The sequence below is a fragment of the Lepidochelys kempii genome, chromosome 5 (assembly GCF_965140265.1).
Source record: "Lepidochelys kempii isolate rLepKem1 chromosome 5, rLepKem1.hap2, whole genome shotgun sequence".
Taxonomy (NCBI): domain Eukaryota; kingdom Metazoa; phylum Chordata; order Testudines; family Cheloniidae; genus Lepidochelys; species Lepidochelys kempii.
Window position 1 is genome coordinate 85983786 of NC_133260.1, and position 72089 is coordinate 86055874.

At 41.4% G+C, this 72089-nt stretch overlaps 1 protein-coding gene across 2 annotated transcripts; it reads right to left on the reverse strand.

Annotated features, from left to right (window-relative positions):
• Positions 1–407: 407 nt before the first annotated feature.
• Positions 408–9294, reverse strand: S1PR3 (sphingosine-1-phosphate receptor 3). Of its 2 annotated transcripts, XM_073344913.1 has the most exons (3): positions 8949–9294; positions 8324–8486; positions 408–2131 (listed from the first exon to the last, which is right to left on the reverse strand). In XM_073344913.1, the coding sequence occupies exon 3, from the start codon at positions 1960–1962 to the stop codon at positions 820–822; it is 1143 nt and encodes a 380-aa protein (XP_073201014.1). In that variant the 5' UTR covers positions 1963–2131; positions 8324–8486; positions 8949–9294; the 3' UTR covers positions 408–819. The 2 variants fall into 2 exon arrangements, with proteins under 2 accessions (XP_073201014.1, XP_073201016.1); XM_073344915.1 differs by lacking the exon at positions 8324–8486.
• Positions 9295–72089: the final 62795 nt, after the last annotated feature.

Below are 72089 nucleotides of genomic sequence, written 5' to 3' on the forward strand. Positions count from 1 at the left end.
ATGTGTGAATTGTTAGATCATATTTTAACTACCTTGAATAACAAACATATATACTTGCTTTTAGTGGTTATTCGATACAGTTTGCATAAAATAAACTGAAAAAATTTGGCCACGGCCCTAGTGATCATACTGTTACTATGTAAACATGAGCAATCTGTGATTACTGGTTGCAAGAAAAACTACTGAGTAGACATAGCATCTTTATCTGCTCAGTTCAGGATTACTACTTCATACATTTTCAAACATACAATTTGAAACTTCTACATACTTGTATAATCTGTATTATTGCATTATATACTGTAATACTATGCATAGCATAATACAAACTTTTGCTATACAATTACTATTTAATAAAGAAATGTACAAATATACAGTTATTTATACCACATACATGTAAGGCTATTAACATAACAGCAAAATATGTATAGAGAAATATAATGCACTTTGTATAATGTAAGTAACTTTTCTCCCAATTAACAATAAACAGGATAGTGGGATACGTATAATAGCTGATGTTTCTTATAGGTGATGTAGATGTACTGTAAGATCAGACTTTACCAAATACACTGATGTCATACATGTCATCATGACACAAGGATTTTGTGCAGACTGTTGGGTAGTAGAAAAAGCTTTCCTGAGTCAGATCTTTTACAGAATTAAAACCCAAAGCAAAACAAGTCATGTGATAAATAGACACTCAGTTAACTAAGTGGTTAGTATCTTCCCCTTGATTTAAGTTACAATTTAAGTGCATGAAAATGGAAAGCTTGTAATTGAATCCTACAAAGCCATAGATGAGTCCTTGACTTGCAGAGTCCTTCATTTGCACAAGTTTCCATTCTGAAATGATGATTTATCTTTTTCATTTATACTTGAGGGAACACTAATCTGTGGGAAATCATCCTTTGGTTTCTGTGCATTGCTGCTGCTAGACTTACTTCTGCTTTGATCTGGAGTGGGCTGAATAGGCAAAGATCTAGCCACATTGGTCTTCACTAGACAGCCACAAACAAGGCGAAAGAAAGCCCGACGCATTTCCTTGCTGGCTAAAGTGTAGATGATGGGATTCATCGCAGAATTGAGGACAGCCAAAGCAATGAACCAGTCAGCCTTGTATAAAATGGCACATTCTTTTACTCTGCAGGCTACATCTATAAGCAACAGAATAAATAATGGAGACCAACAAGCAATGAAAACACCAACTACAATAACAACTGTCCTAAGTAGTGCCATAGATCTCTCTGAGTTACTATGATTAGTGACGTTACGGCTACTGGATTTTACCAGTATGTAAATACGTGCATAAAGGATAACAATTGCCACCAAAATGGCTATGAAGATACTTATGCAAAATACAACATATTTCTTGGAATAAAGAGGCAAAATTGTTGAGCAGTCTGGTAAATTGCTGATACAGTTCCAGCCAAGGATTGGTAAGGCACCGAGGGAAACCGAGATAAGCCAACATGTTCCAATAAGAAGGAAGACCCTGTACTTTTTATTTGCATCATAAGGCCTCATTTTGATCATAGTTAAATGTCTCTCAATGGCTATGGCTAATAAGCTTAAAGTGGAAGCTCCTAGGGCAACAAACATACTTCCTTCCCTAATAAACCAGATTGTGTAGGACAGGCTCAGAGTTCTTTTTCCAGACATAAGAATGTTTACTTTGTAAACAATTCCAGCCAACAGATCACAGAGAGCTAGATTGCCAATAAAAAAGTACATACGGTTGTGAAATTTGTTATTTTTCCATATGGCAATCAACACCATCAAGTTTTCCAGGACTATGAAACTACATATGATCAGAAATGAAACAGTTGTTAACCCTATGCGATCAGTCGCCTTTTCTCTTAGAATAAGTTTTCCTGTATAATTATAATGTAGCACAATTACAGAGTCAGATTCTTCATTTCCTGGAGTGGTGAACGTAGCAACAAATGGCATAGTAACTGTCGCCATAATTTGTTTGTTTTGTTTTTAAAATCATGAAAGTCTAATTCCAATATCTTTCCACAAGAGGGAACTCAAGTCACATTCCCCAAAGCAGTTCTCTGAGTCGTTTGAGGATGCCCCAGGCTTCAGTAGTTGTTGCATGTCAACATCCAGCAGTGGCAGTGAAACCAAGAACCTGGGGGAGAAAAAAAGTAAGTAGAGTCAATATCACTGTCTTTATATAAAGCAAATCCTATGTATATGCCTTATAATAATTTAAAGGAACATTAAATTTGTGGGGAGCATTAAATATATACCAAGGATTGATGTTACAGTGGGTTTGATCATTTGGAATCTGAAAGCCAACCACCTACTAACTAAAACTTTAGTCATATAATTTGATTATAATTCTACTGATGAAAAAAGACGGAAATGGCGGGTATTGACTCCCTGTGTTGTCGGATCCAAAATAACTATTGCTGAGTAAACAAAGTACTTTACGTGAAACTGAGGAGTAGGGAGGAAGGTTTAGCACAAACACCCAACCAATCTCAGGGAGTTTATTAACTACCTAATTTTGACTCTAAGCAGGAATAATTGTAAGTAGTTTTACTTGAAATCCTCCAAAGCCAACACAGTTTTTAAGATAACAAATCAGATCCTCAGCTCCTGTTATGCTCCCTGGGCCACTGAAGAGGTACAAAGTGACTTTGCACCATCTCTAAAGTGTTGATGAGCATGGGAGAATCCAGAGGTGATGATGAGGCAGTTTGGGATAGGATGGAGATATTCTGGGGCAGATTGGGAGTGTGACAGGGTCTAGGCAGCGGTGCTTGAATGCTATGTGCTCTGCTGATGTCAAACCAGTGGAACATCCCTGTGACTGTTAAAAGTGGCTGTGGGAGCTGTTTTGGTCCCTGGCAGCCCTAGGATTAGAAAAGGTATAAAGGTGGATTTTAGCCACTTGTGCTCAACTTGTCAGGTACCCAGGCCCCAGCTGCTACTGTAATAGATGTGTTATAAATGTCTAAAATAGTTTCTCTCTCTTAACATGGCAAAATTATACTATTTATAGTTAAGATGGTGTCTGAAAACCCACGAGCTCAAAGACAATTCTACTAATTGGTTGCATTAGGTAACTTTTCCGTATCATTACTTTATATACAAATTAAGTCCAACCTTTATTTGTGCCATCTAATGAAAAGAAATCAGTAGTTCATAGCATGTAACTTCAGAACTACATTAGTTTCTCGATTTAATTATACGTGAAAGATTAATCAGACTTAATATTTTACTAATACTTTTAAAAACAGCTTTGATTTTTCTTTCTCTGTCATGGCTTTGAATCATCACTAGTTTTTTCCATGAACTTTGATATCATATAAATTCACAATAGAGGACCCGAGGCTCATATTTTTTTATTATGGCATACAAATACTGCAAAAGGACTACATGACTATGCAAAAATAATATGTGATGATGTAAGTATGGTGGTGCTTCAGCCTTACGATTTTGCAGGAATTGTTAGAACTTAGATACTGCATGGTCAGACTGGTACCAGCACTTAGTTATTAGGTACTATAAAAAATACATACATTGTTCAATAACACTGTTATAACTTGGGCCTGATCCTTTTCCCACTGAAGATGGGAGGCAAAACTCCCACTGATGTCACTGGAATAGGATTGGACCATTAGGTTGCCAACAGTTTTTCTGAGGCCCTATAAATCTGAACCTTTTAAACAAAACAACTTTATTCTTAGCAGAGGCTGACTATCATAAATAATTTACAATCTGCACGCTGTATTGCACTGAAACTTTTTGGATGTTTCTCCTTCACTATAAAAGTCATTTCACATTGTCCACATTCACTGTAAATGCCTTCCCACTATAATACATTTTTATGTGTGACCACAGAAGAAATCAGCTAGCCATAGTTCGATAGTTAGATCAAGCAAAGATATTCATCACTGGGCACACAAGAAAATGATTAGTTGATGTTTACATATATGATATAATGGAAACCTCCTTACAGTATCACACGCAACAAAATAAATATTTCAGTAGTAACTATTTTGTGAGTAGAGCCATCATTTTGTTATGTAGAAGAACAAATATGTTGCTTTCTGTCCCCTGTGTGACCAATGAAATATTAAACTTTATCAACCAGAACCTCAGCTGGTGTAAATCAGCACAGCTCTATTAAAGCCAGTATTAGCTACACCAATTTACACCACCTGAGGACATGGACTATATATTTAATCAACAAAAAAGACACAGGATATCTTCCATTGTTCTTAACTACCTATTGTTAAAATTATGATCATATGCAGTATCACAATCAACGTAAATCTTTGCTTGCTTTGGACAGTGTATTGGACAATCAACAATAGAGTTTCCTGCTGAACGATGGATTTTATCAACATGATCTAAAGTAAGCAGTATTACCAGTTAGGACCTACAGAAAATAAATCTCACTGATGAACCTTTTCAATGTTTATATTAATAATAATGCAATAAATAATTTAGGAAAATGCTTGAAAATTAAAATTTAATCTGGAAGCAACATTTAAAAATAATGTTTTGGACCATATTATGCTATTGATTTTTAAGCAGAACTTCCTGTTTTTCTGCTTAAAAATCAATGGCATAATATGGCCTGCTAATTTTTTTTAATAGTTAGTTGAATATTACTATAAGAAGACATTGTCAGATAGAACATTTTACAGGACACTTCTTTGTCAACATAGCACTACAGATATAGACATTCTACAAAATATCTTAATGTCAGTTACATACAAATGACTGGTCACTGCTTACTAATCCTTCTATTTCTCCTGTTGTCCATAGAATGTTCCAAGTAAAATAGGGTAGATGAGACCAACTTCTAATGCAACAAAGAAACAGGACTTTCCCACTCTCACTTCCTCTAAATCAAACAAAAGCCATTCAAGTCTTCTTCATACATCATAAATTAAAGAAACAAAAAAATCACAAAGCCCTAATATATTTCCAGGTCTCCTTTAAATTGCCCTAGCAGAAACTTGTTTCCAGCTAAACAATAACAGCAGGAAAGCTGTGAAACTTCTCTCTCTCCCATCATATTCACAACAATGTGATATCCACTCACCTTGAAAAACTGTATCTGGAGATTCATGTGAAAGTCTTACTGAGAACACTTAAATATCAAAGCTTCATCTACATGTCTGATTCAGCTGTTCTCAGTACAGACCTCAAGGCAGGGGGCAAAGATGGATGTATACCACCTTTACACCTCACTTTCTCCCCCAAACACCAGTGCTGCTGGGGGCCAGTTTGTCCCTATATACAAAGTATAGCAGCCTCCTTTGCTGCTCTAACTCACACCAGCAGAAATGGCTCCCCAGCACCCACTAAATTGGCCTGGGATCCCAAAGCACATCAGGGTTGCCCATATACTCTCTATGTTGAGAACAGAGGAAGTAGCATAGAGTCAGTAATGTGGCTGTGGTAGCTGGGGATTTTCCCAAGCCAGGGAAATACCTAACTGCCCAATTAATACACTTTGTGGTCTCAGCGTGCTGCTGGAGTGGTTCATGGGACTGTATGGAAGCCAAAGATCTGCTCCAACACTGTTGGTTCCAGTCTTGCACCACTGAAATCAATGGAGCAGGAGCTGGTCCATTACACATAAGTAATGTGTTGTTCTATCTTGCAAAGTGCTAAGCAACACCTGCAAGACTCCCATTGGGAACTGAGGGCTCTCAGCACCACAAAATAGACACTCAGCAACTTGCAGTAGACTGAAGAAATAGTCATCTAGGAGTTATATTGTCTGGAACAACAACAGAACGACTTTGCTTTCTGTTACACCCACCCTGAAGGCAAAGAGGTTTTATGGGTATAAAGGAGAAAAGAGTTTGGCTCATTGTTTTTGTGTTCTCACTCTTACTTTTGTCTATACAAGGACATATTATATTACACAGTCACATTGATAACTGAATTATATCTCTATCCAGTACACCACTGGAATTGACCTTTTCCTACATTCCAAGCAGCAACAAAAAACCCTCTTGAATAAAGGGACTGGAGAGACACTCCACACATTCCAGGTCTCCATCCTTCTCCATATGTAGCCATTTGCTTTACCCACAAATGACAATTTTAAGAAAGGAGAAGGAAAAGAAAAGAATATGTGTACGACGCCAAAGTTTCTTCTATTTTTATTTATTTTTAAAGCTTTTCCAGATGATGAGTAAATGTGTGTAGTTTGTCAGGCACGCCCTGGGGGCATTAAATTTAAGAATACAAAAAGCTTTCTGGGAACATAGGTGAATTTTAATCTACATTCCCTGTTTGCAATTGAATGGCTCTAGCTGCAAATGGGATTTAGACAACAAACATCAGCAGTCAGAACAATATTTCTTGGAAAGCACAAACAAATGAGAAATTTAAAAGTTTTTTTAAATAAATGTGCTGGCAGTTTTATGGCTTCGGCCAAAACCTTTAATAAAGAGTTATTTTTCTTGGCTTCTAGTTTTTAGACAACAGCATTTTGCATTAGTAATTCTTCCAAGTAGCAAGCGTGCAACTCTCATATAGGAGCTCTGGGTGTTTTGAAACTTGGCTTTAAGCATATTGGCAGAAGTTATCTTTACTCTTTTCTCCTCCTCACTCCCTCTAGCTGCCCTCCCTCCTTGGAAAGCATCCACTGTTCAGTTTCCAGATTCTAAAAGGTTGCAGTGACCCCGACTTTCACTCACTTTGGGTCAAAGATCTTTCTTTTCTAAACAAAGAACTAAAGGTATGCAGGGAGTCACTTTTCTAAACAGGAAGTAATTTTCTAATCGGGAACAACTCTCATAACTTTACCTGTTTAACCACTCTCCCGAAAATTCAATCAGTGTGACAGTGAGCCTTCACTTTATATATCAAACTAATTTCCTTTCAAGGATCTTTCCAAATAAAGTGGCAACAGATAAATCTAAAAAAGCAGCAAGTGGCACCAACATATACTTTTTTTCCAGGTTATCTAGTACAGTATAAGGAAACCTTAGAAATTACATTAAGTATAGTACATAGGACAAAGAATTGATTAGAAAAGCTGACAAGGGAGTTGTATAACTTTAAAAAAGCCTCAAAGACTGATCACCACATGAGAGTATTGAGGAATAAAATATGACAGGTACTAAAATTTGCAAGAACAAAATTAAATAACTTTTAATGAAATGACCAGAGAAATGCAGCGTTCCCGCAGCATATAACTTTGCCCAAGCCAATGTAACAACCAGCTGTAGGTGGAGATCCTCATTTGTAATTGACTCCAATATTACAAGCTCTTGGGCTGTAATGATATTTTCAGTTTCAGAACTTGCTCACCAACCTTGATACTGTACTAGCTCCTTCAGGACTGTTCACTGGAACTGCCCTATCACACAGCCCTCTTAAATCGTGTTCTTAGCACAATGGAGGTAAGGCTGGCTGGGACTTGACTACTTCTTCAGGTGAAATTCGTGATAATTAATCAACATGGAAATAGGACAAATAATATGACGTCTTATAACTGGGACTAGCAAAAGTGACGGACTCGTACCACAATTCCAGCCCTCTGACTTTAGTTGAAACGTTTAAATGCAAATTGGTCTAAAAATCAAGACTAAACAAATAGACTAAACAAATACGTCTGGATCTGCCCAAATTAGCCGATCTCTCTCTCTCTCTTTCACACACACACACACACACACACACACAAAAATCCTTTCCTCGCAAAGCATATCGCAGCCATCAGACTAGTGCAAGTGACCTGAGCCCATAAATAGCAACGCTACCTCAGTGTCCTTCCGACACAGTACACCCACCATGGCGTAAAGGTCAGCCCCTGGCATTCAGGTTCAGGATAAAGTACTTGGTACGCCTCTACACCGCTAACTCCAGCTAGCTCAGAAGAGTGAGACTCCAGTAAAGAAGAGGTGGCATGCAATGTGTAGTTGTTGGCCCCACCTCTGTAATTGTCTATAATGTCTAGTTTCAGAGTAGCAGCCCTGTTAGTCTGTATTCGCAAAAAGAAAAGGAGGACTTGTGGCACCTTAGAGACTAACCAATTTATTTGAGCATAAGCTTTCGTGAGCTACAGCTCACTTCATCTGCTGTAGCTCACGAAAGCTTATGCTCAGATAAATTTGTTAGTCTCTAAGGTGCCACAAGTCCTCCTTTTCTTTTTATAATGTCTAGGTAGGTGTTTATTTCTGTAAGCACCACTTTATACATAAGTGCCTCCTCAGAGTCCTGTTTTCTGCTTCTACCCGTCAAAATAGCACGCTCCGCTTTAAACCCCCGCTCTGGATCGCCTGCCCTTTGTCTGACTAGAATCTACCCCGCGTCGCGTCCGCCTCCAGCTGGAGCAACAGACCTGAACGTTCGGATTCCGGAACGCGAGGGACCAGGTGACTCGAGAGCGACAGCGAGGGAGGTGGGTCCCGCGGTCGGGAGCTGGACCGCTCGCCAGAGCTCACTCTTGTGCATTCGTTAGAAGCCGACACAGGCTAGAGACCAGCCAGCTCGCACCCCGCCGCCTGCAGGGTTTGCAAGGAGAAGTGAGACCCGTTAGAAAAGCGCCAGGCGAGCCGCGAGTTTCCACGAAAAGCCAATCGGAGACTCCAAAACTTTCCCAAACTCTGCAGCCGGCTCTCCGCAAGGGGAGGACTGAATGGACTCACAAAGCCGGGTGCGGGGATGTGCGGGGCTGAATTCCAGGCAGGAATCAAGCATGACATCCCTCCCCCCCCTTTTTAAAAATACCCCTCCCCGAACCAGCGCCAAATAATCCAACCAGCCAACAGATACCTCACTACCGACCTATAGCCGGGCAATTAAAGACGATCGTGACTCTGATTGTGAGTCCTGTTGTTATTATTATAGACACCTCCTGACGAACAGCCCCTGCAGCGGGCAGTTGAGCGTAGCCAGGTTTCTAAGGAGAGTTTCCTGTAGTTTAAAGGTGTGGAGATCCGCGGTTTAGCTTTGTTTGTACTCACGTTCTACACCCGAGCTATTGCCTGCACGCTCCCAGATCGCCTCTGCCGCTTGGGGGCATTCGGGTACCCAGCATCCTGGAGAAGATGGGGTGTCTCCGTGGGTGTCCTCCTAGTCCTCTGGGTGGGGATGACGGGTCTAGCGCGGCAGTAACTACACTGGTCTCAGGCAAATGCCCCCGAAACCGCTTCTTTCCGGTTTCCTGCTTTCTCCACTCTCCGACTCTGTTCCGGGCCAAGCAGGACCAGCCAGCAAACGCGTCAAGTCCAGCTGAACTTCCCCCCAGCCGCCCCATGTGACTCTCCCCTGCAGCGAGTCAGAGCTTTGCGGTGTCTCGGGGATGCTCAGCAAACTTCTCGGGCTGCCTGGGAGGAGCCGCTGCACACCGCCCCGCTTCACAGCGCCTCCCCTCTGTATCGCCCTCCTCCCATTCGCAGCTCTCTGGTCCTTCCGCTCCCCTTTGTCCCTCTCAGCCGCTGTCCATCCCCCTCCTCTCTGCTCCTTCTACGTCCTGTGGCCCACTCCTACCTGGGCCTTCCACCTCTTGCCAATATTCTATTCCCCATCCTCCCTCCATCCCTGCCTCTCCTCTTTTCCACTCCACCTTGTCCCTCCTCTTTCTCTTTCTGCCAGCCCTTCATTCCCTGAGCCTAGCCTTGTCCCTTGACTCTTTCTTCCCAGGCTGGTCTTTTCATTCTCATTTCCCATTTCCTCCCACCCTGCCCCTCCACTCCTTTCTCCCTCCCAGTTTTCCTCCCCTGCCCTTCCTCTCCTCTTTCCTTCACCTTTCCCCTCCCCCGTTTCCTTCCAAGTCCCATTTCTAGACCTTTTCTCAGGTTTGTCTCAATATTGTGCTCTTGTGGTGAGGACTGAGGCTGGCTGGCTGCTGTCCCTACGGTCTTACTGCTGTCACTACCAGTGTCTGATGGGACAATGCCTGCCAGGGAAAGGTAGTGACAGGAATGGGAAAAACAGGTGTAAAGGAGGATGGCAGAGGAGAGCCTTGAAGCAGTGAACTGCATTGGAATCAAACAGTTTGGAGCAAAAAAAAAAATGCTAATATTTTCAAAAAATATTGGATAGTCCTTACGATATTGGAGCTTTTGGCATTCTTGAGTCAGAGCCATACTCTCCTTTGCTCAGCCTGTCTATGTCACTATGTTATTTGTATTAGAGCAGCACCTACTGGAGCCAATAGGAGCAACACGAACATAATGTGAGGAACTGCTCTTCTCTAAGGAGGCTCACAGCAAGGGTACTACACTGTCCACCTCTAACTTCCTCTAGAATAGCTTCTTACACAAGTCCACAGTGACAATGGCAGGGATACTGACTGAGAAAAGGGAGTTCTGGGATCACAGAAATGAAGGACTGGAAGGGACTTTAGTATGTTATCTAGTCCAGTCCCCTGCAATGAGGCAGGATTAAGAATTATCTAGACCATCCCTGACAGGTGTTTGTCTAACCTGCTCTTAAAAATCTCCAATGATGGAGATTCCACAACCTCTCTAGGTAATTTGTTCTAGTGCTTAACTACCCTTACAGCTAAGAAGTTTTTCCTAATGTCCAACTGAAATCTCCCTTGCTGTAATTTAGGACCATTACTTTTTGTCCTATCCTCAGGGGTTAAGGAGAACAATTCATAGCCACATAACTTCTAGATGGCTCTATTACAATATGTGGAAGCAGCTGCTTTTGAAAATATGCAAACATCTGGTCAAGAGGTCCTGAGTACTTTAATGTATCAGGAGTTCCAAAAAGTACAAACATGCTTGTAAGGAGTCTGTGGATGCATCAAAACTGTTCTCCCAAAGACAGCATTGTTAGGTAGATGTGCTGAACTTGTAAGAATGAGTGATGCAACAAACCACTTCCATCAATCAATTTCCCTGTAACAGGTCCATTGCTAAGTGCAGACAGTCCTGTAAGGTTGCCAACTCGTCTCAGCTACAGTAACTCAGTATTTTTCTTGGGAGTCTCCTCCCTGGAGTTGAGCAAAGCCACGCTGGGATTTGTGCCACATTCTCAGCCATGCAATACTTAGGTCTGTCGTGTTGTCTGCAGTTTTGTTACTGAGAAAGTAGAAAAGCAAATCCTGGAAAACAGAATAATTTTTAAGCATTGAGAAAGCTAGAAGCACAAACAGGGGTGGAGTGGCAGAACAAATGGCCTTTTCAAAGTCTGATTTTTATTTTCTAAATTCATAAAAAAATATGACAAATATAACTTTCCTCTAACACTAGGCATAATAACCCTTTGGGGTAATGGGACTATACAGCTGTACTTATATTTGGGTTCATTTGTTCACATTACACAAAATTGAAACAATATTTGTTCCTCACATGATGGCCTATTACTTAGTCATTGTTTCTTAAAGCCTTACCCTGCCTCCAACCAGAACATTACAAACTTAGGCTCTGATCCAGCACCTGATTTCATGTGGGCAACACCTTATACTTTTTGTGGAGCCTCACTGATTTCATAGGGCTCTGTGGAGGTGCAGGGGTCCACATCATATTGTCACTTGCTAGACTGGGGATTTCATTGCTGCAGTGAAAATCCTACCTATCCTTCCTCTCTGTCAACCAATCCTTTGGTCATTTTTATGGGGCCAATGGTAGTTCATTCTTATTTTCATCTTTTTGCCACTCCCACACTCACAGCCAGTCAGTGACTGACCTCTCAATAAATTGAGCAAAATAAATTGCCTGATGGGCAAAAGCATTGTCGTAGGTGGTTTTGGGTACATGTCGTCAGGCTCCCCTCCCTTCCTCCGTTAAAGCAATGGCAGACAATTGTTTCATGCCTTTTGTCCTGGATTACCTGTGCAGACACCATAGCATGGCAAGCATGGAGCCCACTCAGCTCACCGCTGCTGTTGTGAGCATTGTAAACACCTTGCGCATTATCTTGCAGCATGTGCAGAACCAGGCTAAGAGAAGCCAGCACGAGGACAATTGTGAGGAGGACATGGACACAGATGTTCCTGAAAGCACGGGCTGTGGCAATTGGGCCATCATGGTGGCAGTGGGGCTGGCTGATACAGTGGAATGCCGATTCTGGGCCTGGCAAACAAACACAGACTAGTGGGTCCGCACAGTGTTGCAAGTATGGGATGATTCACTGTGGCTGCAAAACTTTTGCATGCGTAATTTCACTTTCCTTGAACTTTGTGAGTTGTTTTCCCCGCCCTGAAGCACAGGAATACCAAGGTGAGAGCTGCCCTGACATCTGAGACATGAGTGGCGATAGCCCTGTGGAAGCTTGCAACGCCTGCCTGCTACCTGTTAGTCGGGAATCAATTTGGAGTGGGCAAATCTACTGTGGGGACTGCTGTGATCCAAGTTGCCAATGCAATCACTGACATTCTGTTATCAAGGGTAGTGACTCTGGGAAATATGCAGGTCATACTGGATGGCTTTGCTGCAATAGGGTTCCCTAACTGTGATGGGGGGATAGATGGAATGCATATCCCTGTCTTGGCACTGGACCACCTTGCCAACCAGTACATAAACCGCAAGGGGTACTTCTCAATGGTGCTGCAAGCACTGGTGCATCAACGTGGGATGGTCGGGAAAGGTGGATGACACTCGCATCTTTAGGAACTCTGCACTGTTCAAGCAGCTGCAAGAAGGGACTTACGTCCCAGACCAGAAAATTACCATTGGGGATGTTGAAATGCTAATAGTTATCCTTGGAGACCCAGCCCACTCCTTGCTCCCATGGCTCATAAAGCTGTACACAGGCAGCCTGGACAGTAGTAAGGAGCAGTTCAACTGTAGGCTGAGCAATTGTAGAATGGAGGTAGAATGTGCCTTTGGACGGTTAAAAGTTCGCTGGTGCTGTTTGCTGACTAGGTTAGACCTCAGCGCAACTAATATTGCCATTGTTATTGCTGCTTGCTGTGTGCTCCATAATATCTGTGAGAGTAAGGGGAGATGTTTATGGTGGGGTGGGATGTTGAGGCAAATTGCCTGGTGGATGATTTTGAGCAGGGCAATTAGAAGAGCACAGCTAGGCATGCTATGCATCAGAGAGGCTTTGAAAACCAGTTTCATGACTGGCCAGGCTACGGTATGACAGTTGTGTGTGTTTCTCCTTGCTGCAAACCCACCCCCTTTGTTGATTTTAATTCCCTGTAAGCCAACCACCCTCCCCCCTTCGATCACAGCTGGAATAGGAAATAAAGTAACCATTGTTTTGAAAGCATGCATTTTTCTCTATTAATTAAAAAAAAAGTGAGATAACTTACAAGGTAGCCTGGGTGGGGTGGGGGAGGAGGGAAGGACAAGGCACATTGCTTATTGTAGCCACACTACAAATCAAAACTGTTTGAATGACAGCTTTCTGTTGCTTGGGCCATCCTCTGGAGTGGAGTGGCTGGGTGCCCAGAGCCTCTTCCCTCCCCCCCCAACGCATTGTTGGGCATCTGGGTGAGGAGGATATGGAACTTGGGGAGGAGAGCAGGAGGTTATACAATGGAAGCAGCGGGGGTCTGTGCTCTTCATGTCTTTCCTGCAGCTCCACCAGATGCCTCATCATGTCAGTTTGCTCCCCCATTAGCCTCAGCATCGCCTCCTGACTCTGCTCATCGCGGCCACTTAATGCTTCCCTGGCCTCTGCCATTGAATGCCTCCATGCATTAAACTGTGCCCTATCAGTGTGGGAGGACTGCATGAGCTCGGAAAACATGTCATCGCAAGTGAGTTTTTTTTGCCTTCTAATCTGTGGTAACCTCAAGGATGGAGATGATAGGGGGAGCATAGAAACATTTGCACCTGGGGGGAGATAAAAAGGGAGAGTAAAATTTAAGATGATACATTTATGAGAACAAGAGTGAGACTCTTTCACAGTGAATCAAGCAATTCAATCAAGTGAATCAAGCAATCACAGCAGACAGCACATGTGCTTTAGGTACAAGGTCACATTTTGCCTTTTATGTTGAGTGCCTGCTGGTATGGTGACACATCACACACAGCTGGGCAACAGAATTCAGTTTCCAGGCAGCCAAATGGTACGTGGGCTTGGCTTCTTATGCCTTCATAACATGTGGGAATGGTTTCAAACTGTAGCACCCTCCTTTCCCATGGCAAGCAATGCCAGTTGGGTTTCACATTTAAAAGGAGGGGCTGCGGTTTTTGGGTGGATGTGCAGCACACACCTCCTTCCACCCACCATGTGGCTATTCTCTAGGATGATTCCTTTTAGCCAAGTGCAAACAGCCCAGCATGAACAGCGTCCTTTTACTGTTCCCTTACAAAAATTTCCCTATTTCAACCAGGTGACCATGAATGATATCACTCTCTAACACAGAAAGATATAGACCAAATGTTGCTTGAATGTGACCAAAACCCAGGACCATTCACTGCCATGCTTTGTGCTTCAGTGATTCCAGACTACTTGCTACTGGCTTGGCATGGTAAAGTGTCCTACAGTGGAGGGTGAAATAAGGCAGCCCTCCCCAGAAACCTTCTGCAAAGGCTTTCAGAGCACCTCCAGGAGAGCTTCATGGAGATGTCCCTGGAGGATTCCCACTCCATCCCCAGACACGTAAACAGACTTTTCCAGTAGCTGTATTGGCCACAAATGCATCCCAAATCTTCAAGGCAAATCAAACATTAAACACTATTGCTTTTAAACCCTGTACTGTACTTACAAATGTGCACTCACCAGAAGTGCCTTCTCCAGCTTCAGGGTTGGGGATCTCACCTTGGGAGGTATTGGCTCAATGCTGATTAAAAGGTCCTGGCTGCCGGGGAGAACAGATTTACTGCTTGCCTGCTGCGCATTCTCCTCCTCCTTCTCCTCCTTTTCCTCATCCACAAAATCATCCTCCCTGTTGCATGAGACTCCCCCCTTGCAGGTGTCCACAGACAGTGGTGGGGTAGTGGTAGCGTCCCCCCCTAGAATGCCATGCAGTTGATCATAGAAGCGGCATGTATGAGGCTCTGACCCGGAGCGACCATTTGCCTCCTTTGTCTTTTGGTAGGCTTGCCTGAGCTCCTTAACTTTCACATGGCACTGCTGTGTGTCCCTGTTGTAGCCTCTCTCCACCATGCCTTGTGTGATTTGGGCATATATATTAGCATTTCTTCTTTTTGATCGGAGTTCGGCCTGCACAGATTCTTCTCCCCATACAGCAATCAGATCCAGTGTCTCCCTTTCATTCCATGCTCGAGCTTGTTTGCGATTCTGTGGGGACTGCGTGGTCACCTGTGCTGCTGAGCTCGCCATGCTGACCAAACAGGAAATGAAATTCAAAATTTCCCGGGGCTTTTCCTGTGTACCTGGCTAGTGCATCCGAGTCCAAAGTGCTGTCCAGAGTGGTCACATTGGAGCACTCTGGGATAGCTCCCAGAGGCCAATACAGTCGAATTGCGTCTGCACTACCCCAAATTTGACCCAGCAAGGTTGATTTTAGCCCTACTTCCCTCGTCAGGGAGGATTACAGAAGTTGATTTTAGAGCCCTGTCAAGGTTCCTTCCCCTACTTCCCTCGTCAGGGAGGATTACAGAAGTTGATTTTAGAGCCCTGTCAAGGTTCCTTCCCCACTCTGAACTCTAGGGTACAGATGTGGGGACTTGCATGAAAGACACCCTAAGCTTTTTCTTACCAGCCTAGGTTAAAAACTTCCCCAAGGTACAAACTTTGCCTTGTCCTTGGACCCTGTGCTGCCACCACCAAGCATGTTAAACAAAGAACAGGGAAAGAGCCCACTTGGAGATGTCTCCCCCCCCAGAATATCCCCCCAAGCCCTACACCCCCTTTCCTGGGGAAGGCTTGATAAAAATCCTCACCAATTTGCATAGGTGAACACAGACCCAAACCATTGGATCTTAAGAACAATGAAAAAGCAATCAGGATCTTAAAAGAAGAATTTTAATTAAAGCAAAAGTAAAAGAATCACCTCTGTAAAATCAGGATGGTAAATATCTTACAGGGTAATCAGATTCAAAACACAGAGAATCTCTCTAGGCAAAACCTTAAGTCACAAAAAGAGACAAAACCAGGAATATACATTCCATTCAGCACAGCTTATTTACCAGTCATTTAAACAAAAGGAAATCTAACGCATTTCTAGCTAGATTACTTACTAACAAGTTCTAATACGCGATTCCTGTTCTGTTCCCGGCAAAAGCATCACACAGACAGACAGACCCTTTGTCCCCCCACCCCCTCCAGCTTTGAAAGTAACTTGTCTCCTCATTGGTCATTTTGGTCAGGTGCCAGCAAGGTTATCCTAGCTTCTTAACACTTTACAGGTGAAAGGGTTTTGCTTCTGGCCAGGAGGGATTTTATAGTTCTGTATACAGAAAGGTGGTTACCCTTCCCTTTATATTTATGACAAGCCCTTTAGGTCAACAGAACAGGGTTGGTTGTGTGGATGCATTCATTTTAAAATCGACCTAACACGGCTAAATTCGACCTAACCCCTGTAGTGTAGACCAGGGCTTAGTCTCACTCCTCAGAATTACACTGGCTTGTTGCCTAGGATAGGTAAAACTCTCATTGGCACCAATAGCAGGTTTGCTATATAAGCAGACCACAAATTTAAACTGATCTCAGGACCTTGGAGGATTAGAAACAGGTGCTTTCTCCCATTTAGTGGTCATTCCCAGCTTCCCAATAGGAGCCAGCATTCACTTTTAGATCAGGAAATTCCTGAGATTTTGGACTTTAGACTGGGAACATTTGTATATTCAGAAAAGCTATTTCAGGTCATTTTTAGAGGTTTCTGTTGCATTTCCCTGAGCCCTGAACACTCGGACTCATAGTACCGTAGGATCCTGACTTTATATGGAGTGGGATACAAAAATAGTCCCAATGCATTTTTTTAAAACTCTCTAAATCATTCCTTACTTTGTTTTTCCTGTAATATGTATTATATACAATATACATGACGGCAAAACTTCCATTGACTTCAATGGGATGAGTATACAGAGACCGATAAAATGTTCACTGGAGTCAGTGGAACTCCTTGCATTCATTTCAGGTGTCTTTTGGCTACAATTCAGGAAAGCATCTCTGTTCAGCAAAGCACTTAAGCATGTGCTTAGATCCCTTTGAAGGAAATGAGACTTCAGCACATGCTTAAACAAGTGCTTACATGCTTTCCTGAATTGGAGCCCTGGTTTGTAGTTAATATGAAATTATCCTCAGATGACATTTATAGTAACATCCTATGATAGATAGAACAGCTCTTGCTGACTAATGATATCAGTTAACCTCCCCACACATTAGTTATGTCTAATGTATCACATATGAGGCTGTCCTCCTTAAATCCATTAACAGCTCCTTCTTTCCACAATCTGTTTAGGGCATGCTGACATATTTTTCATTTTCTTCTACCAACATTAAAAATTCATACCATCAGCATCTTAATAGTGTCTCAGTTATATTTTCCTCAGACTAACATTATTCAATCAAATGCTTCTAAAGGTTTGACATTGATTCTTTTCATCTATTGATTATATAGGTCTTTGTTCTTGACGGACTTTTCAGTGCACATGAGGTGTTCTCAAAAATTTTAAGTAGGTTAGCCTTGTCTATGACAGGGGACAGCTTGTAGGTGGTCGGACCTACTAGTCAGAGTCCAAATGCCAAAGATCAAGATAGGAATCAGAGCCAAAGGTCAGAACCAGATTACCAGGAGTCAGGGAAGGCTGGGGCAAGGCTGGGGCAGGACTGGAACCCGCTGGGTGCAGGCAGAGTCTAGGCTGGAGCAGTGGAGGAGCAGGGCTTAGTAAGAGAGATAAGCACAGAGAGGTAGAGAATCTTTGGACACATGGATTGAGCAACCTACTGCTGCAGATGGGCTTAAGAACCATCCTGATAGCTTTCCTCAGCCAATCGGGAAGGGCGGTCCGTCAGGCAGCATTAGGCTGTCAGGAAGACTTAACAGGCCCAGCTGCAGGGCTTTACTCCTAACAGTCGAAAACCAAAACAGTAATAATGTCATTTTTAAATTATAATTCAAAATAGAATGAAATTGACCAAACTATATTAAATAATATTTTAGTGCTCTACTACTTTTCATTGCTAATGATTTTATTCTTTTAAATCTTAACTATAAATAATAGGCATTGTTTTGTCTAAATAATGAATTATTGTGGCATATATGCTTTTCTAACATGTCGCCTATACTTATTGTCTGCAGTTTGCTTTTAATGTTACACTGTCTGCAACATGGTTTAATTCAGAAAGCTTCAATGAAGGACTTCTTTTGGATCCTAAAGTGTGACAACCAAAATAAATTTGGTTAATATAGTGAGGCAATGAGGACCCAAACAACTTTTGTCACAGGTTAGGTTTAAGAAAGGACCATTTTGCAAATTGCAGAAATGATTAGCCCTTAACATTTGTCATCTGTATCCAATTCTTTTGCACTTGCACAATTTTACTGTCGTCTGGCCAGCCTTCATTTGCTGTAAAATTTTGTGTTATTTTTTTCTTTCACAAAGCAATTAACTTTGATAGTTTACTTGCAGGAGCTCCCAAACTCCATTCCTGTATACCCCAAATTCCCATTAAATTCACCTGAGATTTTTGAGTATGCAAATAATGTAGGATTGCAGCCTAGGTCCACAAAATCCTACATATTTATTTTAAAAAATCCACTTAACGCTAACATTAATAGTAGCAGCTCACATTCTGACTATGTATTTTCAATGAATGTATTTATTTAGTGATTTCTAAAGAAATAAATATCTTTGATTTAGAGAACTTTAAAAATATGAATGTTGCTTTAGTGATCTAAGTTTTGATAATACTCTTAGAGCAATCTGTATATAGAGTATTCAATGACAGTTACATCTTTTGCCATTACTGGTGCTTCAGATTGTTATTTAGGATGTCCAAGCCAGGCTGCTATTATCTTAAAAGCTAAATGCAAGATCATGTGACTTTTGTGGCTTCTGTTATCCTTTTTATTATTCTGTGTGAATGTACTGACATTTCAAGGATATGCATAATATGTATTTCTCTACCTCAGTTACATACTTAGCTATGCCCAAGTATGGCTGCTTCTGCAGAGGTGCATTGGGGAGGGGCATAGGGTGCCGGCGGCCCTTCCCTTCAGTGCTCTTAAAGAAGACAGGCATTTTGTATTTATTATTATTCGTAACACTCACAGAGTCAAATCAGGGTAGAGACCCCATTGTACTATGTACTGTACAAACACATTGTGACATTTTGGGGTTCACCCAGGCCAGTAAGGGGTTTGTTCACTGTTTGCCTTGTAACTCTGGATATCTTGTGGCTGTGCAGTTTTGGTCCAGAGCTCTGACTCCCAAATGACTGCCAGCAGCCCAGAACCCTCACCATGGCTTTGCCCAGGCTAGTTACGCCTTGTAGACTAAACTTAGTACCCTTCCAGCCCCAGATTGTCCCCCAAATCATCCTGCTACAGAGACCAGTTCCTCCCACTGGACCCTCACAGAAATGGTAAAACACTCCAACCTGTCAGCATACTAGAAGTACACACGTTAGTGAATTTACACAGCACTGATGATTCAATGAAAGCAAAACAAGTTTACTGACAAAAGAACATGGATTAAGTGACACCAAGTAAAAGGGATAAAGGTAGAGATGGTTACAAGCAAATGAAAGAGGAAATACATATCTTTTGGACACAGTCTTTGTTCAAGATGGTTTTTCTCACTCACAGCCTCCTTTCCAACTTTTACTGGCCAGCCTGGACAGGATCCATAACACGTATACTAAGTGATAGTTGGTGTCATGAAGACCTTACAACAGTCACAGCAGACCTGAGGCAAAAAGTAATGCAACAAACAAAGGGAAGGGAATGGAGAGGGAAAGATGAGGGTACAATGAGACATCACATGGTTATTCAGGTTTCTTGTGTGTGGTTCTGTGGTTGAACAATATAAATACAAATTCTAGAAAGTCTCATCTATTTAATGTTTAGCTTTTCTTTTCCCCTTTCTCTCATTTTCATTTCTCCCCCAGCAGCCCATTGTCACTGAATTCTTGTCATACCCCTACATTTTGCCTCTGGGGGTAAAGACTCTGTCCTGTTCCATGTGGCTCTGAGATGGGAAGGGAGCATGGTAAGTGCCTTAGGAGCTCTCACTTTGGGGTCTGTGGGTGAGTGGAGTCCCCTAACATTCAAAGGGATTTGGATTCCAGGATTTGCTTTTGATTCACTTCTCATACTGTATGGATGGGATAGACTCTTGTTATTAATGTGTTTGTTTCTAATATTTTCCCCAAAACCTGATCTCTGGGGAAATCCCACAATATATGTTTATATAAGTCAGTTGCTTTATTTCATCACAATCATAGTTAAGCATGACTTCTTTCCCCAGAATAAAAATAGGACCAGATCCTCACTTGGTGTAAATTGGCATAGCTTCATTGAAGTGTTCATTAACTGAAGCTCCATTGATTTACACCAGGTGATATGGCCCATTTTGTTCAGCTCAGTAGCCTGAAAGTTCAAGTGGTAAGAAGCACTTCTCTGTATAAACAACCAGGAACCATATTGGAAAAGCACTCTTTAGTTACAAGTGATTTCTTGAGCCTAGTGTTACTTGAAGCCCTCGTGCTAAAAATGGACAACCTTTAGTGCTAGTGAGGAAGCACGGTGCAAGAAACCAGAGTTTCCTTCTTGTTTTCATACTGACATAACAAATGATTAAAGGTATTGCAATATTTAAACAATGAATGTTTTATTGAAATATTAAACAACCATGTTTTCCTCATGATGTTTAAACCAGCAAGCACAGTATTAAATTACTACCATTATACTTTGAAACATTCTGCTGTAACAATGGCATCCTAGTGTCTATGTTTATTGTGTCTCAGTGACTCCATAACAAATTTTTCAGTTTATAAGTAGCATGTTTTTTTTCCAGCTGACATCATTGCAAGCTTACCCTGGGAACTGAAATTTAGGCTGTGCTCTTCAGGGCTTATTAACCGTGATCCACATAACAGTTATGGTAGATGTACAACTCAATTACACCCTGGGTAATCTTCAGCTGGGATAAAGTTACTAGTGATGATCATGAGCCAGAAAGGTCACAGCTTGACTTTCAGATCCTAGGTCAAGATTTTAGTGATAGTTGTCGGAGGGTAGGGGGAGATACCTTTGTTTGTAACTTGAGCAAATATGGGGCTCAATCCTTTGAGGTGCTGAGCATTCTCAGCTCTCATTGAAGTCAATGAGAATTCAGGGTGCTCAGAACCTTAAATGATTGAGCTCTGGATTTTGAGCCACTGACACAGTAAATATGGAATTTACTTCAATTTTTCAGAGTAATTCTTTAGAATTCATTCATTCTTTAGAGCAGAATGATTTACGATCGGGGTTAGACTAGACTGTCAGTCATCCAGAAATTTGCCTTTGAGATGGGTACTAGCATGGACTGAAGGACCATATGTTACTGCTGATTCCTCAGCAGCACCAACAGACACATTGTGTGGAGTGGTTCCTATGCCAAATCACAGTGTAAGGAAGAAAAAGTCAGTGAAGGAAGGGAAACAGGAAGAAGGAAAAACAAAATCAAGGAAGACATTTTTTTAAGTGTATAGGCCTGATTTTCAGAGCTATTGAGCCTTTCTAATTCTCAGTGAAGTTAATGGGAGTTGTGGGTGCTCAGCGGCTTTGAAAATTAGGCATCTTTATTGATTTTTAAAATACTGATTCAAAATCATACATGAGTAACACAAAACAAGCACCTGTTGGAGTACAATTAAAAACAACTAAATATCAAGGTCCTAAAACTGAGACACACTCTCAAAATGCATTCACAGGAAAATGTATAATGAAGTTTTTTGTAGTGATTCACAAACAAAACTGGACTTTGAACAAAAAACCCATGTTTACAGAAGCTAAGAAGTGTTGACATTAAAGAATCATCATGGTCTTCATAACTCTCCTTCACTTTCTAACAGATTACAGAGTAGAAGGGGATAACATATACTGATTTATAGCTCTGAAATATAAAATGAAGAATTGTTAATGGTAAAATTAAGAGATTTGATATCTATATTTTTAATTATGGATAGTGAATGAGTACAGACGAGGTAACACTTAGATCAAGGTCTTGCTGGCATACGTGTGGTTTTGCCAATTTTGCTTTTATGTAGAATTGCTAATCTGCTTGAAGTGGTGTTATTGCAGATGGAACAAAGATAATGGTTTCCTGGAAGTTTATGGGTGAAAATAAACAAATCTGTAACAAGAATCCTTTTTTACTGAGAAGACCCAGGGCAGGATGACACAAAAAAACAACATGACACCGAAACTGCAAAATCAGCAGACAAAATGCAGAAGTTGGATAACTGAATCTTGCCCATGCCTAATGTATGGGTTACCTAAAACCCAAAGGTTGATAAGTTAAAATCCAATTGGATAAAAATTAAGTAATCTGCAATGTAGAAATGAATAAAAGATCTAAGTTAACGTGGGCCTAAATTGGAGAAACACCAGACCAGAAACTGAAGGATGGAACTGAAGATCAGACAAAGAGATCAGGGCAGACAACAATCATCAAGAAGTATAGGAGGACTTCCAGGTGCCTTGGAATATGGTAACTTGGGCCCTTTACCAATTCTGTCTTGTCTGTTATTTGTCTGCCCTAAATGTATGTCCAGACATTATAGCTGACAAATAATACTGTCTGAAATTGTACAAATAAAGGCAAAATTGATTAAGCCTAAATTGGCTGGATTTGTGACTCAGTTTCCCAACTTTTACCCCAACACACTGTACAAAAAACAGCCCCCTGATCTGCTACACAACTTTCTAAGTGAACTCATGTCCAGAGCACTTGCACATCTGTTTTTCTTTATATAAGAGAGAAATTCTTCCCATAACACATGAAATTCTTTATTGTCATTACACAGAAACAAGATGCTCATGTGAAGCAACTTCTGCCAATTCAGTGCATCAATCTTTTAAAACATCTAAGCACTTAGGCAATGTTTGTTATTTTATAGAAAAATTAATGCCAAAATGTAATGATACATGTAAATAACACACCGCTTATAATATGGGCCAGGTTCTGATGTCCTTAGCCACATTTAGTAACAACGTACTCCCTAACTAGTGCCATTGAAACCAATGAGATTGCTTATGGGGTAAGGTACTAATCAAGGAGAGCAAGGGTGTTACAATTTAAAGATTCAGCCGCCCACTGAACAGCTTGAGTCCTGGCCCCGTACCCAGGGGCAGCCTCCCCGCTTACCCTCAGTCTCCACTTGCGGAAAGCAGTAGCCCCTCTCTGCAGTGCCCAGCTGTTGCTCCTGCCTCTCCCTGAGGGGCACAGCTTGCAGTACAGCTCGTCTAGCCTCCAAGGTCACTTGATTGGCTCATCTGTGCCAGCTGCCGTGCAGGGAGAGGGCCTGGAGACATCATGTGACCGAGCAAGGCCGGCTGCTAGTCAACAGGAAACTCACATGTGGGTGTGGAAAAGCCCCACCCTGAGTCCCTGGAGGCTGGGTGATTTCTGGCTATGGCTTCGAAGGCCTCCCTGGCTGGGGTCTCCTGCACATTAGCCACCCCATGCCCTGGTTAAATCCCCCAGGTCTCTGTGCGAGACTTGAACAAACCCTGGGGCAGGTACCTGGCCCCATGGGCCAGTTGTGACCTCACAGGAGGTCCAGCCCTGCAAGCCTTGGGCAGGTGCAGAATTTACCCTCAACGTGTGGCCCTGTTGGCCTGGCTCAGTGCTTAATATATGCCAGGGCTGAGCCCGGGCACCTCTAGGCGTGGTAGTTCATAGCTCTAGCACCTCTGGGCTTGCTGCATCAGTTATGAGTGTAATATAATTGCTTGAGCCCTGGCACCTAATTGCTTGAGCCCTGGGGCCTCTTTCATTATAAATTAAGCACTGGCCTGCTTGGAGGGTTGTGTGGGTCAGGCATGAAGGGAAAAGTAAGTTGGGGTTAAGTGGGGAAAGAGTAGATTGACAACCTCCACATGCACTGACCAGTGTGAAGGGTGGTGTTATATGTTGCTGGCATAAACAAATAGCAAGTTATTGCTCCTTACCCCAAGCAAAGGGGAAGAAGGGAGGAAATTGTATGTCTCTGGGCATAATGTCTTTTGGCGTAGTGTAATTTATATCCCACCCCTTGCTCCAGGCTGTGTCTAAAAGGCCCGTCGAGGCTTAACTGAGCTTAAATGTAGAGATCTGTGGTTTTGGAACAGAAAAACTCTTCAGTTGTCTCTTCACTGATAGTCACATAGCCCATGTAGCCATAGAACTGGTACAATTACAAGGTGATTTCCTTAGTTTCTTTTCTTGGCCAGAGAGGGCCCTGGAGAGACAGAGAGAGAAAGAGACAGTAAAAAGAAAGATATTATTTTTATTACAGTTTATCTAAAACAAAATACTGTAAAACATACCAAAAGTATGTTTTAAAATCCAAACATTTTATGTTTATCTCCCAGTCAGCTGTCCATCATATTTAGATTCAGGTGGACCAGGGAAGAAATTAAAAGCCAAAGCAAAGGGCCCCTCACTGAAAATACCTTGCCACCAGCTCTCTCACATTTACATCAGGAAAATATTGCTGGCTGAAGTAGCTCAGATGACCTCAGCTGTTGTAATTACCCATTACTACACACAAACACACATAGAGGCAATCTCTCAAACAGCGGAACCCTAAGCTCCAACTCAGTTAAGTCATGTTTCACTGAATTCTTACATTGGCGTAGGTGACCTCAATAACACATCCCAGGCTTGCTGAAAGGTCTGTAAATCTTGGTGCTTCTGGCATGAGTTTTAGGTGTGGATTGCAACCCTAACAGTAGTATTTGGTGATCTTGCACATGGCACATCTTTGTCCAACCAACTCCTACTGAGCATTTGCTTACACCATGGGTGGCAGGAGCAACAAAAGAACAGAACCACCTTCATAAGAAACAGAAATAGCAATAAAATCAATAATGCACCCCTTTTTTGTATATTCAATCCTTAGTTCATGCACCTATCTACCCTTACTGGTGGGAACTACACATGCACATAGAGGGGGGTAAGTACCCTACCTCTTCAGATGCAAGAAAATGGTTATACCCATTCTTTTGCTTCAGCACGTACATTATTATATCATGTGGATCTCCAGACACAGTTCTCCTTCTCCTGCAAAGGAGCACAAAGTTACACTGGAAAACAATTTGCATCAGATCTTTGTATTTGGGTACTTTGGAGATTTGTTTAGATGTATTGGAATGCCAGTTTTGTGCAGTGAAATGAGTATATGGTTTTTGTTTAATTTCCAAATTCTCTTTGTAGAAACAGAACACGATATGTTTTCCTTTTCACCAACCGGTTTGATTATAGTGTACAAATTATAGGTTCACTCTGTTTCGGGACCTGGAAAGGACCAAAATTATAGCCAAGACAGCATTCTTCCCTTTTCCCCCAGCCCAACAAATGCACCTTCATTTCTATTTGGAATCAGGAGACCTGGGTTCTATAGCTAGCTCTGTCGCTGACCTGTGATGTGACCTTAATTTCTGTGTGCATCAGTTTCTCTACCTGTAAAATGGGGATAAGAGTTTTCTATAGTAAAATGCTTTGAAAGCTATAGATGAAAAGTTCTATATGGAAGCTAAATGTTAGCATTAGTAGTAGTACTCTGCATATTCAGGACTTCATGGATCTTGGAGGGACAGGCCTGGGGTGGGTAAGCTTGAGGCAGGAGATAAGATACTCTCTGCTGCATGCTCCTTTAAGATCATGTGGATTTCCAAGAAATCTGAGCAGGTGATAATATTGCTAAAATAGCATTTCCTCTCACATATAATCTCCTCAGTAGCTTCCACTGTGCATTCATGCATAGGGGGAAATGTATAAGATCTGTGTTGTTTAGCTCCCTGTTTGGTGTTTCTGATATTTAGTTAAATGGGAATTCTGGCCATAGTTTTACAAATGTCCATGCTATTTTTTTTTAATGAAATATTGCCACTATATTGGTTTTTATTGGTACATCTCTTCTCTGTATCTCCCTTCCTCATACAGTGGCTATTCCTACTGGCTAATGGACAGGCTGGCATCAAAATAGTATCATAGCCTGTTCTCATTTATTCCCAGGAGTGACTGGACCAGGAACACAAAATGAAAGTGGCCAGGAACTAGTCTATTTTGAAGAGAAGGATATCACATGAGCAGGGATGGAATGAGTCTGATTCAAATTAAAAACATTCTCTCCTCTTTACATTATAGTCCAGACTCCATCAATGTTCATATTACATATCTGAATTTTCAGGGTTTTGCAGGGTTTTACAATTTGCTATGAGTTGAAACTTGAATTATTATATGGTCTTTTCAGCATAAGTCATAAAAATCAGAGCAAAAGTTGCTTTCTTCACATCAGTGTTAGCTAACAAGCACTATGAACATAACTTTGAGTTTCCTGACTTTGTTGGTTCTTGTCACAACTCTAATGTTATTTCAAAGCAGTTTGAAATGGTGCAAAATCTTCCTGTCGACTTCTCCTTTATAATCATTTTCTGAAAGATCTTGTAAAAGTAAAGAATTGTACATGAAAGCTTTTTGCCTAACAAAGAAATTCTGAATGCTACATAATTATTTGGAAGCTAAAATTGATTGAACTACCAGGTATTTAGATTTTCCAAACAAAGAGTGGAGTGCAGCACTAGGAGTTCCTGGCTACAAGCCCCACTACTCTAACTGCTCTACTGTTGCCTGACTCAGGAACAGCACTAAAAATGTGAGATCATTGTTTTTATGACACTGTAAAAGCAACCCACTGTCTCAACAGTGCTCTAAGAATTTAGCAGCAGTGCGTGCTCCTGTGAAAGCAAACTAGCATGGTAAAAATATAAGCCTCTGTACTTAGGTAGGTCCTTACTCTAGCATCATTCACGTCAATGGATTTCTACATCAGCTGAAGATTTGTACCATATATTTTATTTAAAAAAAAGAAAAATACACTGTTTTTCTTAGGATCTGTCACCCTCAGCTCTTGTGACCTTTGCCCAGGAAAGTTACAATGGATTCTTTTAGGTCTTACCTGATGGACATACCATATGAGAAGTAGTGGAAAGTGATGCATAATAATGAATGACAGACATATACATGATGGGGCAACACAATTGCCTAATGTTATCTGCCCTGAAACCCTTCATTATTGTAGTTTAAAAGCTGAGTTGTATGATCACAATTGTTATTCCCCCACTAGCTAATTGTTCACTCAAGCAGCGAAGCTTTCTACATTCCCCCAGTGATAAGAGGTTTGTAAAGGCTCATTTCTTGAACATTCAGTTAAACTTTTGACCTCATCATATCAGTTAAAGCTCTCTAATGTGTAGGCAATGCTTGTTTGGTGTATCTTAAAATAGGTTCTGTCTGAATCAAGTTTCTCATGGTATTTGAATGGAAAACCAAAAATGATCTGCTAGTGCTGAAGAAAAGGAAATGATCACTGATTTAAAAGCTCCTGTTTAATGTGGCACCACTCCAGATAGATCCATTTAGCAGCTGTTTAAAGGAAAATGAGCCTGAACCTTTGTTCAGGTGAATGCTGAACTGTAGATGCTGTGAAGCTGCAGGAGTATCATCCCTTTACACTTCAGGTATAAGTATTTTTCCCTCCAGGAGATTTAGGAAAATGTACCTCCCCTACTCAATTTCATTTTACCAAAGCATTCCCTTTCAAACCATCCTATGCAATGTCTCCGTTCTCCTAATGGGGCTGTTGCAGCATGTAAAATGAGGACAAGAGTGTCCATGGGGAGGACAGAACCATTTGAGGAGGGATGAGGGAGGACTGAGACAGTAAGCTGCACAATTGTAGCTGTATCATGAAATAATTACAAGATGCACAAGGGAATATCTGTCAAATGACCATCACTCAAAAGAATGATCTGAATAACAGGTCCCTCCAGGCTCACGGACATGATACAGTTCTGTGGTGACCTAGAATCCTACTTTCGACGTCTCCGACTCAAAGAATATTTTCAACACACCTCTGAACAACATACTAACCCACAGAATCCTTTCTACCAACACTACAAAAAGAAGGATTCTGGGTGGACTCCTCCTGAAGGTCAAAACAACAGACTGGACTTCTACATAGAGTGCTTCTGCCGATGTGCACGGGCTGAAATTGTGGAAAAGCAGCATCACTTGCCCCATAACCTCAGCCGTGCTGAGCACAACGCCATCAACAGCATCAGGAACAACTCTGACATCATAATCAAAAAGGCTGACAAAGGAGGTGCTGTCGTCATCATGAATAAGTTTGAATATGAACAAGAGGCTGCTAGGCAGCTCTCTAACTCCACATTCTACAGGCCCTTATCCTCTGATCCCACTGAGGATTACCAAAAGAAACTACACCTTCTGCTCAAGAAACTCCCTGAAAAAGCACAGGAACAGATCTGTGCAGACACATGCCTAGAACCCCAACCAGGGGTATTCTATTTGCTACCCAATATCCATAAAGCTGGAAATCCTGAATGCCCCATCATCTCAGGCATTGGCACCCTAACAGCAGGATTGTCTGGCTGTGTGGACTCTCTCCTCAGGTCCTACACTCCCAGAACTCCTAGCTATCTTCCAGACACCACTGACTTCCTGAGGAAACTACAATCCATCGGTGATCTTCCAGAAAACACCATCCTGGACACTATGGATGTAGAAGCCCTCTACACCAACATTCCACACAAAAAAGGACTACAAGCTATCAGGAACAGTATCCCCGATAATGTCATGGCAAACCTGGTGGCTGAACTTTGTGACTTTGTCCTCACCCACAACTATTTCACATTTGGGGACAATACATACCTTCAAGTCAGTGGCACTGCTATGGGTACCTGCATGGCCCCACAGTATGCCAACATTTTTATGGCTGACTTAGAATAACGCTTCCTTTGCTCTCGTCCCCTAATGCCCCTACTCTACTTGCATTACACTGATGACATCTTCATCATCTGGACCCAAGGGAAGGAGGCCCTTGAGGAATTCCACCTTGATTTCAACAATTTCCATCCCACCATCAACCTCAGCCTGGACCAGTCCACACAAGAGATCCACTTCCTGGACACTACTGTGCTAATAAGCGATGGTCACATACACACCACCCTATACTGGAAACCTACTGACCGCTATACTTACGTACATGCCTCCAGCTTCCATCCAGGACACACCACATGATCCATTGTCTACAGCCAAGCTCTACGATACAACTGCATTTGCTCCAATCCCTCTGACAGAGACAAACACCTACAAGATCTCTATCAAGCATTCTTAAAACTACAATACCCACCTGCTGAAGTGAAGAAACAGATTGACAGAGCCAGAAGAGTACCCAGAAGTCATCTACTACAAGACAGGCCCAACAAAGAAAACAACAGAACGCCACTAGCTGTCACCTTCAGCCCCCAACTAAAACATCTCCAGCGCATCATCAAAGATCTGCAACCTATCCTGAAAAATGATCCCTCACTCTCACAGATCTTGGGAGACAGACCAGTCCTCGCTTACAGAAACCCCCCCAAGCTGAAGCAAATACTCTCCAGCAACCACACACCACACAACAAAAACACTAACCCAGGAACCTATCCTTGCAACAAAGCCCGATGACAACTCTGTCCACATATTTATTCAAGTAACACCATCATAGGACCTGATCACATTAGCCACGCCATCAGGGGCTCATTCACCTGCACATCTACCAATGTGATATATGCCATCATGTGTCAGCAATGCCCCTCTGCCATGTACATTGGCCAAACCAGACAGTCTCTATGCAAAAGAATAAATGGACACAAATCTGACATCAGGAATCATAACATTCAAAAACCGGTAGGAGAACACTTCAACCTCTCTGGCCATTCAGTAAAAGACTTAAGCGTGGCAATTCTGCACCAGAAAAGCTTCAAAAACAGACTGCAACGAGAAACTGCTGATCTTGAATTAATATGCAAACTAGATACCATTAACTTGGGTTTGAATAGAGTCTGGGAGTGGCTGGGTCATTACATATATTGAATCTATTTCCCCATGTTAAGTATCCTCACACCTCCTTGTCAACTGTCTAAATGGGTCATCTTGATTATCATTACAAAAGTTTTTTTTCTCCTACTGATAATAGTTCATCTTTATTAATTAGCCTCTTACAGTTTGTATGGCAAATTCCACCTTCTCTGTTTGTATATATATATCTTCTTACTATGTTCCTTTCAATGCATCCGATGAAGTGGGCTGTAGCCCACAAAAGCTTATGCTCTAATAAATTTGTTAGTCTCTAAGATGCTACAAGTACTCCTGTTTTTTTTTCAGAGTAACAGCCGTGTTAGTCTATATTCGCAAAAAGAAAAGGAGTATTTTTGGCACCTTAGAGACTAACCAATTTATTTGAGCATGAGCTTTCGTGAGCTACAGCATCCGATGAAGTGAGCTGTAGCTCACGAAAGCTCATGCTCAAATAAATTGGTTAGTCTCTAAGGTGCCACAAGTACTCCTTTTCTTTTTGCTGTTTTTTTTTTTGGCGAGTACTACAGATGTGAGGGAACTGGATGGCTTAGGTGGTTGACAATGGGGTGAAAGAGACTGTGCTGCAGAGGGCTACCAGCCGGCATGTATACCTGTCTTTCTCTCTATACGTCTGGTGGACAGTAGAGTGCCTCAAAGCATGGTGCTTGGAGGAGATTCTGTAGCTGTCTTTTCCTATGTTTTCTGTCCCTTTCGCATACTCTTTTACAGAAAAAGCTCAGCAGGCTTTGCTGGTGGGAATTGTCTTTTGATTTTCTCTCCCTTCCAGATGGTTCACTATCCTCTGCACCTATTCTGGTTCTGTGGAATTGTGTTGGTTTTCCAGTTCAAACTTTCATTCTTGTTTAGGATCTTCCTTATTCATTAGTACTGTAGCTGAAGCTCTGGAATGCTTCTAACTGAATGCAAAGCTCCTTCATGTTAGGCATTCTACATACACATAGTAAGGCAGTTCTTGCCCTGAAGAGTTTGTGGTGCTAATCTAATAGAAAAACTAATGCTGAATAAAAAATAATATGATAAGTAGGGTATAAATGAGAGAGATAGAGTGTAGTTTCAATTATTATTGTTTATTAGCATGTTTAGCATCTAGATCAGAAAGGACAAGACAAATAGACACTATGAGCCAGATCCTAACAAGTGCAAATCAGTGTAGCTGAATTGATTTCAGGGAAGCTATAGCCATTTACACCAGATGAGGATTTCACTTTATCTCATGAGAGATTTGAAATGCATCTTACACTAAAGTTCTTCTGGTTAGTGTATGAATACTGGGGGCTGAATTCACCTGTAGTTCCAACGTAATTGTTCATCTGAAAGCCAAAACTGTCTGAAGATTTTATTCCCCTCAGTCTATTTTGTTATTTGTGCTAAACAATTGGAAAGTCACAAAGTGTTTCATTTCCTTTCTGTTGTTTCCTATAGGCCTGTTAGATTTCTACTATGTACTAAAAAGCCAAAGACAGTTCCAGTGAGAGTTTTCAGGTCTATTTAGAGCAAATGACTTATATACTGGTTTGCAAGTTGGCTGAGGTGATAGAAATTTTCAAGATAATATGACATGAAAAATTAAGTTACATTAGTTCTCATAGCATAGATTTTAAAAAGTGATACAAACAAAGTCAAACCATCACAATCAATGATAAACATCTAGGTCTGAATATCTTTCACAATTACAAGAAGCCCCATAAAAATAATTGGAATTAGGCATATTGCAATTCTGGGGTGGGCCTAGTACCCTGTGGTGAGTGCTGCATACTGCCATATGAGAGAGACCTTTGTTCAGTTCTTGGATCTGGTTTACTGGTCCTTAAACTGTTGGGGATGTGAACTTGCCATAAAGGTAACTTGTTCAGTCTTTGCAGAGGAGATGCATGGTGCTACATGCAATGAACGACCTTTCTGGCCAAAATAGGAGTGATCTACATTAACGTGGATATCCCTTCCAACCAGCCCTCTTCACTTCCCTGCAGGATCAGATAGGATGTGGAAATGGACTGTGAGGAAGCAAAGCCTTGCTCAAACACAAATATATTCAGAAGTTAGCAAATGTGGCATCATGTGTAAAAGGTGTGAAAGATAAATAAAATTAAGTATGAGTTATTTTAAAGTTCTCCTCAGCGTAACAATTGCACTTCAGTTCTGTGTACTTCATAACCTGCCCTTGGAATAGCAGAGATGACTGAATAGGCACATGGTGGCACCATGTTGTTTATCACAATGATCTGCACAGAGCTCTGGTGCAGGAGAGAGTCTTGCCCTGGGAACTGTAAATTCTGACTTTTTGTTTGTGGAATTGGTGATCATTTTTATACACTTAGATATAAAGAGAAACAACTCCTCAAAATCATGGACCTTTGAACTTGATTTCATTTTAATACAAAAGAAGGGGAGGTTTGATTCAACAGTAGGTGTAGTCTTCATGTCTTAAACTCTGTTATTTGGGCGATAAATTTTGCCCTCTTGCAGGGTGTGTGGAATGTGGTTTGGAAGAATGCCTCTTCTCATCTGAACTCTGGACTCAGGCATTCAAATGTCTACATAAATGCCAATCTACAATAAATTTCAGACAGAATGCAATTACGTCTGAGCCTCTTTCTTCCTGGGAATGTGCTTGTGTTAAATATTTATGGAATTTGATCTCTCAATGAATCACAGATGTTAGAGATTTACCCTTTGCCTTAGATTCAGTGCTGGATGGGAACTAACAGGTTTGAATAACTCTCAAAAGCTGTTTTCATGTATGATGAGGACTATGGAATAAATGGCAAAGAAGAATATAAATCCCTTATGCATTTCAAATACTTACTGCAATGTGCTTCATTATGAGCAAGCAAAAAATTAATGGAAAGCACCAACAGCCCCTTCCAGGGAGTCCTGGCAAGAAGAATTTCCTTCCATGTTTTTGTAAGCTGACCTGGCTCTCATATAATGAAACCACAGCAGGTTTCTTTCCATTTGGGGATTCATTTGGGAAAATTTGGAATTGATTTGATTTGAAACAAATACAGATGGGACTGTTGCCTCTCAGTCTTCAGAGATACACAAAGAAATGATTGTGGTGATCAGTAACATGTAAAAGAATGCAACTGGAAAAGTTTCTTTTACATTTTTAATGTATTATGGATTTTAAAATGTATTATGGATTTAAGCTCGCAAGTATCCACCAGCTTTCAGACATATTTTCAATCATGTTAAACAGCACAGTTCCTAAATAATTCACCTCTTGTTTTACTCACCAGGATCATACTACAGAAAGGGCATGTCTTGACTAGGAAAATTGGTCGTGTTTAAAAATGTGCTGGTTAACTCATTTTAATTAACATGTTTTCACTACTAGTGAAGAGAACAGCAGTTCTCTTTAACACTTTTAACACATGTTAGCTGGTCATAGTTACCTTAGACTCCCACATTTTTAAGTTGCTGAACCCTGTCTACCAGAAAAGGGGGAGCCACGGCCATGGCTTCATCACTTTTAAAAATGGGTCGTGCGGGGGTGGGGGGTCACAGTTCAGGTGCTGGTGGCTCCCTCCACTTTTAGGAAGCCTCCGCCACTCCTGCCTGTCTACCCTAGTGTTTAAAAACATATTAGTTTAAATGAGTTAGCTAACATGTTTTTAAAGATGACCTATTTTAGATAGGGCCCAACCAAACAGCCGCTGTCCTAGTAACCATGCAAACAGTGTGTGTTTTAATACAACTAAAAGTAAATGTATTCATCTAGGAATAAAAGAGCATAGGCCATACTTACAGAATGAGGGACTCTATCCTGGGAAGCAGAGACTCTGAAAAAGATTTGGGGAATCAGCTGAACATGAGCTCCCAATGCGACACTGTGGCAAAAAGAGCTAATGCAATCCTGGGATGAATAAATAGGGGAACCTTGAGTAGGAGTAGAGAAGTTACTTTACCTCTATATTTGGCACTGATGTGACTGCCCCTGGAATACAATGTCCATTCTGGTGCCCACAATTCAAGAAGGATGTTGATAAATTGGAGAGTGTTCAGAGAAGAGCTACAAGAATGATTAAAGGATTAGAAAACATACCTTATAGTGATAGACTCAAAGAGATCAATCAATTTAACTTAACAAAGAGAAGGTTAAGGGGTGACTTGATTACAATCTATAAATATCTACATGGGGAACAAATATTTAATGATGGGTTCTTCAATCTATCAAAGAGAGGTATAACACAATCCGATGGCTGGAAGTTGAAGTTAGACAAATTCAAACTAGAAATAAGGTGTAAAAATTTTGACAGTGCAGGTAATTAACCACTGGAACAATTTACCAAGCGTTGTAGTAAATTCTCCATCAAGCCTCAGTCATCAAACATCAATCAAGATTGGATGTTTTTCTAAAAAATGTGCTCTAGGGATAAATTTGGAGAAATACTATGGCCTGTGTTATACAGAAGATCAGGCTAGATAATCACAATGGTCCCTTCTGCCTTGGAATCTATGAATCTATGTGATGCAGTTGCAAAAAAGGGTAATATGATTCTGGGAGGGGGTGTATTAACAATGCTGTCATATGTAAGACATGGGAGGTAATTGTCCCACTCTATTTGGCCTCAATAAGACCTCAGCTGGAGAACTGTGTCCAGTTCTGGGCACCACACTTTCAGAAAGATGTGGACAAATTACAGGGAATCCGGAGGACAGCAACAAAAATGATAAAAGTTTTAGAAAACCTGACTTATGAGGAAAGGTTTTAAAAAACTGGGCATGGTTAGTCTTGAGAAAAGGAGATTGAGGAAGGACCTGATAACAGTCTTCAAATATAGTAAGGGCTGTTATAAAGAGGGTGGTGATCAGTTGTTTTCCATGTCCACTGAAGTTAGAATAAGAAGTAATAGGTTTAATCTGCAGAAAAGAGATTTTGGGTATATATTAGGAAAAAAATTCTAATTATAAGGGTAGTTAAGTTGTGGAATAGGCTTCCAAGGGAGGTTGTGGAATCCCCATCATTGGAGGTTTTTAAAAATCAGGTTGGACAAACACCTGTCAGGGATGGTCTAGGTTTGCTTGGTCCTGCCACAGTGCAGGGGGCTGGACGAGATGACCTTTCAATGACCCTTTCGGCCTTACATTTCTTTCATGGTACCGAAGAATTATTTATAAAAGTAAAATGTTTGACAAATATCAGTCACAACTGAGACCATAAATCCCACACTGTGACCTACAAAATGTCTCAGTTTCTGCATTTTGGATATGGCTAGTTAGTAGTTTGAAATTAGAAGTAGTCACTAAGCCGTGATTTTAAGAGTAATATTATTGCTAAAAATTCTTGGCTACACATCTCTTTGGTCTTTTATAGCTCTCCATCCTTGCCCACCTCTTTCTAACAAGACTGAGTAGGAATGGATTCATATATCTGGCAAATACATCCTCAATGGATATTTTAAAATACATCAGGCCACACTTTCCTCTGTTTCCCCATTAAAGTCAATGGGATTATTTTGGCATTGAGAGGATAATTTGACCCATCCTGATCATGTTAGGTTGAACTGGCAGTTTTCTGTCCTTCTCAGTTGCATTATTTGGATGGCATCTGAACACCATAAATGTGCAGCACAATCCCTCTACCTTAACAGCAGGGGATATGAGGACATGCAGAATGTATTGATACATGAAAATTACTTTGTTTTTCTGCTCTTAGATTCCATTGTATGCATTCTTACCTGTCTGCCTTTTGGTATTCAGTAATTGGCCCCAGCCAAACTACTTTGAAAGGTGAACTTTAATAACATACCACTGCGTATATCTCCCACAATCATCAGAAGCTCACCTGAAGGCAGAATGTGATGCAGTAAGACTACAAATCCAGAATTAATCCACCATCAAACCATCAGCATTGAGTAAGTTTCTAGGTTTCTTAAGATTTATATTAACAACTGCCGACAATCTGCCCTCCCTCTATCCCTGCTACACTGATTCTCTTGCCCACCCTTTCTCTCTCCTCTCCTCTCGCTATGCCTTCCTCCATTACTTTCCCTGTTTGAGATTCATGCCAAAGCACTGTCAGAGGTCTACAAAGGGACTTGTTAATCCTACGCAGGGGAGTGATGTCCACAAGCTCCATGAAGATAGCTGTCTTGATTCTGAACTATACCTAACTTAATAGAAGGCTGATCTGAACTCTACCATGCTATTGCTGTCCCTGCCACCAGAGTACTGCAGCACAGGATAGCCAAAAAGCAAAACCAGCCTTTCTTGGTTTAATTTGATTTAATACACCTTCAATCACAAAGAAAAGATATAAAAGTGCCTCACACGTCACAAATCCACAGTAGTATCCACTTCTCTCTACATGAGAGCATTTTCTCACTGCTCGCTCAAGTTCAGAAATATTAAACTGTGTATAGTAATACTTTTGTTTGTTTTTCTTCAAATGAAAATACACAAAAACTGACAATTTTAGGGAACCAAAAAAAACCCCTTTAATTTTGCCAGCAATAATTGCAAATGGAAAATGGGTCCGATGATAGTCTTATATAATTAATGCAGGTTACAGGTCCTATTTGCTTTTCAGATTCATAGGGGGTTTACTGATGCTTCAAATGCTCTGCATACAAAATGTTAAATGAATGGATTTGGCAAAAGAAAGAAATTCTAACTGCATTTTAATTTTGATTCTTGACAGAAGATCTCACTCTCACAGCTTTGGGTGTCAGAGGCAAAGGTTAACATTTTCACAACCATCAATACAACATAGGACCTTAAATCCCATTTTCCAAAGTGACTTAGACACTTTGGCCAAGTCCCTCAAAGGGATTTAGGTGCCCTACTGAGTGAAGTGCCTAAATCCCTTTGAGGATCTGGGCCTTGGGCCCAGATTTTTAAAGGTATTTAGACATCTAACTCTGATTGTTTTCAATGGGAGTTAGGTGCCTTAATACCTTTAAAATTCTAGGCCTTACAAACCTACATCTCACTGAAGGACAATGAGATTTAGGTTCCTATGTGCCTAAGTCTCTTTTGAAAATGAACTTAGGTTCCCAAGTCACTGAAATGTTCTTGAAAATTTTACCCCAAAACCATATAAGTAACACAGAGCCCCATTCTCCCCACCTGCTTGTTTTATATAAACTATGAGGGATCAGTTCCTATGAAATTATAATGTATCATGTATGAGTCGAACAGTTTTACAGTGAGATAGTTTTCTTCTACCTTTCCACAGATGGGTAAGCTATTACTTGTTGGAGAAGGTATCAATACCGTTATATGTCTATGGTAAACCACATAGACAGACTAATTTTAATAATCAGAGTTAGATTATTCTCAAACAGGGACTAAGCCATTATGAGAGGCACCAATTATGGAGCAAGACCCTGGAGGTTGGGGCAAGATACCTGGTCAGTGTCATAGTGACTGCTGGCCAATGGCAGCCCTCCTTTGTTAAAAGGTCTGCTATTGACAAACCCCAGCACTCTTGACATGGCATGATAGGCAGTGCTGTGTGGCCTCTTCCTACTTCACCCTCCATGCTGCTCTGGACATAGTTTGTTTAAATAAAAGCTTTGATAAAGCTGAAGTCATTTGGCTCAAAGTCTGGTCTTCATTCTCACTGGCCCATTGCCATTTGCAGACAGACATCAGGATTATGGGAGTTAGCGGTCATGTAAGGAGATCGTAGCTGCTCTCCGTTGCAGAGATGTTTATAAAAAACCATAATGCTTGAGCCATAGACCTTAAGCCATGACTGAGTTCATCTGGGAACTGCAACAGATACTGAACAGTCAGTATTTCTTTAGTTTTAACAATTGGTTTTAATCATGGAGTGGCAGGAAAGCGATAGATCCAGATAGTGATACTTTTCTGTTCTTTCAGTTTATAAAATCCCCCAAATGCTCATCCCACAAGGCTTTGGTCACCCTGACATCAATTTGACACCCTTCACAGTATAATTCACATGCCATACAAGGAACTCACTCTCCAGCCCCCCAAAAATAACAAACTCCTCCCCACAGAAGTGAAATCCATAGACCCACCAAAAGCCTCCCAAAAGCCACACAGTCCACACCGAGCCATCTGTCCAAAAGTACAGAAAACAAAGATGGGGTTACAAGGTTAATGAATCTTGTCTTGGCAGATAAAAAGAGGAGCTGATCTCAACTGAGGCCTGGTCTACATTACCGCTTAAGTTGATGTAACTTACATCGTCCCGGGGTGTGAAAAAGACACCCCCCCCCCGAGAAAGGCAAGTCATAGCGACCTAAGTGCTGTCCGCACCGGCACTATGTTGATGGGAGATGCTCTCCCGCTGACACAGTTTCCGCCTCTCTTGGAGGTGGAGTAATTATGCCAAGGGGAAAGTGCTCTCCCAGATGTGCTATAGTGGCACAGCTGCATCAGTGCAGCTGTGCTGATGTAGTGCTGTAGTCTAGACTTGCTCTGAGCTATTAGGGCATATGAAGATCTCTAAAGCAGCCTGGTTCCAAACCAATTTAAGGCTTGATAGATCACAATCAACACCTTGGATATCATGGGCAGCCAGGGCACTAGAGTTATGTGCTCTTGCAATAAGCAATCACTTAATTGTCAGAGACAAACTGTATTATGATGGAGTTAAAGCTGTGAGTACATATCTGTAATTTAGGGTAAAATGCATTACAGGAATGTTGTATTATCCAAAAACAAAGCATCATAAAGCCAGGGAATTCCGAGTTAAGATTAAATTTAAAAGAAATCCAAACATGGAGCACCCAAACAACCTTAATTCTGCCCTAGAGCAATCCAATACCATGAACAGACAATTATCATTAATGAATAATAGTGTTTGTGGTCCCAGATTATATGAAATAGATATTTAAAGACACATTTGATTTTTTTTCATTTTTCCCCCTCATGTCATTACAGAGCAGAGTTAAGGCTGCTTGTTTGCTCCAGAAACCTCTGCAGGACTTTGGAGGGCATATCCCATAGTCATTAGTTATTAAGTTTCTCTGCTTGAATCAATATTTCCCAAGCAACTTCACTGGGAGATTATTTTTTCTTCAGAAGGGAATGGAGTGGGTGGATGCCAGTTTATTTAATTATTCTCCATAAGCAATCCTCCACCCCACCCACTCCACCCAAAACAACTAAATAAAACATTCATCTGATATTAAAAACATGAAGGCTCCTCAATTATTAATTGAAAAGGTTAAGCTTTTGATTAATACGCAGAGTCTGTGTACTTCCTCTGGAATGAAGTGTACTTCATTGTGTACTTCCTCTGGCTTTGTCTTAAAATGATGCAGACTGAGGGGTGATAACCACATCCTATCTGTAACAGTCTTTAGGTCTTTTGAGGTTTGTTTGCGACTCTTCATTGTGAATATATTTTTTCAAAATGAAAGTCTTCTGGCTTCCTTGCTTTGCTTAATGTTTACAAAAGTTGCAATTGTGTGACAGCGAGGGAACTCATTCATAAACAGTGTATCTGCATTGAAACTGAGCCAATATGTTTAACAAAGTTCTTGCAGAAAATGAGTAGAGCCATGTTGGTATGCAGCCCACTCAAATTAGCTACATATAGTTCACCAAGTTTCACATTCTTTCACACCTCTTTCTCATTCTCTTTGTTTTAGATGTCATAATTTCCCTGCTGTATAGGTCTACCTGAGTACTTCGTATGTAGCCATCAATGTACATTATGATATACAGCAATATGTGGTTTGCATTCACTTGTAGTTCACGGTTAGTGGTTTCACATATTTGTTTTCTGGTATTTGGATCATTTCTGGTTTTTATGTTCCAGGATGGGTTCCAGGCCTATTCTGTGAGGACCGCCACTGGGGAAAGACATGCAAATAGATGGGTCTGTAAACTGATGGAATGACTTAGCAAACAAACAAAAACAGAAATAAAAACCAAGCAAACAAAAAGGTTTTCAATAGGATCTTTGTCTTCAAGAGTTAATGTTTAGAGCAAGAAAATAAAATAATTTAACATAATCAGAAAGTAAATAGAAAAACACTCAAGTTTATAGCACGAGCCAGTCATCTGACCCTGGGTGTGGACTGTTGTGAAAATTGGGTAGGTCTTTGGGATGTTACTTTTGTATGGTCACAACATTAATTGTACTTTGGGTTAAGGGTTTGGTTGTGAGGGACTTGGATATTCTTGTTGTACATCAGCTTACAAAAGCTCTTCAACATTCATTCAACACTCATACAGAGAAAATAAAAAGTAAACACTTAAACCAGTTCAAAATAAAAAAATCCAGTAAATCAGAGTATTAACCATTTCCCTTACTTCCTTTCTCTATACTTCTATAAAAAACAAAAAGAAGTCCTTGTGGCACCTTAGAGACTAACAAATTTATTTGGGCATAAGCTTTCGTGGGCTATAACCCACTTCATCAGATGCATGGAGAGGAAAATACAGTAGGCTGGTATAATTACCCAGCACATGAAAACTTGGCAGTTGCCTTACCGAGTGGGGGGAGGGGGGTCAGTGCTAACAAGGCCAATTCAGTTATTGTGAATGTGACCCATTTCCAACAGTTGACAAGAAGGGGTGAATATCAACTGAGGGGAAATTACTTTTTGTAGTGCTAATGAGGCCAATTCAATCATGGTAGATGTGGCCCATTCCCAACAGTTGACAAGAAAGTGTGAGTATCAACAGAGGGAAAATTATTTTTTGTAGTGACCCAGCTACTCCCAGTCTTTATTCAGGCCTAATTTGATGGTGTCAAGTTTGCAAAGTAATTCCAGTTCTGCAGTTTCTCGTTGAAGTCCAAACACCACCCTATACCGGAAACCTACTGACCGCTATACTTACCTACATGCCTCCAGCTTTCATCCAGAACACATCTCACGATCCATTGTCTACTGCCAAGCCCTCAGATACAACTGCATTTGCTCCAATCCCTCAGACAGAGACAAACATCTACAGGATCTCTATCAAGTGTTCTTAAAACTTCAATACTCACCTGCTGAAGTGAAGAAACAGATTGACAGAGCCAGAAGAGTACCCTGAAGTCACCTGCTACAGGGCAGGCCCAACAAAGAAAGTAACAGAACGCCACTAGCCATCACCTACAGCCCACAACTAAAACCTCTCTAGCGCATCATCAAGGATCTACAACTTATCCTGAGAAATGATCCCTCACTCTCACAGATCTTGGGAGACAGGCCAGTCCTCACTTACAGACAGCCCCCCAACCTGAAGCAAATACTCACCAGCAACCACACACCACACAACAGAACCACTAACCCAGGAACCTATCCTTGCAACAAAGCCCGTTGCCAACTGTGCCCACATGTCTATTCAAGGGACACCATCATAGGACCTAACCACATCAGAGACACCATCAGGGGCTCATTCACCTGCACATCTACCAGTGTGATATATGCCATCATGTGCCAGCAATGCCCCTCTGCCATATACATTGTCCAAACCGGACAGCTTCTACGCAAAAGAATAAATGGACACAAATCAGAGATCAAGAATTGTAACATTCAATAACCAGTATGAGAGCACTTTAATCTCCCTGGACACTCAGTAACAGACTTAAAACTGGCCATTCTTCAACAAAAAACCTTCAGAAACAGACTTCAATGAGAAACTGCAGAACTGGAATTAATTTGCAAACTTGACTCCATCAAATTAGGCCTGAATAAAGACTAGGAGTGGCTGGGTCACTACAAAAAATAATTTTCCCTCTGTTGATACTCACACCTTCTTGTTAACTGTTGTGAATGGGCCACATCCACGATAATTGAATTGGCCTCATTAGCACTGACCCCCCACTCGGTAAGGCAACTCCCATGTTTTCATGTGCTGTATATTTATACCTGCCTACTGTATTTTCCACTCCATGCATCTGATGAAGTGGGTTCTAGCCCATGAAAGCTTATGCCCGAATAAATTTGTTAGTCTCTAACATGCCACAAGTACACCTCATTGTTTTTGCTGATACAAACTAACACAGCTAGTCCTCTGAAACCTATACTTCTATAGTCTTTCAGCCGGAAAATCTCCTGCTTGAGAATCTCTCAGAGGATATTAAATTTCCATGTTGGGAAAAAGAGAGGATCCATTTTATGTGGTTGCTTTTGGCTTTCAGATTTTATTATTACTGTTTAATATTTATATTGTAATAGTGACTAGAGACCCGAAGCAAATTCAGGGGCCTACTGTGCTAGGCACAGAACAAAGACAAACAGTCCCAGCTCCTGGTGATTGAGGCTTTTGTTTGTTCTGTTTCATCTTAAAACAAAACAAGACAAATGCAGACAAAGAGGGAGAGAGAAAAGACTGGAGGAAAATGCAGCTTCTGTCTCTAATGCTTTCAGTTCATTTGCTGGATGAACACAGACCCAGCTTACAGGAAAGGCCAATTAGTCACTTTCAGAATTAGTATGGGGAAATGCTGAGCAAGGTTGCTCTTATTTTCCTGTTGCCAGGTTGTGGGAGGTAATTTTTTTTTTTTAAACACAAGCCTGGCTGCTCAGAATGGCCTTTGATTTGCCAAATGGGCCACAGCAAAGTATTGCAAGTCAAACTCCCTAATGAACAGTTCAGACAACCTCAGCTGAGGCTATTCTTGGACCCCATGCTGGGCTTTCTTTCAACAATTTTACATTACTTTGCTTATATGATTAAAAGATACGCTGTCATCTTTCACCCAGCTGGGACAATTTAAGATTTTAACTATGGCAGAGTTCAGCACAACAGGAGGCCCTCTTGCCATCCAAAAGGCATTTCTCCTCCTTATCTCCCAAGCAGCCATTCTTATAGCCCTTCCCCTGAACACCATGCAAAGTGAGGGGGAAGCTCATCTTGAATTAACCCTTTGTTCACCAGTAACTCCTTCACCCTGTCATGGGGTCCCGCCTGTAGCTCTGAAGATGGTGAGATTCAGATCATCCCAATATCTGTGAGGAAGGGAATTCCATAGTCAAGCATCTGCTGCTGAGGAAACCCTGCCTTCTCCCTGAGAGCTTCATCATTATCAGTTTCAGAATCCTCAGCAAATTCACCTGTTAAGGTAAGTTGCAGACAGAGAAGTGAACTTTGAGATAGCCAGGGGCCCTTTCCAAAGAGGGCTGCACAGGTTAGAAATCCTTCCCTTTGCTTTCATGATGCTTCTTCCTCCTCTTCCTGCACTGCTCAACCTTGACTGGTGGCCAGTCATCATCTCTAGGACATGACTTTTGGGTCAGCCTCTCTTGATTATGGAAAAGAAATAACTGAAAGAAAACACTGAAGTGCATGATAAAGTTTTGGCTGAACAGACAATAATTTAAAAAGTAGAAGTTTCTTTCAAATGATATTGTAGTACAATAGCTGACTCTGTCATCGGGAAAACTGCCTTTAGACTGAATTGCAGCAGATCAGAAGCAGACTTGAATCATGAAGAAGCATGTGGGATGACATAAGCTATGGTCAACTAAAATATGTGTGGCTCCTCATTTACGGACTTGTGTGACTCTAAACTTTTTAGAATGGCCTGAAATATGTCTGCTAATGATTTCTTATATATGCATGTCTAAGAATAGATCTGAATCCTCAGTGATGAATGTGTTATATATACTGTGACAAAGTTCCTCCTCTGCCTTGGTGGGTCCTGCGCTTATTGGTGGATTTGCTCACCTCACAGGTTCACGGCAGCCCTCAGTTTGGCCACTTTTGTGGCTCAAATCTGCCGTTCACTCAGTTAGCCTCATCACTAGCCAGCATGGGGAAAGGAAGAAAAATAATCCCCGCAGTCTCTGCTGATCCACCTAGTGGATCAGGGAACAGGCCAGAGACCTTCCCCTCTGGTGGAACCCACAGTCCAGGTCAACTCCTCCGGTATCAAGTAGGGAGTTGGGGGAATACAGGGATAGGGGGAACCTGGGCCACCCTCTACTCTGGGTTCCAGCCCAGGGCCCTGTGGATTGCAGCTTTCTACAGTGACTGCTGTAACAGCTGGATGACAGCTACAACTCCCTGGGTTACTTCCCCATGACCTCCTCCCAATAGCTTCTTTATTCTGACCACAGGACCTTCCTCCTGATGTCTGATAATGCTTGTATTTCTCAGTCTTCCAGTAGTACGCCTTCTCACTCTCAGCTTCTTGCACCTCTTGCTCCCAGCTCCTCGCATGCACCACAAATTGAAGTGAGCTCCTTTTTAAACCCAGGTGCCCTGATTAGCCTGCCTTAATTGATTCTAGCAGCTTCTTGATTGGCTGCAGGTGTTCTAATCAGCCTGTCTGCCTTAATTGTTTCCAGAAAGTTCCTGATTGTTCTGGAACCTTCCCTGTTACCTTACCCAGGGAAAAGGGACCTACTTAACCTGGGGCTAATATATCTGCCTTCTGTCACTCTCCTGTAGCCATCTGGCCTGACCCTGTCACAATACATACAAATAAATAGCAGCATGGTGGGATTTAAAATTCTCCTCTAGGTTGCACCAACGCAACGCTAATGAAATGGGATTTCCCTTTATATTGATATGGAAGCCAATGGACTTGCATTGGTATAACCGAGAGCAGAATCTGGTCACCAAAATGAAGAGAAAGATAGAGATAAATATTAATGAAGAAGAATGAGGAAAGGATCTGGATGGATAATGAATTTGAAAGTCAGATAAAATTAAAGTTGATTAAATGGAAATTGCTTCACAGAGCACCTCCAATAATTGTGTGTCTCTATCTAAGGCTTTTTTATAGCCTGTCATAGAATCATAGAATCATAGACTATCAGGGTTGGAAGGGACCTCAGGAGGTCATCTAGTCCAACGCCCTGCTCAAAGCACGACCAATCCCCAACTAAATCATCCCAGCCAGGGATTTGTCAAGCCTGACCTTAAAAACCTCAAAGGAAGGAGATTCCACCACCTCCCTAGGTAACGCACTCCAGTGCTTCACCACCCTCCTAGTGAAAAAGTTTTTCCTAATATCCAACCTAAACCTCCCCCACTGCAACTTGAGACCATTACTCCTTGTTCTGTCATCTGCTACCACTCAGAAAAGTCTAGATCCATCTTCTTTGGAACTCCCTTTCAGGTAGTTGAAAGCAGCTATCAAATCCCCCCTCATTCTTCTCTTCTGCAGACTAAACAATCCCAGTTCCCTCAGCCTCTCCTCATAAGTCATGTGTTCCATGACTGTCATAAACATACAGCTAAGGGTAGCATAAAATCCCTCCTTTACCTGTAAGGGGTTAAGAAGCTCAAATAATCTGGTTGGCACCTGACCAAAAGGACCAATAAGGAAAGAAGATACTTTCAAATGGGGGAGGGGGCATGGAGGTTTTGTTTGTGCTCTCTTTGTTTGTTCTCTCTTGGACAGGGAGGGACCAGGGCAGGAAAAAAAAAAACATCTCCTAAAACCCTACCTGAAATAAGCATATAAGATTACAAAAATTGTAAGTAAAGGCAAGAAAATGCATTAGATTATCTTTTGTTTTAGCTCGTGAATTTTCCCTGTGCTAAGAGGAAGGTTTATTCCTGTTTTTGTAACTTTGAAGTTGAGCCTAGAGGGGAATCCTCTGTGTTTTAAATCTTTATATTACCCTGTAAAATTACCTTCCTTCCTGATTTTACAGTGGTGCTTCTTTTACTTTTTTCTTTATTATAAAGTTCTTTTAGGAACCTGATTGATTTTAGTGTCCTAAAGAAAGGGTCTGGTCTGTACTTTTATTAAACACAATTGCTTGGTATATTATTCTCAAGCCTCCCCAGGAAAGGGGGTGAAATGGCTTGGGGAGATATTTTGGGGAAATAGGAACTCCAAGTGGTCCTTTTCCTGAATCTTTGTCTAAATCACTTGGTGGTGGCAGCAATACCATCCAAGGACAAGGAAAGGATTTGTTCCTTGGGGAAGTTTTAACCTAAACTGGTAAAAATAAGCTTAGGGGGTCTTTCAAGCGGGTCACCACATCTGTACCCCAGAGTTCAAAGTGGGGAGGGAACCCTGACACAGTCCCATTGCCATAAAAGCTGAATGACTAATTCCTAAGGGAATATGTCAGGTGAATGCAGACTTGTTAATGCAAGTGAAAGTATCAAACAAGGGATTGTGTAATAGTACTGGGCTTGTGACTGTGGAAGTTCAAAGCAGCATCAGAACTCATCAAGGAAAAGATGGGACATCATTCTGTGTGGACCAATCCCAAAATACAGGGTATTCTCCTAAATGCTAACACTGACTGTAGTAAGATATTACAAAGCCTCTGAAATCCCCACTGTGGGTGACTGCACAAGAATATTGACAGACATATCTAACAAGGAACTTGGGTTACACCACATACAGGAACTAACAAGATGTGAAAAAAGGGAACATGTTATCTATGCTGTGTGAAATGTGTCTTAAAGTATAACTTCTCTAGAAGATAGCTACAAAAAGGATAAAAATGGAAAACAATGTACTATCCAAACAGCACCTTTTTGGCTTAAAATCTGTAATGCTGGAATGTTTTTCTAAATCAATAGAGCTCAGAATTGAGCTTTAAACATTTTCTGAAAAGGAGCTGAATTAGGCGTGACCGATAATTTGATTTTACTTAGAAAATCACGTGGTCCCTAGTTCAAAGCTGGCAATAAGCAGACCTCAAACAAAACCTCTCTGTATGGCCAAAAGTGGCAGAAAATTCCATTCAGTTGCTTTGCGTTAGATAAAATCTATACAAAACAAACTTTACTAACATGCACCTAACCACAACTTTATTGCAAACTTTAAAACCTATGTATTTCTAGAGTTCTAGTGGAGGAGGATTCAGAGGGATCTTCAGTTGAGCTAATCAGGACTAGAGTCTACTAGAGACTACAGAAAAAAGAGGGGAGGGTTGGAAATACAACAACAGACTTCTACTTTTAAAAGAAAACAGAAAACTCAGACCACCAGGTTTGCTGTTCCCTATGTGCCTGGGAGACTTGGACTTTGTTAAAATATAAAAACATGGGAAATTTAGATGGGAGTTGGATTGCCTGGAGCTGCCAAACCAGACCCCCATTACATTGAACCACAAATGACCAGAATGCCAGTCATTTCATGACTACGCAGGGCACAACAAACCTTATGCCTCATTTCATTGTTACACAATAGTTCAAATGTTATTCGTAGTTTTCTTTGTGTTCAGACTTTATCACTCGGCCAGAAGCATGATAAAATTCCTTGGTTTCAAGTCTTCATAACTTAGCTACAGTTGTTGCTAAAACCCAGAACACAACTTGAGCAAGAGTTAAAAGCATATATAGTTTATTAACATTCCTTAAAATATTAAACAATTACTTTTATTACTAATTATTATTATTATAACCAGCCCAGGCTCATGCTCAATGATATCTCTATGGATATTTGCCTGCACAATGAGATTAGTTCTTCTTTTCTCTGAACCTCCCTTATTATACTCCATATAGGACATAAAGTTGTGGACTTCTTCAGTGTTGCTAGCACTTGCAATTTTAATTGTGAGTCTCACAATATTTGGTGCTTTTTGTAAAGCCTTAGCTCCTGGAGATATGCAATCTCAGCTTTTATTTTTTTAAAAAGGACATTTTAGCCCTCATAGTTGCAGAAGCAAGTTTGAAAACACCACCTAATTGTATGTGAAAGGTTCAGAAACCAGAAGGTAAATAACAAGAACTCAAAAGGTATTACATTTTAAAAATCTCATGATTTTTAAGTCAATCTCATGACTATTTAGGGACTAACTCATGAGTTTTGAATGCTTGGGGTTGGGAATGCTGTTTTTTGATTTACTGCTTTCTCTGAACAGGTATGTCTACACTAGACTTTTGTACCATGAGTTAATTGTTAATCATTTCACTTGAAGTACTTAATATGTTTGTAAAAGCTAGTGTGGATCACCTCACTCTCTCGCTCTTGTTTTGTTTTCACTAGAGATTTAACTCATTGTGCACCATGAATTTTCTTTTTAAGTTTTTAAGTTTAAATTTTCTTTCTTTTTCTGCTCCACTTTTAGCCACAAATCCTCCCCGGGCAAGCTATAGTTATGCTGCACCACAAGGCAGCTGAGATGGCCTGAGGTGGAAGACAGACCACGAGTTATCTTGTCTCACTTTTTGCTAGCTCGAGGTGTCTGAAGTGTTTTGCTAACTCAAGGTGCCTGCAGTGAAAACACATGGCCACAACCAATCACAACAACTGATGGATTACGGTCCTGCAGTCCCTTCCCACCAGCACCCAAGCACCCAGTTCTGTATCCTATCTTGCCATCTACCTCTGCTCTGTCCCCTAACTGGAAGTTGCTTACCTTCATATGCTTCCTCTCAGAGTCCTTGGTCCCTCACTGCTTGCAGAACCTTCAGTTTTAGTCATCTTTGGTCTCCAAAACAGCCATGAGATGTGTGTCTGGCTAGAAGCCCATATGTCAGTATGGAGCAACTGGGCTGGAGGCTGATACCAAAGCCTTGGACAACCTTTTGGGCTGAAGTGAGCTAAACCTATGACTTTGGGACCCAGAGAAGGAATGCCTAGTACTATGATGATACTGCAGACCGATCCTGGGATCAATCAGACTGTACAACTGTGCAGGTGAAGCTATAAAGGGCCTCAAGGTAACCCCCTGGAGGGCCAAGAATAACAATTCAAAGTCTGATGCTGCTCCAAAAGATCTGTCTGTTTTACAGACAGCTGGACCATATGCTTAACAGTACCCCAAGCCTGGATCCCAGTTTCAGCCTGGAATAATCTGTGGAGGCAGGCTGAGGGTGGATTCAGAGCTTTGATGTCTGTGAGGACTTAGAGCCCAACCACTCAGCTGTGGAGAGCTAGGCGGAGAGGACCTTTGCCCCACATCACGGTATCCCTTTGGTGAAATGCTTCCGGGACCCCAGGGAGCACAATGAGGAGCCCCACATAGAAGAATGAGAAGAGGTCACAGTATCTCACCCAGGTAATCTGGGTGCAGCCATTATTGTTATTATTGTAAGCAGTGTCAGGATGAGCTCCACCCTGACATCTGGTGGTGAGGTGTGGCAAGTTGTGGAAAAGAACTTCAGGGGCCGATCTCATTTGCATAGGCACACCCACCACGCCTAGAATGAGACCATAGCTGCCCAAATGGTCACTTTGGCTGCTGTGGGATCCCCAGTGTCTCTGTTATTGGGGCAGGAAGAATAAATTGTTATTACCCTGATTATGGGAACTGTGCTTGGAACTGTACTTGGCCTTTTGTTGTCGGGAATTAAGGAACTTACAGTAGCTGTCTTCAGGGCCCTCTACGCTCCCAAAGTTGTATTCAAGGGCCTCTAGGCAGTCCTTCACACTGACCCCAGGGTCAATGAGATTCAGGGTGCGAATCACATCTAATGCTGGGCCGCCAAGGCTCTCTATAAGGCATCTTCGCTTTTCTGCATCTGGTACGGCCCACTCTTGCAGCATTTCAGTGGTATGCTCTAACCAGGGTTCAAACTCCTCCTCCCCAGCAAATAATCTTAACTTACGACAAGAGTCTGACTCAGCATGGGGCAGCACAACCTTTTCCAATATTTGCCCCAGAGCTTTTGTCCAATCATCAGCCGAGGCTGCAGCCTCCGAGCTAGAAGCTGCTGAGCCAGGGCCCAACAAACCTGACATATTAGCCATTATACAAACAGTAATTTCCTCAAAATATAAGCACAAACAAACAAAAAATATAAATTGTTTCCCAATGTAGTGGATCACTCAACAGGTGCTTGCGAGGGGTACTGACCCAGGCGATCCCGGACGAGCCCCCAAAAATGTAACCCTTCTGCCCGTCAGAGTTGGCAGCAACAAGGGCCGGGTTCAATATCTAGGGGTTCCATTCCAATAACACAATGCAAAACCAGCCCGAGCCCCCACCCAGTGACCTGGGACAAATATATACCACCCCCGCTGGGCGCCTCCAAGAGGCAATACTTCCCCTCTCGCAAGCACATAGTCTGAGTGTAGCAAAAGTCTTTTAATAACAGAGAGAAACAATGTGGCATTATGTTGGGGAAACACCACCAACAGGATTCATAACACAACCCATGAGCAAAAGCAACCCCACCCCAGGCAAATTGGGGCATGCCCTTTTCCCTTTGGTTCTTGAGTCCAGCAACCCCAAAAGTCCAATGCCCCAAAAGTCTCTGTCCCTGGTCAGGGCAGCCCCAGAGTTCGAAAGTTTATCGGCGGAGCTTTACCTCCCAACCTGGGTGGAAATGGGACGGGGGTAAGAGGCACCTTACGTGATCTGAAGCTGACCGCCCCATAGCTCCATAGCGGCGCTCCGCTCCGCTCCGCTCCGCCAGCCGCCCCACAAAACTCCTTCGCGCAGCTGCACTCCGCTCCGCCAGCCGCCCCACGAACTCCTTCGCTCAGCTGCGCTCCGCTCCGCCAGCCGCCCCACGAACTCCTTCGCTCAGCTGCGCTCCGCTCCGCCAGCCGCCCCACGAACTCCTTCACTCAGCTCCACGGCCCACAAGCAGCTCCTGCCATCCACACACTGCTCCGTGTCGAACTGCTTCACCAGCCGTCCCGCAAACTGCTCCACAATATATCTTCAGGCTCCCCCACTGCTTAACACAACACTCAGTGATTTCAGCTCTTAGGTGAATTCAGCTTGTAGTAGGGGAGCCCCAGTGCTAGTGCACTGTCAGCCCAAAGTGAGCTCAGCAGCCTATAACTAGACTTCTAATGAAATCAAAATTAGCTCTGATATTCCACAGTGGAGAGAGGAGGAAGTGCAATCAGCATGTAAGGCCCTCACCAAGGGGCCCATGCCACCAAGTATTAATACTTGTCCCCAGCCTCTCTTCATTCACACAGTTTTGGAACCCATGACCCTTGCCTAGCGAGTGCTACTTAGATGATGGTGAATCCCTCCATCGTAACAAAAGGCCAAGTACAGTTCCAAGCACAGTTCCCATAATCAGGGTAATAACAATTTATTCTTCCTGCCCCAATAACAGAGACACTGGGGATCCCACAGCAGCCAAAGTGACCATTTGGGCAGCTATGGTCTCATTCTAGGCGTGGTGGGTGTGCCTATGCAAATGAGATCGGCCCCTGAAGTTCTTTTCCACAACTTGCCACACCTCACCACCAGATGTCAGGGTGGAGCTCATCCTGACACTGCTTACATTATTATAAAGGATATTATGAAATGTGTTCCTGGGTTTTAATGTCTAATCTCAGCTCTCACTTAAGTTTTAGGTGGATGCAGCATAATTACAGAATTCCTCCTGACTGCCCATGCTATTCAATATGGCAGACAAGCAGGGGCAAAAACTGTAAAGGAGTAACTTACAGCAGCTGATGAACGAAGCAGTTGTTGTTAAAAAAGCACTGCATGGGTGTTAAAAGCTTTGCAGCCATTACCCTGGCAAAATATGGTCTAACCAAATACAGCCCTCAAAGACTCTACCAAGAATATCCCAGGACTGGACAGCATGTTAATGGAACATGTGGAAATGTCCCGCTCATTAGTGCTGCAGCTGGTTGATTGCAGATTTCATTTTGCTTAGGTGCTAAGGAGTGATAAATTAAATTTTTTCACTTTGTGGAAGTTCCAGAAGTCTATCAGATTTCAGTGCAGTGAAGTCTCCCTCTGCCTCCCCTGTAACTCAGAACCATCTCCAGTTCATCTGGTACAAGATACAGAAAGATTTCCCTTGCATAACCAGAAGGTCTCCATTCTGAGGTCTGGAATAACTGCTTTCTCTTCTATTCTGGGATCTTCACCCAGGATTACAATCATTGAAAGCTACCCACAGCAGTCTGGAATAAGTTTGAAATAGTCACCAATGCTGCCCTAGTTCACCCCCTCCACACCTTTAAAAAAAGTCTCGCCTGTGAAAATAAATATTTTGGGGTGTGCAAAGGTTCTGGTGACACACCATCCTTTTCCTGGAAATATTCTGCAACTGAGCTTGGAATCCAGGAGAAGCTATAGGAATGGTATTTGAAATATAAGATACAATTTTTTCTTTCTGGCCACATGGAGAAAATATAAAACCATATGGGACTAACAGACATTCACAAACTATTTTCATTTGTTTGGAACCTCTGAGTCAGCCTCAGATTCAGTCAGGGAAGGGAAGACGCCACAGAGACTGCTCTTTTTGACCCAAAGATTGCATGATGTGAGGGCCAAGTGACAGAGGACCGGGAACAATCTGCAGCTGGAGGTGCACAAGGACAGCTCCGGGAGGTCAGACCAGTTCCACAAAATAAAGCTCAGGAAGCAGCTGGAGGATCTCCAGATGGTTGCAAAGTGAAGAAAGGTGGCCCTGGAGTTGGAGGAGAAGTGAACCTGAGATGAAAGGGAGCTTGTCCGAGTAGCTTTGATATGATTGGCAGATGTAGGAATGAGACACGACTTTCAGAAAGACAAGTTCAGAAGACTTTTTGAGATCTTGAGCCAGTTGGCAAAAAGCTCTTCTACCCAAACCCACCCATGTTCTGCCCACCCATGCCCTGTCCTGTTGCTTTGCCTCCACAGAACCAAGTCCTCCAAGCTGTGGAAAGCTGTTGGAGGGAGCCAGTCAATGAGCCCTGGAACCCTGAACCACTAGCAGTATCTGCTGCATACTATGCCTGCTGTAATGAAGGGGAAAGAAACCAGATACCTAATTATGAGCAGCTCCATTATCTGTAACACCACATCATATTTTATTGTAGTTTGCTCTTTAGTGCTTGGAATGTTTTGCACTGTTAGACCTGTTGCTGTTTTGCACTTGTTTGTTTTACACACCTGTTCAACTTCGTAATGGTGACTTGACTGCCCAAATACGTTTACTTTATGTAAAACTTTATTTGGTCTCAGACTGAGGTCTGGAGTTACAATAGATAACTGCAACAAATGGAAAATGAGACGTCCACCATAGAGACAAGATGGATGAACCAGAACCTAATGTTAAGCACCTAAATCCATATTCTGAGACACTGAAACAAATGGCCTGATTTTCACAGATACTAAGCATCCACAGCTCCCACTATCGGTGCTTAAATATAGATTTAAATGCCTATATGTAGGCACCCAAGTTTGTAAATGTTGGCCAAAGTTTCCTTTTGATTACTTTTAAACAGCATATGGATAACTCAGCTATTGTAAATCAAGGTTCCTTTGTACTGGAACACAGTTTGAACATATTCATTGCTTTTTGTCATACCTTCTATGGGCTAAACCATGAAGAATATACTGAATTATTGTTACTCAGATAGAACTCTCACTTAGGCCAATACGGAAGTCAGGATTTGGCCCTGAGGGTTTTATTAAGCTAATATTTAACTTGAGACTATTTTTAACATGTGTGACTTTCACATTTTTTGGGGAAAACTATTTTAGTGATAAAAATAAATTAAAAATCTAAGTCCAGTGTCTGTTCCTATTTTAGAGATAAAAATAAGTTAAAAATCTATGTCCAGTGTCTGTTCCTACATTCTAGAGCTTCTGGGAGCTTTTCACCCAACAAGCCTTCCTTTGTGTTAGTGGTATTGGGGAAAAAATCCTTACACAGGCCTGGTTCTGCAGTGGTAATTGCTGCAGTGCCATACAAATCAACATGCTAGTTCAAAGACAGGTTAGGTGGTCAATATATGCCACCGTCTCACAGATGTCTGTGCTGGGATGAGAGGTAGCCATTATTCTGGTTTTTTTTATCGCCAAACTATAGTCTTCGTCAAATTACATTAACATCATTTCCTTTTGAATAACACACTGTGGTAACATGGTATCCAGAGATTTCCATTGGCCACATATTATTTCGTATCACATATCATCTGCAGAGTCATGCCTTAACAGATAACCCTGGGACCATACTAAGACTTACTCAGACTAGGGCTGTCGATCAATCGCAGTTAACTCACGCAATTAACTCAAAAAATTAACTGTGATTAAAAAATTAATTGTGATTAATCACACTGTTAAACAATAGAATACTAATTGAAATTTATTAAATATTTTTGAAAATTTTTCTACATTTTCAAATATATTGATTTCTATTACAACACAAAATAAAGTGTACAGTGCTCACTTTATATTATTTTTTATTACAAATATTTGCACTGTAAAAATGATAAACAAAAGAAACAGTATTTTTCAATTCACCTCATACAAGTACTGTAGTGCAATCTCTTTGTCATGAAAATGTAACTTACAAATGTAGATTTTTTTTGTTACATAGCTGCACTCAAAAACAAAACAATATAAAACTTCAGAGCCTACAAGTTCACTCAGTCCTACTTCTTGTTCAGCCAACTGCTAAGACAAACAAGTTTGTTTACATTTATGGGAGATACTGCTGACAGCTTCTTATTTATGTCACCTGAAAGTGAGAACAGGCGTTCGCATGGCACTTTTGTATTTACGTGCCTGATATGCTAAACATTCATATGCCCTGTCATGCTTCGGCCACCATTCCAGAAGACCTGCTTCCATGCTGATGATGCTCGTTAAAAAAAATGCATTAATTAAATTTGTGATTGAACTCCTTAGGGGAGAACTGTAGGTCCCCTGCTCTGTTTTACCCACATTCTGCAATAAATTTCATGTTATGGCAGTCTCAGATGATTAGCCAGCACATGTTCATTTTAAGAACACTTTCACAGCAGATTTGATAAAATGCAAAGAAGGTACCAATGTGAGATTTCTAAAAATACCTACAGCACTGGACCCAAGGTTTAAGAATATGAAGTGCCTTCCAAAATCTGAGAGGGATGAGGTGTGGAGCATGCTTTCAGAAGTCTTAAAAGAGCAACACTCTGGTGCGGAAACTACAGAACCTGAACCACCAAACAATAAAATAAACCTTCTGCTGGTGGCGTCTGACTCAGATGATGAAAATGAACATGTGTCAGTCCACTCTGCTTTGGATTGTTATCGAGCAGAACCTGTCATCAGCATGGCCACGTCTTCTGGAACAGTAGTTGAAGCGCGAAGGGCCATATGAATCGTTAGCGCATCTGGCACGTAAATATCTTGCGATGCCGGCTACAACAGTGCCATGCAAATGCCTGTTCTCACTTTCAGGTGACATTGTAAATAAGACGTGATTAATTTCAATTAGAACACAGAGTACAAAGTGTACAGTGCTCATTTTATATTTATTTTTATTACAACCTAATACAAGTACTGTAGTGCAATCTCTTTATAATAAAAGTTGAACTTACAACGTAGAATTATGTAGAAAAAATAACTGCATTCATTCAAAAATAAAACAATGTAAAACTTTAGAACCTGCAAGTCCACTCAGTCTTACTTCAGCCAATCACTCAGACAAACAAGTTTGGTTACAATTTGGAGGAGATAATGCTGCCCACGTCTTATTGTGTTTAACAGTGCGATTAATCGCGATTAATTTTTTTAATTGCTTGACAGCCCTAACTCAGACAAATAGTAAACTTTTCAAAACACACAACTACTCTTCTCAGAAGCTGAATCTCAGCTAGATTGACTGTTTAGAAGCACTTTTGGTTTGATTCTCGAAACACTTACATGCACACACAACTAATTTTATGCAAGTGATTAGACCCAATACATTCAATGGGATTACTCACATATGCACAATTATTCAGGTGTATAAGTGTTTGCAGGATCATGACCATAGTTTGTACAGTACCATAAGATACTTTTCCATTATAAAGACTACTTTCTTACAAAACGTTTATTTAACAATACAAAATTTATGGTGTCAAGTTTAGGGAAAGTAGCATCTGATGCTGCAAGTCCAGTTTCCATCCATTTATTTGCAGCACTGAAAACAACAAAATACACTTCAACCATATCCTATAAAACCATAGCCTCTCCCTCTCCCAAAACAGAACAAATCAAATTACAACTACTGGCAACATTTCTTCCCACTGGACCTGAGTAAAGACTCAGGTAAAGCTCTCACTGAAGTCAATGAAAGTTTGACATGAGTTAAGTATATTCAGTATCGTTCCTTGTGCTATTTGAAATGGCTCAGGAATTAAATCTTGCAAAGCAGGTTTAGTAATGAAAGTCAGCTCAACCTTTAACTTTTGAAACAATTGAAAGAGGGAAAAGTTAGCATCTCTCAGATGGATTATTCTTAAAGTGTATGACATTGCTAATGAATATAGATCAAACATATAAAACTCTAACCCTAAGTGCTTTAGCTAATGGCTACAATGAGCTGTGCAAATCCTGGGGTTTGCAAGCAAAACCTTGGGAGTTCTGTCAACGAGGATGGCAGCAAAACATCCCCCATAGATTTGCTTGGAAGTTCAAGTTCAGTGAATTGACTCTAACCTGTCCTCTGCTGCTCTCTCTGCCAACACATCCCCAGAGAGCCCAACCTTAGTTCTGATGTGTATATGGAGGGGGGGGGGGGGCTAACAGCCAGCTCTTATTCACTCTGGTCCTGGGGACAAGTGGCCTTTGCCACACTCCAGAGCTTTAATGAGACATTGGGTGGCCACTCCTTCTTCTACCAGGCTAACTGTCAATCAAGTGTGGGCCACTTCTCTTCTATGAGGGTCTTCTGGAAGTAGGATGTGCCCTCCATCACAGTGCAAGCAAGCAGCAGCAAATAGGCTCCTCTTGTTGTCTCTGCCTCAGGTACTGACTACAGAGACAGAGATGCCATATTATTTCTAGCTCAGTAGCTAGGAAACCTCAGGGGATTCCTTAGCAACCTTCCAGAGGGGATTATGGGCCATCTCTAAGTCCCAGATAGCTCATAATCATACGTGTCATTTTCAGTGACCATGCAGAGATTCCCTGCTTACCATGGTTGTGAAGCTCCATCAAGTGCACAGGGTTGTCAAGCTTTATTAATGGAAGGTTGAGAAAAAAAGCCGCACTGAAACACAGCAAAATCTTTTTTCATAAGAAGGAGACCAACAAATGACTTCATTAAATGACCAACTAACAATTGGTCCTGTGCCCTTTTTGCTTCTTCATAGTGTATAAAGAAAGGTTCCTTCTTCTCAGTCCTGACAGTAGGTGCTGCTCCTTCTGTACTACGACACTGTAGCTGAGAAAGTGGAGCCCAGTAATCCTTTCTTCTTGCCCCCCCACCAAATTGTTTTAGGATAGGAGGGGCATGAATATGTACCAAGTCCACTCCTACAAACAGCATCATAGTAGGAGAGGACAGCCACCTGGAATCCCTGATACATCAAAGATAAGAATATATGATCTCGGGTCTAGTAGGAGCTGGAGGGAGACCAGCTGTGGGTAGAGGGGTTGTGTGAATATGAACTTCAGCCCACGTTCATAAACTTTTTGAGAACATGAGGTAAGGTTTGCAAACACAGGAAACCCTGCACTCCAGGCTAAAGTAGAGTGGGTCTTGGGATCATTGTGAATGAGTCACACAGTCCTAGTTGTAGCAAAAAAGAGAAAAGGCATATGGCGCATGTATGAAAGGGGAAGAGAGTGAAAACAGAGGAACTGCCATACTGGATCAGACCAGTGGTCTATCCAGTGTAGTATCCTGTCTCCAGCATTGGCCAGTATGTCAGGTAACTCAAAGTTTCCCAACTGAGTTCAAACTCAGTAAGATTTTCTAATCAAGACAAGCCATGCAATAAGCTGCTCAGCATGCTTTGGAGTGTGGGGTTTGTACAAGTGATTGCCGTCAGCTTGACTTTGTTTGATGTTGCCATGAAATATAAAGCTGTACACTTACAGCTCACCTTTTACCAGTGTATATAATAGGGATCTGTTCACAGTTAGCTGACTGGATACCGAACGTACCTGACTGCTAAGTAATGCTTGGCACTGCGGCAGCTAACTCAACTGTTCACAACTGTGTTCAAACACTATAGGGTTTTGTAGTGTTCACCAGGCCTCAGTGTCTTCTTGCTGGGTTTTGATCAAGGCTACTGTGTAAGAGTAACAGTTTGAGGGTATTTACTGACCTGAAAGAATGTCACTTCCTTTTAAAGACAAAGGTCTCAAATACCTGTACTTTAAGAACAGGCCTACCTTGGGCCCTGTTAGTATTTTCAACCCTTCAACTAATTCAGATATAAAACATGATATCTTAAGTCAATCAATTTTGCTACTTCTGTGTAAAGTAGAATTCAGTATCTTCGCCCCCTTCTTAGATGACTGTATGGCTGTTCCAAATTTTCTTTCCTATCTTCTACTTTTCTCCCCACTTCCATCCCATTACATAGTTATCCACAATTTCCATCTGTCAGTATTTTAACAGCTTGCAGAGCCTCTCTCTGTGATGCATCCTCACTCACAATATTAAGACCAGTAGCAAGAGGGAAGTAACTACTCCTTGCAAGTGCCATTACGATCTGTGCTTTCAAACCTAGATTGTTTGAGCAATGACACGAAAAATTGCACCTAGATTTACTCATAGCATAAGAAGGCAAAAATAACATGAGACCTGACAGTAGTAAAAGCACTAAATCATACTAGAAGTCAGATAAGAGATACCATGCATCAAAATGCCAAAAGAACTTCAGAGACAAGGTATGTGAGGTAATATCTTTCAAGCTCGCAAGCTTGACTCTTTCACCAACAGAGGTTGGTCCAATAAAATATATTACCTCACCCACCTTGTCTCTCTAATATCCAGGAACCGACACAGCTACAACAACACGGCATAAAAGAAGTTGACACTGAGTGCTGTCTACTAATGCTACATTTTCCTCTCCTGTCTCTCTACAGGAAAGATGCAGTCAGGCTGGATGGCTGTAGTTTTATGACTTTAAAACAATGATATCCTGTTCCCATAAAAGATATTGCAACCCTTTCACCCTTAGGAAAATTCATACTGTATTTTTTTCTTAAGAGAGAAATCAGTGAGAGATTTATTATATCAGGATGACAAATACTGACACCCGCTACTCTAAGCTGGTGTCAGTTTAAAAAAAGGCAAATTTATCTCCTTTTTACTAAAATGGTTTATTTCACTACAATTCTCTGTAGGGTTTTCATCTGCCAACGGTCTTATTTGAGATCATTATTCATTTATAGCAAGTTGATTGAATGTATAATTCAGGAAATTACTTGCTCATGATATACCCTAGAAAGAATCACATACGAATTTAATGAAGCAAAAAATAATGCTGTTTGAGATATAGGGCCTGGCCCACTATAGTTCCTCACATTGTGCAGTCTTTTGCCCCAGTGCAAAGTTGGTGTAACTCATTACCATTCTGATGTAGTAGTATTTTATACACACTTTGCACTGGTGACTTTGCACATGGCATCCTAAAATAATGCTGGTTGAGAACACAGGTATTCTCCAGGTTGGAAGCTAGGACAATAGTTTAACCTTTACATGGTGTCTAGACAGAAGCAATTAGTAGCAATTAGTGGTTGCATCTACTGTCTGCTGTATCCATAACAGCTCAATGTCAAGGAAATAGGGAAGTTCGCTGGATTTCACGGCTACACAGATACTTTTCACAGTAGACCACTATCTTGCGTTTCTGTATTATAGGTGCCTATCTTGCTTTACGGTTCTGTTTTAAAGAAGTCTAAGAGACTCTTGCCTCAGCACTGGAGTCAAGTCAATAAATAAATACAATCAATTAACATTAAACAATTTAATGTGGAAAAAAACTTTTTGGCACTTTGCTGATTATTCTCACTAACAATGACATTCACGGTAAGCCCCAGTTCAACTGGATCACGTTTCACAGAATGTTCTCCAAAAGAACTTCATTATATATGTGCAACACTACTGCCATTGATGGGGTTGCACTGGTATAATTAACCCCAAAATACAGCTCCTTTGAATAGACTCTATAGACTATGGCTCACATGTGGTTGCATGCTGTATTGTCTGTTCCTCATGGTAGAAAAGAGAGAGGACTCAGTTGTAAGGAATATAAAAGGGATTCTTTATTGAAATCACGAATCTTAGGAAAGACCTTGTAATTTTCCCTGTAGCTCCAAGTTCCAAGTTAACTAAAGACAGCCTATGGTTCCAACTGTCATCACGTAGGCTCTTCTAAATCTGGGCCTGGACTATACAGTCATGGAAAGGACTGTTTACTACACTTCATACATGTATAATTGAAAGCAGAATATAAAAAAACCCCCTTTGAAATCTACTTTCAAATGCCTATAAATATACATACACATTTAGAATCGTGTACCCCATTTGCAGTGGCTTAAGTACGTTTAAGAATGTATTTGCAATATATTTGTTCATATTATAACTATTTAGTTACCTGATTAAAGAGACTTGTAATGGATTACAACTCCTGTCACTGGTGTCATTTATAGCTGTCTAGCATCAGAGTCTGGAGCTGGTTATGGCTTTCCTAACCCCTCACTCTCTCCTGAGCCAAGCGGAGCTCTAGAGAAGGAGAGAATCTGGCTGACTGCGTTTCTGTGGCATTCAGGAAGATGCATTCCAATGCTCTCACAGCTCATTTAATACCTGCACATTGTTAGTAATGGAAGACTCTGAAAGATGCTAGGTTCCCATCATACAAAGATATTCTTTAACTAAACGTTCTATTTTTTCCCCCATCAGACTGATTATAGATTTAGGCTCAAAAGCACCAAAGTGATCTCGAAGCCTGAGTCCCATTTTGAGACATGACTTAGGCTCAGATCCTTACAAGTATTCATAGATTCATAAATTCCAAGGCCAGAAGAGACCATTGTGATCATGGACTCTGACCTCCTGCATAACACAAGCCATAGAACTTCCCCAAAATAATTCCTAGAGCAGATCTTTTAGCTATGTCCATCTGCCTTTTTTGGTACCAAAGTCCCCTATTGAGGTGCCACTGACATTTTCGCAGTCGCTGCTCATCTGCTACCTAACCCTGAAGGTGCCTAAGTCCTTTAGGTGCCTCAATTTCCATTGGTTGGCATTTGCTTAAGCCCTGACACCACCCTACACCTAATGGACTTCTTGGAGCCCTTGCTCAAACCAAAGCCCCAGAGGCCCTGAAGTAGGATTCTCAAACTAAGTGTGGGGCTGTCTATCTCACCAGCAGGGCCTGATCACATAAGTGTGCTCTGAGCAGACCTAAGACCTGATACCTGTCAGGCCCCACAGCAAGAGGCCAGAAGCAGGCCCTCAACGGTGGAAGGGGACAGGACTGCACCCACACAAAAGACAGTCATGGCATTTTTAGGCACCAGTGAGATCTACAAAACTGCCACTCGGCTACTGCCTAATGATGTAGGTGCTCAAACTTACGCCACACCTAAGTTTTTGCAGTAAAAATTCACTAGGCGCATATGTTTCTACCTCTGGGCAAGCACAATGCTGCCTCCCTCTAGGGGTCTGGATGCATATCTCCCACTAAGCCCCAGAGGGATTCACAAACCAGGGAAAAGAGAAGTGTTCAGCTGTCGAAATCATGTGTGGGGGCCTGCTATGGTAGGTATGCTCAGAGGCCGTCTAACTCCACACAAAACAGTGGGGAAGAGGAGGGCTTCCCATATAACCTTTAGCCTAGTGGTTGAGGTACTCACCCAGGATGTGGGAGTTGCCCACTTCAAACCCCCAATGCCTGAGGAGAAGAGATTTGAACAGAGATCTGCTCTCTCTCAGGTGAGTGTCCTAACCACTGGACTATAGAGTCATTCTTACTCTTTCTCTGGCTCAATTAACATTTAATTATTCAATTATTTAATTTAAGGGGAACAATGTCAATAGGAGAGCTTGAGGGAGAATATCAGAATATCCCAAACCTTTTAGTAAGGCAACCCACCAACTGCACATTGTTCTTTTTTATGACTCACCAGGGTCCAGATTCATAGTTGAGAGAAGAAGGGGGCAAAATTATTAGGGCAGCATCCTTCTCCTCCTTGCCTCACCACGGGAGCACTAACCACCCACAGCAGCACCCTCCACCCTGGCACTGCAAACCCTAATCCCATTCCAGTGCAGAGGGGAGGCCCTGGGGGGAGAGGGTTGGAGAAGGAGCCTGCCCCAAACTCACCCCACAGCAGTGGCTCCTGCCCCTGGGGGCTGGACTTGGGTCCCTGCTCTGGGCCCCTCTGTTATGATGGAAGGATGGCTGGGACAAATTTGAGCAAGTGGTGCTGCAAACCTGCATTCCATATTGCCACAACCGGAGTGAGGAGCTAGGCCAAGCCCCACAGGACAGGAGCCATCACTGCAGGATGTGGATGGGGACTCTCCAACCTCCCCTCTGAGGGTTTCCCCCCTGCACCGGGCCGGTGACCCACTTAGAATGTGCCCAGGACTCACTGGTGGGTTGCAACGCACCATTTGGAACTGGATTAGGGCACTCACCTGAGAGGGTCAGATCCCTGTTCAAATCCCTTCTTCTCATCAGGCAGAAAGAGGACTTGAACTAGGGGTCTCCCACATCCCACGTGCATACTCTAATAACTGGCTAAAGGCTATAAGGGATGACCTTTTCTTCCTCCCCTCACCCACCGCACCAATTTATGTGGATTTAGGCAGCCTGTGAGCACTCATACTGGATTGGGCCCTGACTGTGATTTAGGCAGATGAACACCTATCTTCCCCAGGTTCATGAATCACAAGCAGAGCTAGGCATCTCCCTATAGCTTGGACTTAGAGACCACACTCTGAAAGAAAGGTGGGGTTTAGCACACATCCCTCTTGTCAATATCTCCCAATGGCTAATTTAGGTGGCTCTCTGCCTAGCAGGCTGGCTTTGTAGATCTCATTCAAGGACACCATTCACTCTATAGGAACCTAGGCACCTAACTTAGGCTTTGTGGGTCACAGTATTGTTCCTGTGATTTCCTTGGTGCCTGAAAGTTAGCTGTTGTGACATGCAGCATTGCAACACCTAAGTCCCTTTGTGGATCTGGGCCTGGGTCCTTAAAAGGAACTTCTATTTACAAGCTTGTCTGCACAGTGAAATTGCTGGAGATGATTGTGCTAGGCAAAAAGAAAAGGATTACTTGTGGCACCTTAGAGACTAACCAATTTATCTGAGCATAAGCTTTCGTGAGCTACAGCTCACTTCATCAGATGCATACTGTGGAAAATACAGAACATGTTTGTTTTTATACACACAAATCATGAAAAAATGGGTGTTTATCACTACAAAAGGTTTTCTCTCCCCCCACCCCACTCTCCTGCTGGTAATAGCTTATCTAAAGTCTTCACTCTCCTTACAATGTGTATGATAATCAAGGTGGGCCATTTCCAGCACAAACCCAGGGTTTAACAAGAACCTCCGGGGAGGGTGGGTTAGGAAAACAAGGGGAAATAGGTTACCTTGAATAATGACTTAGCCACTCCCAGTTTCTATTCAAGCCTAAATTAGTTATATCCAATTTGCAAATGAATTCCAATTCAGCAGGCTCTCGCTGGAGTCTGGATTTAAAGTTTTTCTATTGTAATATCGCAACTTTCATGTCTGTAATCGCGTGACCAGAGAGATTGAAGTGTTCTCCGACTGGTTTATGAATGTTATAATTCTTGACATCTGTTTTGTGTCCATTTATTCTTTTACGTAGAGACTGTCCAGTTTGACCAATGTACATGGCAGAGGGGCATTGCTGGCACATGATGGCATATATCACATTGGTAGGGGTCGAACGAGCCTCTGATAGTGTGGCTGATGTTATTAGGCCCTTTGATGGTGTCCCCTGAATAGATATGTGGGCACAGTTGGCAACGGGCTTTGTTGCAAGGGTAGGTTCCTGGGTTAGTGGTTCTGTTGTGTGGTATGTGGTTGCTGGTGAGTATTCGCTTCAGGTTGGGGGGCTGTCTGTAGGGAAGGACTGGCCTGTCTCCCAAGATTTGTGAGAGTGTTGGGTCATCCTTCAGGATAGGTTGTAGATCCATGATAATGCGTTGGAGAGGTTTTAGTTGGGGGCTGAAGGTGACGCTAGTAGCGTTTTGTTATTTTCTTTGTTAGGCCTGTCCTGTAGTAGGTGACTTCTGGGAACTCTTCTGGCTCCATCAATCTGTTTCTTCACTTCCGCAGGTGGGTATTGTAGTTGTAAGAATGCTTGATAGAGCTCTTGTAGGTGATTGTCTCTGTCTGAGGGGTTTGAGCAAATGCACATTGTAAGGAGAGTGATCACTTTAGACAAGCTATTACCAACAGGAGAGTGGGTTTGTTTGGGGGGGGTGGGGGGGGGGGGGGGGGGAGAAAACCTGGATTTGTGCTGGAAATGGCCCACCTTGATTATCATACACATTGTAAGGAGACACAATCTTAAATGATATTTAAGCATAGTTGGCGAGAAAGAAACAGAGAAGACAGGATGAGATTTTTCCAAACATTCAAATATCTGTTTTGGTCAGCAGCTCCCATTGGCCTCAGGGGAATGCATTCATTTGAAGCAGTTGTGGTCAGTTATATAAACATAAGATTTTTAATAGGACAGCATGGTCAAAGTTAATAGATCTGACCCACACTGAATCCATAGGACATTTTAGCTACAAACTGTAGTGTAGCATCCAGAGGCTCAAGAAACAATAATTGAGAATTTGATGAAATCTAGATGGGCAGTGGCTATTTGCTAATTTGTGGCATATTTGATTCAACTGTGATTTTTTTGTTCACTTAGGGTGAAATTCACCCTGTCCAGAGAGTCAGGACAGGGCTTATGCATCACTTAACAAGGGAACCGCCTCATTCCACATGAATTTCAAGTTCTGAGTTGATTCAATGGGTCATCTCATATAAAACACATTGTTGTAATCTAATCTCAGTGTGATGAGGCTTGGGTCATGTGAAATGGTCACAGATTTCTGGCCAGACAGATGAAAAAAACATTCTGGGCGTTGCTGTTATGTGACTATCTAAACAGCATCAGAGCACCCCAAATGCAACAGTATCCGCAGACTATGAAATATCATAACAAAAATAAGCACACAACCGCAATTAAAGGGGGCAAATATAATCTCCACTGAATAGTGCTTTCCTCCTTTTATATTAGCCCTGTGTTATATGCATAGAGTTCAAAGTGCAAAAAAAATTGCTGAACACTTATGTTGTTCATAAGCCTTATGTTGGCCCAGATACTACAATGAATTTCACCCTTTGAACATTGACAAGGATCCATGGAATATATTTACTATACTCAACAAGCCAGGTCAGTATTAACTGTGAGGAAAAGGCTTGTATACAAATATCAGTGATTGGCTCTTCTTCGAAGGTTTAAAGAAAGTAATTCCAGCTGAGTTCCCTTTAATAAATATTCAAGTTCTTTTTTAGGGCACACACACACCACTGGAAAGCACTTGAGCAGAGCCAATCATTTTGGCTTTTCTTTCAGTGGTGGATATCTGGTACATCATGTAGAAGCCTTAAAATAAATCAGTTTTGTGCAAAAAGAATTGCCTCTCAAGTGGCAAAGATGAACAAACCCATTAAAATCCGAAGTGGGAGGCAAACATTCATTCATCAACATTTCATCAAACACTTGGCTAATATTGGGAACGGAAACTGCCACAAACCGCAAAATGTAAGGAATTGGAGCACTCCTTATGGATATGTGATATATGCTGTACAGGACGCAATTGGAGATGGGAAATGCGATTGCAACCCAGGAATCTTATTCCACCCAAAAATAAAATATTTATTATGGGCTCAGTTCTATGAAAACCACATCCACAACTCCCACTGAAAATAATGGGAGCTGACAGCTCTAAACAACTTGCAAGCTAGGGCCCTATTGGAGGAGTTTCCTCCAAATACAATGTTGGCAGTTTCACCAGCTATCCTTTACACTGTACTTTCCCCCTTCCAATATAGGATACATGTTTCTTTATTTCTAGTTGTTTGTTTTTCTCTTAATGACCCTGAAACCATTCTGTGTATAGCTGCTCAGAACAGTCTTCATTTGCTGAATGTATCCCACCTTATTCCTCTTTCAATAACTAGAACACAGCTTTGGTTCTTGATGTTTGCCTCTCTTCAGTCCTACACCTCCTCCTGCACCACCCATCTATTTTTACTCCTCCACAGCAAATCGAAACACTCTGTCTAATTTAAATTTTTTAATGCAATGTAGAGTTAGCATTATGTGGTTCATCCAAGCTGTAAGGTACTGTATAGAGTATACTCTTACCTTGGTCCAAACAAGACACACTAATTTATGGTCCTCATTTTGTCAAGACTTATGAATAGGACCTATGGTTGTAGATAATCAGATGAAGATACAGTTAGAATGGACATAGAACCAGAAATCATTGCTGGTTATTGTGCACCAGTTTCTTAAACCTTAACTTCCTGTGGGAAAAGATCCATGCTTTTTAATAAAAAGACTTATTCCTTCTGTGTAATATTTCTTGAGGTCTTGAACACTATCATTCCATAAAAGAGCAATAACTGTTTTTACAGCCTATAAAAGTTAACATTTCAGTGTGTAGACACATCTGCTGTTTGCAGTCTCTGGCAATTTTATTTCCCATGTGTGTCACATCGTTGCTTGAAGGCAGACAGGAATTATAAGTGGAGGAAGAGTTATAAAGCTGCATTAATTTCTTAATAGGGTCCCACTTACTGGACTGTAAAATATTCATGCAGTAAGTGTTAATCTTTGATTTACAGTGACTCCTGCAATGCTAAGAATATTTACTAAGACAGTACTAAAGACAAAAAGGAGTTGTTGTTTTTCTGAAAAGCGAGGACAAAAATTCTTATGTGTACATTTCTCTGTGCCCTGACTCTTCCCCTCAAAGTGAGCACACATACAGGTACAACAAAACACATGGTCTGGGGATGAGGTTTGCTTGAGGTTTTTTGATTGACATCTGCACATGATATTCTGAGTAAATGTCAGAAAAAGATTTTTTTTTAGGGGTGATCTAATTGCTACATTTCAGATTGTCTCAATAAAAAATCCAGATGATGTCAGTTACCTGGAAATTGACTAGTTCATTAGCAAAGACATCTGTGTCTAATGAGGTGACAAGTCAGACTGTTTACCAGCTGCTTGTTGAATGCCAGCTGCATTTTTTGTCTTGTGCCCTGACCCTTACAATCGACTCCGCATGTGCAGACTGCTGTATCCCCCTGGAGTCAATTGCAGAATCAGGGCCTTAGTTTGTACCATGGATTCTTAGTTTCATGTTTCAGTAATAAAAAGAAAATAAACAGTAAGTGTTTAATACTGATCTAATAAAAAAGAAAAAGCACTCCAAACATTCACACCCTTATTTGGGGCTGCTTTATTTTCTCTCTCTCTGCCTCCTGTTCACTCACTCACCCCTCCCACCAATTCCTCGAGTTCCATGTGGTATATATGAAATGGGAAACAAGTTTGTGGGATAACATCCTGCTGCTGTTGCACAATCTTGAACACAGCCCCTCCTGGAATTGTTACTCTTGTTAGGCCCATAATGCATGTTCTCTGCCACGTAGTTTAGATCGCTTATTGTATGATACATATGCGGAAAGGAGTGACATAAAGGACTATTTTGAATTTGTAACCTTGTCTAGCTTTCTCTTTACAAAATTAACAGAAAACTTAACCACTTACAAAACGACAGGTTTCAGAGTGGTAGCCGTGTTAGTCTGCATCAGCAAAAAGAACGAGGAGTACTTGTGGCACCTTGGAGACTAACAAATTTATTTGAGCATAAGCTTACGTGGGCTACAACCCACTTCATCGGATGCATGCAGTGGCAAATACAGTAGGAAGATAGACATATATATACACAGAGAACATGAAAAAATGGGTGTTGCCATATACACTATAAGGAGAGTGATCAATGAAGGTGAGCTATTATCAGCAGGAGAAAAAAACCTTTTGTAGTGATAATCAGGATGGCCTATTTCCAACAGTTGACAAGAAGGTGTGAGTAACAGTGGGGAAGGGGAATAAACATGGGGAAATAGTTTTACTTTGTAATGACCCATCCACTCCCAGTCTTTATTCAAGCCTAATTTAATGGTGTCCAGTTTGCAATTTAATTCCAATTCAGCAGTCTCTCGTTGGAGTCTGTTTTTGAAGTTTTTTTTTGTTGTAATATTGTGACTTTTAGGTCTGTAATCGAGTGACCAGGGAGATTGAAGTGTTCTCTGACTGGTTTTGAATTTATTTCCCCATGCTTATTGAAGTGTTCTTATTGAAGTGTTCTCTGACTGGTTTTGAATTTATTTCCCCATGCTTATTTCCACTATGTCTTTTGTCTTTCTGTGCCTCAGTTTCCCCAAAATGATTACAATCACATTTACTTAAAACAGTACCTCACCTGGGTGTTGTAAGGCTCAATAGATGAAGATTTCTAAAGCACCCTTAGAACTGGTTGAACTTGGATGAAAAGAATAGTAGAAGTGGAAAGCTTTTGAAGTTTTAGCTTCTTAATAAAGTTGCTCAGATGAGTAATTATAGTGACTGAAATGAAGAATGAAATTATGGTAAATGAAAACTGCTGGTGCAATAAGTATTTTAATAAGATCCTAGTATTTTGCAGCTCCACAGTAGTGTTATAAAACTCCAGGCAATTTGTATTATTTCGCAGAATATGAATGGAAGTTTACGTGACCGTAACATTAAATGTGACAAAGCAGAAAGTCAACAGGCAAGTATTTTAAAAAGCACAGCCAGAACACAAAAAGGCAAATGCAGAGGTTACCACAGGATTTTTAGTGTTGACTGAGAGGAAGTTTTGTTCTTTGTTCAGGATGCCGCTACTCCTTCTTTTGCAGCCTCTATTTAGCTATTGTCATGACAGTAACAACTATTTTTGTATTCTAAATACAATCACCCTGATTCTCATCTCAAATACACTCGTGTAAAGGAGGCATAAAGCCACTGCAGCCAACAGTTACATTAGGGTAAAACTTTGGTGAGATCAGACTCAGGCCCAGTATGATACTTTCATAATTCTGTGTGTCGCAGTCTGATACTATAAGGCCAAATTCTGCCAGCTTTACTCATACTGAATAATATCTTACTCCTCCAAGAGTCCCATTGTGGCTCTTCTATTATTAAAAGTCAAATGACTTTGCTCTTGAGAAATGAAGTACTCTGAATAATCCTTCTGAGAAGGACAGCATAGATGTGAAAAGCATTGAATGTGGTATAGGTACTTTTCCTCTTCATGCCCACTGTACCTCATAACAAGCTTGTTCACCAATGGCTCAATCCTATAAATGCTGAGCACGCCGCCCTTAATTCAGCACATGCTTAACTGTAAGCATGTGAGTTGTCTCATTCCTCTGTGACTAGGCAGAGGACTTTGCTGTCCCGAGACATCAAGCCAGCACCTTTCATGAGCACTACACTCTGACGAGCATCTCTGACAATTAGTTTACAAGAAATATTTAATTTTGCTACTTTAACAGTTCAGTCTCGCAAGATGTGGAGTAACATCAACATCCACTGACGGTGCTAGAGATTTAGGGCTGTCTGGTCAGCACCTTTCCAGAACTGCTCAGCCCCTCAAATGTCAGGCCCTAAGTGGGAGGAAAGAAAAGAACTAAATGTTCACTGTTGGGTAAAACGTGTTGGCATTAATGAATCTGCTTAGCAATACCACCTCCTCCCTGAGCAAATCAACAGATTCCAAACGGCCAGATCATCATTTACCGGGCCAGCTGGATCATATCCTGTGTCTGAGAAAAGTTCACTCCAACAAACAGCACAATTTATTTATAGTGAATACAACAATACGTTTATTATCGAAGATTCAAGAGATAGTAATTAGGGATAATGAAAACAAAAGGAGATGTATGTATGAAACAAAATCATAATATGCTGTCAAGAGACTAAACTTAACTCATCAAGCTAAACTCCTATCTAAAGAAGGATATTTCACCTCAAATGTCCTCTGTAGTGTTTCAACCAAGAGTGGTTGAAATCCCATTTTCATAAGTGTAAAAATACTGCCTGTTTACTTCTAGGTGCAGGATAAAGGGATGTCTTTTTGCTTTCTTAAATCCCCAAAATTCATTGTCTGTCCTCTAAGTCAGGATAACCCTGTCTTATTTTCCTGCGTGCTGCTGCCCTGTTGATTTCACAACCCCCCTTGTGATTTCATATGTAGATGGATAGCCATTGTGTTGCCTTACAATGCTTAATTTGCACACTGACAGTGAGACAGGTGAATAAACATCTTTTGTCTAAAAGAAAACTTGTGTGTTGATGCTGTCTTTACACAGGCTTTAAAATACATTTTAGTATGTATACATAACTCCTTACATAGTATCTGTACGTACATTTCACAACAATATTAATGAACAACATGACCCTGGCTTTCTTTTAAGATGATATTGTTTGATTAACCTGAATGTACATACTAGGACCAGGATATTCTTGTAATCCCCTTGCAGTTGGCACTGAGTGGTTTTTGGGTCACACCGGCATGGTCACATTCCCTCTGCAGTCAATGTATGCAAGTGTCCTCATTGAGTTGTCTTGTTTTCATTTGCCAATTATTCAATTGCTTCTGTATTTCCTGAAAAGCTTTTCGCTGCAGGTCAGCAACTATTCTCCTAGGTTATTCACCAAGATTTTTCTAATTTGAACAGGAGAAAAAAAAAGATGTTTTTTTACAATGGGATTGGAAAATTGCCACCAATTTGTATGAGAAATCATTTAAAACTAAAAGCCTTTCGGAGAGTAGATGGGAGCAGTGGGTAATACATTAAAATATTCAATACAAAACCCAATACATCAATTAGCATGTAATAATAACCAAACAACAACAACAAAATGGGTTATGCAATCTGAAAAGGCATTAAACATTATAAATAGACTATTACATGTATTTAGAGTTACTATCCTTAATTAATAACTTACTTCTGTAGTGCAGTCTTGATGATCAAAACTACAATAGTCCACAACTTCCTATTATTGAAAACAGAGTTATGTTTTCCAGTGTTCATTAATTAGATTGAACATGTTGATTATCAGTTATAAAAGCAAATTCAGAGTCCCCCATGTTGATAATTAGAGTTTTACTGTGTATAGCAACTTTCATCCTACAAATTTCCAAGGTGCTTCATAGACTTAACAGATGACAAGAACTGGCTGGAACACAGAAAAGAAAAGTTCACCATGTTGATGTAAAGAGCATAGATGGGAATTTAAAGAATCAGATGATTATAGTGAAAATGATTGCAAAACAGACCAGTATTGATGGAGTCTGTGTCAAAATATTACAAAGCCCTTCAAACTCGCTTCATAGCAGCGTCCAAGTGTTTCTCACTTGACTGAGATCATCTTTAGAGTGTTCTTTTCTCTCTGAGATTCTTTCAAGCATGAGGGAGGAATATAAAGAGAATATGTGGCAAGTAGTCATAGAATTTTAGATGTTAAAAATTAAAATGACCTATTAGGTCATTTCTGGTACACCTCCCAAAGGCCATATTAGAAATGTTCTTTACAGCTTATTCTCCAGTGTGTTTCCATTCCAGGTTTACATGACTCAGACGATGATGCTCCTATTCCTTCCCTTGAGATTGTTTTTCACCATGGTCTAATAGGCTTCACTAATAGGGTTTTCAATGTAATATTTTCCTGTCTTTTTTCATCCCATTTCTTTTAGTAATGCCCCACCCTAAACAATTCCTGCTGGTGTTTACACACTTCAGACACTATTCTTGTATGTAGTTGTCATGTCCCTCTTAGCTGTCATTTAGCCAGCTATACATATTGAGTTATTTCAATCTTTCCTCACTGATTAGGGCCTAGTTCCTCAAAAAAAAAAAAAAAAAAAAAGACTGAGTTAAACATCTAAATACCTTTTAGTATCCAGGCTTTGTGTCTCTGCTAACATTAGGTCTGTTTCATGTCTGGCTACCGATGGGCTATCAGAACCAGTGGTGGCTTTTTTGACATGTGAGGCAAAAATCATAAGATAGCTATCCCCACCACAATGTATTATTTAATAGCTATTAAAAGCTTATCTTATTGATCGTGAAGAAGCAGCGGAGGAATAAGGGAGCTGGAGCCATGGTGCAGAGGGTGGAGCATGAGGCAGGCCCGGGGCTCAGCAACGGCTCCTCACGCACATACACATGGGGCATGCCCCATGGGGGAGGGAACTGGGGAGACACAGGGTGCAAGCCCCATCTGAAAACCCCCTACAGCCAAGCTTAACGGCTACAACCTTGCCCTGGCCTCACCAAGCAGGGATTACCATAGTAACACTTTTATAAAGTGATTCCCGTGCATGGTTAATTGCCACGACCACAAGGCAGCTTCCTGAGGCACTATTAGCTCTACCAACTTTTGAGCCTCACGTAGCACTACATTCTTCAAACTTTCCAGCACTGCCTTTTGCTATCGGAGAGAGTGAGTTGTGACACTGAAATCAAATCACAATTGGTCTTTAAATATATAATTAATCAACTAAATAAAAAAAAAATACTAGGCAACCTGT

What these genes read in the sequence shown, in the direction of transcription:
- S1PR3 (XM_073344915.1), bottom strand. Translation starts at nt 1,962, where the DNA reads ATGGCGACAGTTACTATGCCATTTGTTGCTACGTTCACCACTCCAGGA.